Genomic DNA, 72,089 nt, shown 5'->3' with positions numbered 1-72,089 from the left:
TATTGCTTGAAGTTGAAATTGCTGAAACGAATTTTTACTTAGGTTGATATGCTTATAATGTTAAGGTGGTTTACCAGTGGGAGGCTCTTTTGCACAGGATGCCGGCTAGATTACGGGTACCACAACGGCGCCTATTTCTGCCGTGAAGTAGTAATGTCTGAAGGGCGCCGTAGCTAGTGAAATTACTGGGCAAATGAGACTTATCAACTTATGTCTCAAGGTGACGAGCGCAATTGTAGTGACGCTCAGAGTTTTTGGGTTTCTCAAGAATCCTGAACGGCACTCCAATGGGCGGGGCGTATGAATTACCATCAGTTGAACGTCCTGCTCGTCTCGTCCCTTATTTGAATAAAAAAAAAACTAAATTATTTACTCTCCAATCTTTTTTCATATTCCAAAATAATTTTTTCCACGAAATTTGTTCAAATTATCCATTTTATATAAAAAAAATATTAGATATTTGTTTTTTCAATCCGATTTAGATTTGTATATCAAAAAAGAACCCTAATCAAAATTCGCACGTCAACATATCAGCTTTTTCAAAAAAGCCGCTGGCTTTTTTGTTCTTTCAAATCTCTACTTTTTGATGGTGCGAAAAAAATATACATTATAATAATTGATGATAAAAAATTAAGTTAACCACCCGATGTAATTTTATTTTCTGCATTTATGGAAACAAATATTATTATATTTGGAGTAATATTAACTGAACGTTTAAGATTAAATAATTCGAGGTCCATTTATGATTTTTTAAGTTACATCTTAATGTAACTTAAAAATCATTTTGATTCCGTTCGTCGAATAATATCATACACTTATTATTACAGATAATTTATGCATCTAGTGTCATATTGGAGGGCTATTTAATAATTAATTGTCATATTAAACATCATTTTGGAGAGCTTTTTGCTGTAATCGCCACACTTGGCAGGCGGGTTGGCGATCTGGTCAAGATCGCCGGAATACGTTGGATGAGGGCAGCTCAGGACCGATCGTCGTGGAAATTTTTGGGGGAGGCCTTTGTCCAGCAGTGGACATTTACCAGCTGATGATGATACATCTAGACAGAGTCTCTTGCAGTTAGACAACCGAAGAAAACAGGCGAGGAATATTAGTTTAGTGTGCGTAAATTGCTCAAAATAGAGCTTAGTTCTAAACTCAATTTTTTTCGACGTTTTCACAGTTGAAATCTATCTAGAAGTTTCAATAATCTAAGCTTCTTGTATTTTTTTTTAGAACTACTAGTTAAATTAATAGAGGAAAACGGTTATAGCTAGAGTGAATTTTCGATATTCAAATAAATGTTAAGACGGCAAGAGACATTTTTCTATCCCAGTTTGGAAGGGAAGCCTTGCGACAGTGTTTATTTGACCAGTCATGATTCTGATTGTTATTTGGGATACTTGTGGCGCCTTATTATACAGTCGCGAGCAAAAGTTTGGAATCACTTACTAGAAATTGGTACCGCGCAATCTTGCTTGCCTACTAAATAAATTTTTAAACATCATAAAAATGACGTCAAAGTTTCAACTTTTAACATTAAACTGATACCGAATTCATTAAAATCAAGCCAGTATTTAAGAAGCTATCCTATATATACAGGATTAAGTGAAGGACTAACGACGTAAGTGATTCTAAACTTTTGCTCGCGACTGTATATACGTAAAATTTTAATCGGTGTTTTAATTTTCGAATTTAGGACCAAGAACGAAACTATAAAAAATGCGTCGGTGTTGTAATAGGTTAAGCCGTTGACTCTCACAGAGCCCCTGGTTTGATCCTCGCCCGCCACGTACCGATGTGCTTTCGGCTTTCGAATTTATTATATGCACGTTAAGGCAACGCCACCATAAAGGCGCCTTTTTCTGCCGTGAAGCAGTAATGTGTGAACATTATTGTGTTTCGGTCTAAAGGGCGCCGTAGCTAGTTAAATTATTGGGCAAATGAGCCTTAACATCTTATGCCTCAAGGTGACGAGCGCAATTGAATTGATTATTAGAGAAACACATTTACAGGAGGTCCAAATGGTTTGAGTTTTCTTTTGTGTTAATTCCGCAAATCTTTGTCTTTAAACTATTCGACACGTGTTTTGCCTCTACACGAGGCATCCTCAGAAGATTTTCACTCGCCAAACTCTGGCACGAGACTCAAAACATTTGGATGATTATGGATTTACGCAAAGTAACGCCTACCTCAATAAATTTTCTTTACATGAGGTTAAAGAAACCTATCATCGAAAAAAAAAATTGTATGGTCATGGATGTATTTTTATTTAGTTTGAAAGGTTTAAGTAATACCTAGAAATAATACAATAAATATGACAATTTTTTCAAATAATAACTTATGGGATTTCTCAAATTATCATTTCAATTGTAGTGTCGCTCCATTTCCAGCGCATTGTAATGGGATGGGCGTATCAATTACCATCAGATGATCAGATACTCGTTTATCCCTCCATTTTTATAAAAAAAAACTTAAATCTCGTTTCTAATTTAAGAATGTTTGATTTATTCCGAGTACCATCACGTGATTTATGTAGCGATGCCGGGGTATTGAACCACCATATAAAATATACTTACTCTTCGTTGGAATATAAATTACGCAGTTATAGTTACATTGCAGAGTGCGGAACAATATTTACGACGCAATCAGAAATTTGCAAGGTTATAATTTTGGATACTGCATATGAAATTACCAGCGAATAGGTTCGTTGCCCTTAAGAAGTGTTTATGAACTCTAAGGCCTGTATTCCTTATTTTGGCTCTTTTCTTTTCTTAAAATACAATCCAAAAAGGATAAAACAGGATAAACACGATACGTTGGAACCAAATGGCAAATATTTGTTACATAAATTATTACGGTATTACCCGAATTGACAGACGCTCTCCCGCCCCAATATATTTAATTTAATTACTTTAAGGAACAGAATATCTTCAAATTTAAACATACAAGTGAATCGTTTTTGAAGTTATGCTTCTTTAGGTGCGTTATGAAATAATGATGAGAGTGAAAGAAATTTTAAGATGCGCGCGCATAGTGATGTAACACAAAACTAACACAGGGTTTAGTTGGTTCCTAAAATTTTCTGACGTTTGCTACAATCGTTATGTTTTTTTTTGGTTTCTTCGTCCATTATTAGGATAGGCAAATGGTTCAAGCCCGTACAGCCGTAATCGTTATTTAATAATTAATTGTCAAAGCCATTCGGTGAAGGTTTTAGTGTATGATATGTTGGTGATTACTTATCCCAACCTATATATTTTTGACTTAAAAATTATATAACCTATATATTCAGTCAATGATATTTCATTCCATATGACAATTCATACAATGAGCGGGCGCGGGGTACTTAATAATTACAATTTACATCTTACTGAAATTGATATATTTTCATTAAATATTATACAAAAATATAAGAAAATAGTAGACAATGTAAAAATTGTTAACTCTAGATGTAAATAAAGTCGTTGTTGTTATGTCCTGTTCTTAAAGAAGTTATACTTCTTTGGCCTAACAAAGCAAAAATCCTTAAAGTTATTTATTCCTCGTGCTTTGACAATTAATTATTAAATAACGAATACGGGCTTGAACCCTTTGCCTATCCTAATAATGGACGAAAACCAAAAAAAAAAAATAACGAATGTCGCAAATGTCAGAAAATTTTAGGAACCAACTTCACCCTGTTACTTGTGTGTTTGTGTTAAAATTTCACTCTCATCATTTTTTCATAACGCGCCTAAAGAAGTAGAACTTCAATAAATATGGCAAACCAACGTTTGCCGGGACAGCTCTTGTGTTATATAAATCTCGTCTTGCGGTTATTTCTGCATATTATGATGTTATAATGATGTCCATAAATTCATGATTTATGAATTTTTTATTACCTCATTGACGGGGAGCGGAAAAGAGTATTAATATTATGCAATCAGTAATATAAAGTATTGAAATAATAAAATAACTCTTTTATAGCGGGATCATGGACCTAATGATTTAACAATAAAAGATAAAATAACAAATTATTATACATGCCCCCTTAAGCGAAATCCCTACTAATATTAATGTGAAGGTATGTTTGTTTCTTACGCTTCACGCCTAACCCACCAAACCGATTTTGATATAATTTAGTACAGAGATAGACTAGAGCTTGAAAAAGGACATTGGGTACATTTTATTGCAAAAAAATAAATGGAGGGATTGAAATAGGGGATGGCAGTTTGTATGGAAGTTCCTCATTATCGAAGATAAAACCATGAACTTTTATACTAAGGCACTTGATAAGAAATAATTTTAAAACATTTGTTCGAGCATTTTTGAAACTCTGACCTACATGGGGATGAAATAGGAGATTAAAGTTCACAGGAAAATACTATTAAAGAGATTCTCCACAATGACATGAGATAATATGCTCTGTATAATAGAAGAGCAGCAGAGGAAAGAGCAGTTTGTATGTGTATTATTTGAAAAGTATCCTAAAAGATAAAAAAAAAAATATCCGAAGCAGCAATTCAATACAGACAAAGTCGCTAGTAAAAGCTAGTATTTCCATAATAGTTAAAAAAAACTCAAAAGCACGCTTTATATAAAATTCAACTAAAAATAGAAAATAATATATTTTTTTACACTATTTTCAATTTAAATTTATTTTCTATTTTTTAGTTGAATTTTATATAAAGCGTGCTTCTTAGTTTTATTTAACTATTATTTATTTTTAATTTTTTAGTTAAATTTTCTATAAAAGCGTATTTTTAAAACTATTAAGTACTTTAACATCAATTCCTGTCTTAGTATAATAGATGAAAATTATATAAATTAACAAAATTTTGAATTTAATTGAATAATTTTATCAAATTAGTGTAATGTCATCGGTCCTTGATAAATCTACAAAGTTTGAACGAAATCTAGCCGTTTAAAGTGGGTCAAAATCGCGCCCAAAGAAGTCGGTTACAAACGGGTGAAGCTAATATAAAGCGTATAATAAAATTAAAGTACTTTCGTCTCGGTTGCCTAATTTGATTCTTTATCATGCATATCACTTTAACTACTTTGTGTAAATCCAGACGCATAAAAAGCGAAGGCTTGTTTTGCTTTACGTCTGAATGTTAAACTGTTAATAAATGTTTTTTTGTGTTTAGTAATTATATTGAACAAAAAATAAGCTTAAGTCCGTATTTTTCTGAAATGAGGACATTAAAAATCTGTTTGTGTTTATTTCTTGTTTATTATTACATAACTCCGTATCGATTTGATAAATTTTTTGTTCGTTATTTAGGATACAAATGGGTTCAAAGGGAAATTTAAAAGTTTAAATAATTCTAATCTAAATAACATTATTTATGTATAACCTAATATCTAAATGCCCGTTTTTCCTGAATAGACAAAAAATCCAAACAATCCGTTCTCCTTATTTCTTTGCAAAACTCGACCATTAATGTCTGCATTTTTATTAATACCGTCCTCCCATCCATTTATTCTTTCGTATTTTGAATGTTATTTTAAATGAAAATAAGGTGAGACGAGATGTACAGGACGTTCAGTTGATGGTTATTGATACGCCCAGCCCATTACAATGCAGTGCCGCTCAGGATTCTTGGAAAACCCCAAAGTCTGAACGGCACAACAATTGCGCTTGTCACCTTGTGCCATAACATGTTAATTATCATTTGCCCAGTAATTTGACTAGCTACGGCCCCCTTTATACCAAAACACAGATTACTGTGTTTAAGCACGCACTCTTTCCATAGGAAAATTATTCACTGAAAATCGTAAGGATTGTTTTAGGTATTTACAAATTATCATGGCGTTTAGCGGTTTAGAGCAAGCTGTATACATACTCTCTAAAACTGACCATAAATCATAAACCAACGGTTTAAGATCGGGGCTAGACGACGTCAGCTCTGACGAAGTCCGAAACGTGTGTTTCCAACCAAGACTGCGTAGACCAAGCTTTATGACCCGGCGCTGAGTCTTGCTGGAAGGACCATTCTTGGTTATTGAACATGGTGTTGCTAAGTGGCTTTACTACCTTCTCAAGAATGGTATCTTGATACACTTGTGCCGATGATTTGATACCTTTTTCACAAAAGTATGGCTCAGTCACTCCTTCGTAGCTAATACCCCACCAAACCATCACTGAAGTCGGATTGTCCCCACGTTGTAGTCTGTCGACTAATTGGAAAGCTTCCTTAGAACTTTGAGCATAAATACGGTCATTTTGTTTGTTAAAATGTTGCTCAATTGTAAAAAAAATCTCATCCGTAAGCAAAATTTTTCTGTGACCTCCCTTTGCGCAGTTCAGTAGTTGTTCAAATCAAATCAAATCAAAATATTTTATTGCAAGTCCTATTTTACAGTAGGATGGTTGGTACATTAATGGGTAGACAATATGTGACGCCCTGCAAGGGCACAGCAACGTTATACATAAAATAAAAAAGTCTTATACATTTTTTACATTCTTATATTATATTGTAACTAATTCTCACACTTGTAATTAAAAAATTCGGGTAAATCGTAGAAGCATTTTGAAACTAAAAATTTTTTAAGATGTCTTTTAAATAGAGAAGGCTTCTCTTTATTTTTAATTTCGTTTGGGATGTGATTATAAATTTTTATTGCCATGTGGTGAGTTGTTTCAACTTTATCATTCCATTCTTTTTTAAATTATCAGTTAAGACGTTTCTTACCTGATCATTACCAGTACGTCAGTCAACTTTTCAAATACTCGACATGGTTCTACGTGCTATCTTCATCTCCCGAGATTAAAATTTTTGGCTTTCGGACAGGATTTCTTCGAATTCCTTCCCTTACTGCTTTGACCACCTTTTTCGCACGAACACTATGAGGACAGCCAAATCTTATTCTGTCACAAACAGAGGAGGTCTCATACCTATTAATAGCCCGGTACAAAAACATTGTACTAATACCAAGCGTATGGTGAGTTTTTAAAAATTGCATTTGGCTCCATACCTACTTTGTGTAATGCAATCACAGCGATTCGGTTCTCATTATCACCCCACTCCATTTTAATATAATATATAGTATATGTACAATTTATTGGCGCCAAAATGAGAAAAGTCAATGAACAATCATATAAAAATGACAGATTCCAAATTCAAATAAACTAAAATTATTACATTTTAGTTTATTTTTAATTGTGTCAGTATTTATGTCTATACTAGACTATTTTGATTTGATTTGATTGCGTTTTCGGTTTCATGAGAATTGTTTTTCTTTTCTTTCGGTTATATCTAGCTCACCTGGCAAACGTAGTTTTATAATGGTGACCCCTATTACTTAGGGGTGTAAATAATTGTTTACACCCTATTCTCAGACCTAGCAAAATCTTCACGAAAACTTTCATAAAATTCGGTCAAACCGTTTCGGAGGAGTTTGTTGACAAAATACTCTGACACGAGAATTTTATATTTCCATTCCATTCTTTTTCAGCCGAAAGACGCCCGATGCTGGACAAAGGCCTCCCTCAAAGATCGCTACGACGATCGGTCCTGCACTGCCCTCATCTAAACTATTCCGGCGATCTTGGTCAGATTGTCGGTCTATCCGGTACGTGGTCGCCATTCGAGGACTTTACTGCCCCAACGTCCATGTGTCTGTGCCCTGCCCACTGCCACTTCAGTTTCTCAACTATCTGGGCTATGGCGGTGACTTTGGTTCTCCTACGGATCTCCTCATTACTGATTCGATCTCGCAAGAAAACTCCGAGCATAGCCCTCTCCATTTCCATAAAAAGAGAATTTTATATATCGTATGGTATTACGCGCTATAATGGCAAATTAATCGCTGTAGGTACATATTATGTATATAATATACAAATGTACGCGCATATCCACGTAATATCCGCATGCACTTTATTCAATTGTAAAAGTGTACGTAAACTATTTAATTACATAAAAAGAAGTATATTAAAGAGTAAGAAATTCATTTTCTAAATAAGCATACATTCAAGTTTTGCTTGAGACCAGTAAGTATACTTTGTAGTTCATATAAAAATTAATACAATTTAAATTGAAGCTCGTAATTTCTACGTTTAATCTATGGTTGTTATATAATACTAGCTGACCCAGCAAACGTTGTATTGCCGATATTAAAATCGCGATACAAAAGTAACTGTTGATCGTAGATGGGTGAAAATTTTAAGTTGTATGTATTTTTTGATGTTGACTCATAATCAAAAAAATTAAAAAAAAAAGTCAATAAAATTAAAAAAAAAAAATTGGCGTGGACCACCCTTTACATTTAGGGGGATGAAAAATAGATGATGTCCGACTCTCAAACCTACCCAATATGCACACAAAATTTCATGAGAATCGGTCAAGCCGTTTCGGAGAAGTCTAACTACAAACACCGGGACACGAGAATTTTATATGTAGCGTATAGACGAACAAAGCGTGCAAGAGAAAAGAACATATCTAACAGAGATGCAGCAATTTAGAAAAGAAAAGCGAATCTATTATAACTGTTACTTTGATTGATAAGTCCTAAAGAGTCAGCCACGCTTGAGTTAGCTCCTTAGTATTTTATGTAATGTAAAAATATGTAACGCACACATTAACAAATCAAATGTTAGGTTGCTTATATAATAAAAAGGCATAAAAGGCATTTATTTTCTTAAAATTAATTCCTTAAGAATTCTTTTTGATGTCACTTCCAAGAACTACTAGATACTACTACTACTAAATCGCGCTCCGAGAGAGAAGAAGGGGCGCAAGAAACTCTGAAATGCTGAGCATTCTTTTTTTGCGGTCTTTTCAAGAAAAATATACAATATTATATAGTCATTTCTATCGCTATAAAATAATCACAATCTAGTCCCAGGCTGTCCGATCATTTAGATATTCAGCAGTGGAGTAATAGGATTTACGACAGAGCCATTTTTTTTTAAAACATTTAAATTTATTAATAGATAATGCCTGAAATAAAATCCCAGCCACTGCTGGGATTTTATTATAGAAGTGTAACATTTACCCTTAAAGCTATTATGTATCTTATGAAGCCTAGAATGAAAACTAGAATTAGTTACAAGCAATCCCTTATTTCTAGTGTTATAATAATGAAAATCACTATTAAGAGCAAATTAGTATTCATTGGGCGTCTTCCACCGTATTTATCACGGGGAGTATACCGAAGAGCTGTTTCACCTGATTCCTGCCGCCGAATTCCACCTTCGCACGACGCGCTATAAATTAGGATATATTCTCCACCATCTGGATGTGTGTCTGTGATTCCTCTGATGTTGTAAGAGAATGTGGGTGGCGGTGATCACTTAACACCAGGTTATTCCTCTGGTGTGGTAAGAGAATGTGGGCGGCGGTGATCACTTAACACCAGGTGACCCGCACTTTCTTTTGTTCTCCTTTTTCCATAAAAAAAGTATATACTAAATCTACGAACTTTCGAAAATATTTTTTTTTTTTAGTTTCTACATGCGACTATGTGATGCCTCTCCCACAAAATAAGAGATTAATTCATAGTGTTAGAATGCCTTGTTTCTATTACGGAAGCATCTATCCGTGCTCCATAAAAAGCCACGTTAAGCATGTAGATTAGGAGATTTGTGATTATCAGAGTAGTGATTTAGTTTTTTTTTCGAGAGGATTAAAATACATTTACGTATTGAAGACACCGAAACGGGGCCCATATGTCGGGCTCGGGTGTAAACACCCTACCGACTAAAAACCTCCTCTGTGCTGATAGCCCTAAAGGCTTTTACAGCGAAGCCGGACAAGGCCTTAGAGGCCGAAAATGTAGCTCACAGGCGCGGGGCGTCTCGGAAGGAGACTCGAACCTTGGACCGCCTGCTCACTACGCTGATGATTTAGTATTATTCGGAACGGCAGACGTATGTATGTTATATTTCAGTATATCTAGCCTCGGAAACTTCCAAAAACGCAAGTACCAATCAAGAAACGTATTTTTTTAAAGTAGGTAAGCTTGAAGTAAGTTTGACGTGATTTTTGTCGCCGGTACCATCCCTTTTTATTTAAAATAGTGAATACTAACACATACTAACAAATACAATTTATAAGTAAATATTTTAATGAACAGATGTAAGGAAATAAAGCTATAAATAAAATAAATAAAACCATCCCTACCATCTGGCGTTGCTCCACAATGCATTTTTCAAGGAACTTTACGTTACAACCAAGCTGTGGAATGAGCTTCCTTATGCGGTGTTCCCAGGATGATACGACATGGGTACATACCTTAAAAACAAGCGCAGATACCTTTCTTAAGGGCTGGCAACGCTCCTGTAATTCAACTGGTGTTGCAAGAAAATGTGTCGAAAAAAATAGCAGTGAAAAGTTAACCTCTATTTTGAGCAACGTACGCACACTAAAACAAAGTGACATAGGTACCGCGAGTGTAATACTTAGCTTGTTATGCGCACATAATAAACCTGGCCTGTTTTCATGCGTTGCATTAGCAATAGGTATTAATAATCCATCTAGACGTATCAATAACATATCTAAGATTTATAATCTTATGTTTCCTATTTACACGAACGATAACCTGTATAGCCGAGTGGTTAGCGATCGTACCTACTAAGCTAGAGATCCCGGGTTTGAATCCCGGTAGGTGCAAGCATTTATATGATGAATGTTTGTTTCCGAGTCATGGATGTGTGTTTAAGTAAGTATATTGTATTAAATATATCGTTCTATTGCAACCCATAACACACGCTATATATGCCTAATTTGGAGCAAGATAATTTGTGTTAAAATTGTGTCAATATTATTTACGAAATATTACTTTTTTTTTAGCAAGGACAAACGAACATACGGGTGACCTGATGATAGGTGATGACTGAAGCACATACTATGTTTAAGCACCAAAGGAATCACAAGAACGGTATCGACCTAATAAGGCGTCATATAACTTCTTTAATTATTAAATAAACACAGGAATAAAGAGCCTTTTAATGTTGGATTTTCTATCAGTTTTTTAAGTCAGAAACGCATAAGAAAAGATGGTTCACTTCTTATAAGTACGGCCGCGGTCTAAATGTGGTATAATGAAGTTTTTATTTAAGTATATAAATCAGTGATCTTTATATCTCTATAGAAAGATCTCTACATAATTAACAATTACTATCTAGTTTTTATAAGTATTTTTTTTAAATAAGACTTTTTTAAGTCTAAAAAGATTTTTTTTTGTAAAGTATTGAATTACATTTTTTTAATGAAGAGACAAGTCGAGCAAGACGTTCAGTTGATGGTATTTGATACGCCCTGCCTATTACAATGCAGTGCCAGTGCCAGGATTCTTGAAAAACACAAGGCAAATGAGAGTTAACATCTTATATCTTATGTCTCAAGGTGACGAGCGCAATTGTAGTGCCACACAGAATTTTTGGGTTTTGCAAGAATCCTGAGCGGCACTCCATTTTAATGGGCAGGGAACTTTCTGCTCGTCTCGTCCCCAATTTTCATAAAAAACACGTTACTCGATTGATTGGCTTAGTGGAAGGTTCCGGACCTAAGAGGACGCGAGTTTGAGTCACGCATCGTTCTTAAATTTTGTTTAAAGTTAGGGATATCCTGTATGATTAACAAATTGTTCACATTCGGATGTTAAACTCAGGCTAAGGATATTAAAAACACACATTTAACGATAATCATTTTATTAATTTTTGTCGCACAATAATGTTCACAACACAGTTTCAAACTAATCAAACATGTTGTGTGAAACCGCAACATAAACATAGTATGCAAATTATTTTATACTACCATTTTCCTTGTGACTACTGCGGAAATCTCGCATGATATCGTAATTTTCCATTATATAGTCTTTATTTATATAAAACTAAATATAAAAGGCAGACCACGACTACATAATCTAATCATAATAATAATATGTACAAATTTGTTCTAATCTAGTTCTTACATATAAAACCTACCTACATTGTAATTAAAGTACATTGAATGAAATGCATTTTATTTCTAGAAGCGACTATGTTTTAACATTAACATGTCATAGAATAATAATTGGTGGAGCGCGTGAGTACCTATGCAAATTTTATAGCCCAGGTTTGATACACAAACAAAAACTAAAGCATGTAGTCAACAGCAACCATTAAATGACGCATGTGATGCTGAAATGATTGCATATGTTACGGGCCAAACCCGATTTTAGGACAAACAAGTTTTTCCTAGGCTAAATCAGTTCATCTCATAGGCGATAGGATAAACTGGTACAGACTAGGCTAAGCTAGTTTCTCCTATTGGCCTTTGGACAAACCCATGTAGTCTAGGCTGAACTAGTTGAGCCTAACTAAAATAAGTAACCAGTTGTTGAAGTGTACTCAATTGTGGAGATAACTGGTTTGGCCTAGGAAAATCTAGTTCGTCCTAAAATCAGATTTGGCCGAAAAATAATAAAATTAACGAAATTTACTGTGCAAACCGTGAGCATAAATTATAACATGAATTAACTACATGTACATAATAATATAATTACTATTACATACACATGTATGATATCACAATAACGTTACAAAATATCCTATAGGTACAACAGATCATTTAATATCGATAAAATTAAGTTTACATAAAATCATGTTAATATTTTACGTGCAACGGAAACCATTAATAGGCCGCACGATCACAGACTTTGATTAACTGTACGATAATGTAAATACCACAGAAAATGAAGGAATTCTATTAAAAAATGCATTTTTATAAGTAATTACATAATTCTTCCTTAAACATCTGTCATTCGACTGCCGTCACGATGGCACTTCTATGACAGTTAACAATAATTTGCCTTGTGCAAAGAAAAAATCATTTGCGGACATACTCAATAACAGGAAACACTTCCTTTAGATTTATGGGCAGAAATATTTTCAAATGTAGAGACCTTCATTTTACTTCTATGTCGTACTTTTTTAACATGATTTGATTATTAATCAAACTATACCCACTTATGTAACATCAAAACTGTTTTAAAATAGATGTGAAGACATTTCTATTATTAATTTATTTTGTTAAAAATATAAAGAATCTCACATTTGATCTGATAATAACTATTTTTAGTTATAATATGTAGAATCTTCTCGAACTGATTATTAAATGAAACCATAAATTCAGTGATTCTTTGTAATTATCATCTTGCCTATCGTACGGTTATTTTCGAATATATGGTGCTCTCACACTGCTGACATAAAATGTTTACAAACATTTTGAACAAACACTTGATCACAATATTATTAAGCGTTTTCATGTGAGGTAATGTTAGTAAACATTTCTAAACAAAATTGTTTAAAAGCAAATTGAAACAAATAAATCATTTGTTTTCATTTCATTGCAGCTAAACTATTATATCCAAACAATTATTAAATCTTTCGTGAGACATTATTAACTTATTAATTAATACGGCTTTAATCAGGATTTATCGGTGTGGGTACCGACTAGCTTCCGACCATTCGGAGGTCCTTCATCAGAGCATCAAGACCCATAGTGCCGATGATCACGTAGTGGACATTGTGGGTACATTATGTGCCTCGTGGATACCAATAGTGATACAGTGTCAGTGATACCGTGCTCGGCATCACCACCGGCGCCCCTCACCCTGTACAGCCGCGCTCTACGAGCACAAGTCCGCAGTAACAGACGGGACTTTATCCCGAACCCACTACACTCACCCTGATGAAGGATCTCCGAATGGTCCGAAACTAGTCGGTACCCACACCGATAAATCATAAGTAAAGTCGTATTAATAGCAGGGTATGCAGTGTCATGAAATCAATTTTTAAAATATTGGTAAGCATTTTCCACCAGTGGAGGATCACTCAAAACATCCAACAATTCCTAACATTTGTTATCAATTATTAGTCTTTGAAAATGTTTGTAAACATTTAATAGCAGTAGTGTAGATCATTACTACATAATTGGTTAGTATTGATCAATAAAATGTTATTGAAAATAGTTCCAATAACATTGTTTCTTTCAGGTGCATCTGATTGAGCAATTTACGTTGAACACGAAAATTGTTGCATGCAACAATTGCATGGAACTGTGGCACATACTTTGAATTATCCGCTGAGTTTGTCTGTCTATAAGCAACACTAATGTATCATTGAAGCATTTTTGATTTGGCACACTATTTCGTTATATGTAGATCACTGTGATGCCACAGCACCGGCCATACGTTGCCGGACGTCTCCTAAAGCTGATCCATTGCTAAATCCATTTAGTAAGGGCAGCACTCGATCCTTCGATTCCTCCATTGAATTTTCACGTTCCAGCCGTAACCTCTCCATTGCTTTTGCTTTCTATAAAAATACATACAATTTCGTTAAAATATTATACAATTTTATTTATGAAAATAAGGGACGAGACAAGCAGGACGTTCAGCTAGTTCAGGTAATTGATACGCCCTACCCAAAACCCAAAAATTCTGAGCGGCACTACAATTGCGCTCGTCACCTTGAGGCATAAGATGTTAATTCTCATTTGCCCAGTAATTTCACTAGCTACGGCGCCCTTCAGACCGAAACACATTACTACTTCACGGCAGAAATAGAAATAAAAACAGAAATAATAAAAATACTCAACGCCTTATACGAGTAAGTAAAAAAAAATGTAAAAACAAGAGTTATTGAGTACAGTAGATGCATCAATCCACACACAATGTAATTAAATAAAGGTATTTTGGGAGAATTTTATTTATTTTTGAAAGGATTTTATAAATAATATGAAGCAGAGTTTCTGGCTACAGGATCATCCTGTCGCCACAAGCAGTAGTATTTTATTGATAAGGTCCACCTATATAGGTGATAGGGTGATTTAGAAGACAGTATATTTTACCTTGACTTTCTTGAGGTAAGCCTGCTTGTAGAAGTCAGAGAATAGGTAATAGAAGAGAACAGCGTGCATGCCGATCCACCAGACGAACGCTCTGGGGTAGTCGCAGTCGATGAAGAGGAGCTGGAAGGCGTGGAGGAACACCATCACAAACTGGACCTGCAAGATTAATGGCATTTCAAACCTCTGTTGACGTTATTGAGTGTAGGAATATAAAAGTACTACAATAATTATTATATTCGATTGCCATCTTGCAACCGTATTACGGAACTGTGGATAATATTGACACACTTTTACACAAATTATCTTGCCCCAAACTAGGCACAGCCTGTCCTATGGGTGCTAGACAACGATATATTTAATACAATATACATACTTAAACATACATAAATACATATAAACATCCATGACTCGGATACAAACATCCATATTCATCATGTAAATGATTGCACCTACCGGAATTCGAACCCGGGACCTCTGGCTCGGTTGTCAGGGTAAATTATAAGTAACATTATAATTATTATCATATATCACCAATTTTTTTTAATTGAACTAAGATAATTTATACGTCTAAATAGACTGTGCATAGCTATGAACACATCAGCGAACTGTTAATCTCTATTTTCAGCAACGCACGCACACTAAAGCAGTGACTGACGTATTGCACACTAAAGTAATAAACCTGGTCTGTTGTTATGCGTTGACTAACAGCAAGAGATCTAGATGCTTAAATTATCTAAGGACAACAGTGGCGTCTTTTATTGCCGATAAGCAGCAATGTGCCTGTTTCGGTTTGATAGGCGCCGTAGCTAGTGCAATTACCTACATAAATGAGGCTTTCATGTCTCAATGTGTCGAGGGAATTTGTGATGCCGCACAGAATTCAACCAAAAATCCTGAGCGCCAGTGCATTGTAATGGGCAGGACGTATCGCTTATCATCAGGTGCACACCTTGCGAATGTCGTCAATTTTCTCAAGAATAAAAATAACGGATTGACATCCCGTAGTGCCGGCAGAAGTGAAAACTTTAACATTAACGTTGTGCATTTTTGAATATATTGGAATGGTAAGGGAATAATTTCGCACTGCTGAATTGCTTTATATATCAGTATAAAATAATAGCGTACCTACTATCGTACACAAAAATTACAATTTATATTACATAAAAAAAATTACACTTCAGAACTATGTATTACATATTTTATTTTACATTTAACAAGTTTATCTCTCAGAAAACTCAACTTTCATCTATAATTTCAACGACTGCCTTACGAATTTTAAATCAGGACGCGTGTACTGACGCGAGTTTAATATTTTATACCCATACCAAGAAAAGTGCTAAACAGCGCTAAGGAAATTTTCACTTCAAAAAGTAGCTCATTTGATTCCTTAGATTTGATTGATTTGAACGTCTTAAAACACGAACATCTATCTTGAAACCTAAAATTACGAATAATATTATCTATCTTAAAACGTAGAATTACCGGCGAACCAACCCATAATTATTATCTTATTTATCTTAGTAATAAATAGTTTGTAACGGGTCATTGTCATGTATACTTTGTAATGAGGAAACTTATAATGCTGAATCATTATCGATGCTTCCAGATCATTACAATATTTATACCCAACAAACGTTATGAAATCAGATTTACTGGCGTTTGTGCAAAATTAAATAATAGTAATAGATGTGAAAGGCTAACAAACAAATTAACATTCGCATATTAATTTATAATATAAATCAGTAAATCTGCCAAGCCAGTATCGTTAATGTAATATTTTTGTTGTTTGTTTAAATAGTCGTAAAAAATAAGGAAACAAATGCATGATTTAAAACGACCATCAAATAACAAAGTGGTACACTTGTAGAACTACGTAAACAATAAACATATTAAATATTCAAACTGCTCTTGAAAATAATATGTCTTGAGTTAAAACTAATAGAGTCAAGTTGATGCCTTACACGTCACCGAGTTGACAGAATAGGTACATTAACGTTTGTTGAGTCAACAATGTTCGTCAATATGAGCATTTTGTTTATGATCAACGTTTAACGGTCCAACAGCATATTTGAACAAACTTAATAGTAAAGATCTTGAAGCAACGAAAACCATGTTATATTTGTAGCAGTTTGAGTATGTTTGCATTTCCGGAAATTTTGGACCTCTAAGATACTCTAATGTTTTTATTATTAGAAATAGTGACGACAATTCTCGATAGAATCTTCTTTTATTGGGCTAAATTCAATGTATTAAGATAACAAAAATAAAATCATAACTTTCTCATATTACATACGAATTAGTCTATTTGATAATAATATATGTAAATTAATATACTTTTATGACATTGATTTTGTTAATATTATACATAGGTACTAAATGAATTATTAAGTTATTTACGTCTCATATTATAATATCTTAAAATTTCATTTTATAAATATTATTGATATCATTGTGAAATCCGACATGTTTCAATATAACAGTACGATTAGTGTTTAGACAATTTTGTAACATATTTTGCATGTCAATTGACGAAACATATTGGATTATCCATTATATTGTTAACACCTTAAGTACAATGTTTCCTGCAAATAAAATTTCATTTCATTTCATTTCATTTCATATACATATGCTTTTAAAACATGATCCAAGAAAGTATACAAATGTGTTACGAAATTTAAAAGAAGTTTGCGTGGTAAAGGTCACTATAACATGAATAATTTTTTTATGATACTACAGACTGGGAATGGAGCGAACACCCTCATGCTATTTATTTATAAATGTTTATTACGATATTACATAATATTATAACGAAATTAAAAAAAAACCGGCTTAGTCTCTTGCGCCCGTTCTTCTCAGGTCTGAGGCACACTATTTTTGAATAAAAATATTTGAATTTGAATAATCTCTGAGTGTCATCGCAATTGCACTCGTCAGTTTGAAAGTAGTTTGTCAGTTTTGAAACACAATATGGCCTGCACATTACCGCTTCACGGCAGAAACAAGCGAGGTACACAGGGGCGGATTTAAACTTAATGCCCCAATAATTTTACTTAAACTTATAGTTTATATATTTTATTTTACAAAACTAAAATAACAAATTTGTTGCAGAAACTTTACCAAAACAAATACTAATTATTATTTTTTTAATTCCAGAAAATAATAAAATCAATTATTGTTTTAATTCACTTTAAAAATTTTGCCGCCCTAAAAAATTTGCCGCCCTGGGCACTTGCCCCAACTGCCCCTAGTGTAACTCCACCGCTGGAGGTATAGATACTTCAAGTCATCTTGATGCGCGGCGCTTTGTGTGTGTGTGCTGAGCTGCATATCTACAAGCACACGCACACCTAAGGCCGCGTTAAATATCCTATTTGATTAAATTAATTATTTAAAAATTATTAACCATAATATAAATAATAGTTACCATTTGAATTGCTGTAAGGTACTTCTTCCACCACAGGTACTTCTGCACGTTGGGACCCAAGGCAGCAAGTAAATAGTAAGAGTACATCAGGATATGCACAAATGTGTTCAGCATACCAAAGAAAGTTGAGTGACCTCCTGCAATTAAAATAATACATAAAATAAATTTATTTCTATATATTTTTATTATATCACAAACGGTGCTAATACTACTGCTTTTATCAAATATTGTATATCTACACTAATAAATGGAGCCAGTTATTTCTTTCGCTGCTTCTTGCGAAAACTACTGAACTGATCGGAATAATACTTATACCATACCGTGTTTTGGGGAAGGCTTTTAGAATATGATAATATGTTGGTGATAACTTATCCAGAAGCTATATTTATTGACCTATACCTATATATTCGAAATACAAATAATTCAATCAATGACATTATAATACATATGACAATATATACTTATCATTACTATGGCAAAACAACGTTTGCTGGATCAGCACTTGTATATGATATATTATAATTATTGATATAATGTCATGCAAAAAATATATATATATATATTGGACCTACCGGCGGAACAAAAATATTGTGCTCGAAAGAATGTCAATATGATCTGAGTTTTGACACATCACAAAATGAACTATTGCGTAGTACCGCTACTTCAACGCGGAATATGTCATAATATGCCTGAAACTATGCCATTCAAATTAAAACACAACTGGAGTACAAGTACATATCGGGTGGCGGCACTTACATAGCTAGTAATAGTATAGCTTTCTGTACAAGGAAGCCTTGCACTGAAAAATTCTCATTCAACAAAAAATCGCTAATAAAATTAACATATTATACCATCATGGATATATCGATTAAGGCTTGATTTTTTTTTTAATTTTGTGGAATAAGGCATCTCATTTTTTATTAAACATAAAACTGACCTGTTTCATTAAAATACTTTTTACAGGATTAAAGCAAGTGTAATTGGTTTTAACTTACACGCTTAATTGTTTTTTGTTTCACGCGTTTTAATCCTTAATTTTTTTTTTATTTAAATGTGTTAAGCTCGCGTCAATCAAAGAAAATACTGAGTCGCTTTTTGTTATAATCCTTCTTTTCAAGGTCTACGAACAGCAAGTTTGAATAAGTTTATTTAAGAGTTTAAATCGTAAGATGTTTTGAATTTATATAAGATAAAGCTCGATTTTTTTTATAAAAATAAGGGACGAGACGAGCGGGACGTTCAGCTGATGGTAATTGATACGCCATGCCCATTACAATGCAGTGCCGCTCAGGATTCTTGAAAAACCCAAAAATTCTGAGCATGGCACTACAATTGCGCTCGTCACCTTGAGACATCAGATGTTAAGTCTCATTTGCCCAGTAATTTCACTTGCTACGGCGCCCTTCAGACCGAAACACACTTGACACATTACTGCTTCACGGCAGAAATAGGCGCCGTTGTCGTACCCATAACCTAGCCGGCTTCCTGTGCAAAGGAGCCTGTACGATCGAGCGATCTACTTACTCATCCATAAGTAAAGAATAATTATATAGAATAAAAATTCAATATGATTGGTACGTAGGCACGAACGCAACAGTAGTTGAGGTGAATTACAATTTAACTTCCTAAATTAGATACTTCAATATTTATTCTATCTATCTTCAGTATTCTGGTTATTTTCCATAACGTCAATACGTCGTATTTTATAAACTGATTTATTGTTATAGATGAATATAATGTCTCATATAAATAATTGCAACAGATCAAACGATCGCGTCATTACTTAACGAGTTATTAATTAAAAATAATTCCTTATCTCACCGGGCAGAAGGAATTTTCGATAACCTAATTATATATAAATTGTTAAATAATTCCGTTCCTCTGTAATTAAATTACCCATGGTGAAAATTCTCATCACTTTTGTAAATATCTTAATTTTTTAATAAGCTAAGCTACACGCTCTCCTTATTAGATAGTGTTAATTAATAAATAAATATAAATAATAATAAATTATTAAAATATTGTTACATTAAGTGGAAGTCAATTTCGAAGCTTCCAAGGGGTAAAGCTCTCACACGAACTATATATCTCAAAAACTTTAGTACTTCAGATGAAGCCACAACCTGAGAGTTGAACAAAGCAAACAGAATTTTATAACGAGGCGGTACTCGAACGGTTAGCTCAGTTGGTTAGAGCACCGGCACGGAACGCCGGAGGTCGTGGGTTCGAATCCCGCATCGTTCATAAAATTTTGTTTTTCAAATTTTATTTGTGTATTAATCCTAGAAGTGAGGGTTATCACTTTAATAACATAACATATTGTTAGTACTTCTTCTGATATGTATCTCAAGTTGCAGTGTTCAGTATATGCTGCAATACTTGATTGATTTTTAATTCAATTACTTATTGCACAGTTCTGTATTTAAATTATTACTTAATAGCATAGTGCGTGAAATTGAGAGGTTGTTGATGTTGAAAACTGGTCACCAATGACATACTATGTCTCATTTTCAAAACAAATGTTAATTTACTTAAAACGTGGGAGGCTCCTTTGCAACCAGTGGGAGGCTCCTTTGCACAGGAAGCCGGCTAGAATATGAGTTCCACAACGGCGCCTATTTCTGCCGTGAACCAGTAATGTGTACACATTACTGTGATTCGGTTTGAAGGGCGCGGTACCTAGTAAAATTACTGGGCAAATGAGACTAAACTCTTATGTCTCAAGGTAATAATATAATATATAATAATATAATATAATATTGACAACTTTTACACAAATTCTCTTCCCCCACCAGGCACAGCCTGTACTATGGGTACAAGACAACGATATATTTAATACAATATACTTACTTAAACACAAATAAACATCCATGACTCAGAAACAAACATCCATATTCATCATGTAAATGTATGCACCTATCGGGATTCGAACCCGGGACCTCTAGCGCTAGTGACCCTGACTACTAAAGTCAGTGTCACTAACCATTCAGCTATATGGGTCATCGTACCGAGTAGGTACCGAGCTCAATTGTAGTGCCACTCGGTATTTATGGGTTTTTCAAGAATCCTAAGCTGCATTGTAATGGGTAGGGCGTATCAATTACCATCAGCTGAATGTGGTGCTCGTCTCGTTATTATTTTCATAAAAAAAGTAGATTTAATGTATACAGTCATAGAATTAACTTTGAAGCATGCGTGAACTTAATCAAATTAAAAGCGAGATGTGTACATAAAATTATTGTGTCACTTTATCGCGGTCTTTTCCGCAGTTAACTTAGAAGACCTTGCCTTATTTTATGTAGATTAAGTAGAGTATATGTTATTATGGGCATAAACATTAACATGCATGGAACGCATTCACTCAGAAATATAATAACAAGGATTACCTGTACTCTAAGGAACTTGTTTTTATTTAATAGTCATGTCATTATATAATGTATGCATGGACTGGTTGTCTACAATAGATAAAGATCCAGTTCCAACATTAAAAATGTTGAAATATATAGACTCGGAAATACTTTTTTACAGATTGAACGTAATTTAAGCTTTAAAAGGTGGTGTGGTGTATATATGTGTACATATTTCGGACTGAAGGGCGCCGAAGCTAGTGAAATTATTGGGCAAATCAGACTTGCCATCTTATGGAATTCATCTTAGGCATTCATTTTGGAATGGGTGGTAGGTTTTTAACTTTCAATAAGTGATGTCACATCGTACTTTGAATAAAAATATTTGAATTTGAATTTGAATGTCTCAAGGTGACGAGCGCACTTGTAGAATTTTTAGGTCTTTCAATAATGCGCGGTACTGCATTTTGATGGGCAGGGCGTATCAATTACCATCAGCTGAAAGTCTTGCTCGTCTCATACCTTATTTTCATAGAAACACAAAATATTTCAAGAGTAACATAGTGAACAGCGGTTATCACTGAAGTCGTAAAAAAGGTGTATAGCAGGTAATAGCACATACTTTTAGGCTGAGATCTAGAGTCTACTTAGACTTTGCTCAGACTTTACTTATGTAAAACTTTGCTGAGTGTGATAGAACACGCGACTTGACTTTTGTATTGGTCTCTCTCAGCTTAAGCTCTGCATAATATAGGCTAAACAATTTGTTATTTTTAAGGTTATTATTATTCCCCTCACGTCTGGGATTTTTTTTTATGAAAATAAGGGACGAGACGATCATGACGTTTAGTGGTAACTGATACGCCTTGCCCATTACAATGTACTGCCACTTAGGATTCTTGAAAAACCCAAACATTTTGAGCGGCAAATATCCAAGTACCTATTATTCATTTGCCCAGTAATTTCACTAGCTACGGCGTCCTTCACACCGAATCACAATAATTTTTAAACAATACTGCTTCACAGCAGAAATAGGCAGCGAAATTAAGTTAAATTTGTAACTATATGACGACTCGAACCCGCGAACTCTCGGATTCCGTGGTACGGATCGTAAGTCTTGTTATGTCTTGTTCAACTCTCAGGTTCTCACGAACCATACGTCACTCCAACGGTTGGCTCAGTTGGAAGAGCGCTCGCGTCGCGGGTTCGAGTCCCGCATCGTTCATAAATTTTGGTTACAAATCCAAATTAAATAATTTCAGCTGTCATATTGCTATAAAAATAAATACAAAGATTATGCTAAGCAAACACTCAGCCTAAGCATTGAAATAGTGCAAAAGAAGAATGAAATACAACATTCAGCTCTGTATAAAAAAAAAGCTTTGAAAACGATAAAAAATTTGAATTTTGTTGGCAGCACTGAGAATCAGTGATTTGGATAAAAAATAGACTTGAACTCAAAAATGTGCTAATCTCGGTATAGAAAATGAAATACTATTAGCAGGTTAGGTCACCTACCTTTTTGAGGTCAAGACGAGCTAATATAATATAATTATAATATTATGTAGGTAACATTGTGACAGCGAAGTAAAATTCACGGAGAATTAAAAGAGCACAAATAATTCCGCTTCTAGATAATACTTCTATGGATAAAGATCGCCATATATCACACATGGTAAAGCAAATAAGTGTCATATGCGACTATTTAACTTAAGCCACTGCGTAAATATCGTGTACTCGACAAGATAAATCTCACACTACACAATAGTAATTACTGCTGTACATAATAAAAAAATTGCGCGCGTACAAAGTACACATGTCATAAGCGAAGCCTGCATTGTGCGTGAACCTCTAAACTGCATATGAACTCCTGGTACGTGTTACTATATAGGACACATGATTTCAACCGCTATGAAAGACATTACTATCACCAATAATATATATATATATGTTCTCCTGGTGACTATGTAGTAATAAGTAGTGCGCATGGCGTCAGAATATTTTAAGGTATACTCGCGTCATACATAAGACAATCTCTTCTTCAAATATGATGACCTGGTACCAGAACACTGTATAAAGCTTCCTTTCTCATTATCTCCCATGTTAAAAAATATAATGAATTCAGTATGTGTCTGCTCTTTTTACTATCGTCTTTTCGTTTCATCGACTTTCAAATCACAACGATGCCACACAAGTTTTCACTTCATTAAATAAAATAATGGTGAATTTATATATACTACTTGCGATCATCGTTGTTCGAGATAGATTGCGAAGAGTCAATAGCGGCACTATGTGTGACTACACCATTTGCCGATAGATAGTGCTAGTACCAGTATATATGTACTCTAAAACGCGCTTTAAGTATTTGTTTTCATATTGTTAGTGTTAGTTTAACGCAATCTTGTTGATCATCTCAGCGGATACCTTACTGGGAGTGCCCCTTGCGCCTCTCTCTACCTAAGAGTAGGTCACCTTCGATGAAGGCTTCAGAGGGAACCTGCCCAAAGCCAACCCCAGGCGGTGTTTAGTGGGTAGGCACGTAAGTTTTACGTGAGTCCCACATAACCAACGCAGACTTGGGCGGCGTTGGTATGCATGAGCATTCACCACCTCCCTCCCGTCGTTATCCCGGAGGAGTTTGGGCAAAAAAAATATCTGGTTGGACTATCCCACGCCCACTCCATAGGGAGTGCCGCTTGCGTCTCTCTCTTCACAAGAGAAGGTCGCCTTCGACGAAGGGCTTAGCGGGAATTGCCCAAAGCCAACCTCAGGTGGTGTTTAGTAGGCAGGCACTTAGGTTTTACGTGTGTCCCACATACAGACTTAGGGTGCGTTGGGATGCATGAGCATTCACCACCTCTTTCCCATCGTTATCCTTGAGGGTAGGCCTTTCCCTTTGTCTGGACACAAAAAAAAAAGCTTTAATGGAAGTCGCACTAAAAGTTTTACTTCAATTATTGTCGACAACACTCAACAGTTAACAAGTTAACAATATCAAGGCTGCTGAGGTTCATGTAATGTGTAAGATTAATAAATTGCACAAGATGCATTAAAACAAAAGCAAAGTGACGCAGGTTCAATAGCTTGAAAAGTTGGTCGCCTTGAGATCTCTGTATTTTTATGCGAATATAGCGACGTTAAGATTATTCCGAGCGGCGTAAATAAGTTTTAGTAGCGTTATCATTATAAAGGCTTTATGCATGAGAAAAATGGCGCGCTGGTATTAAAAATCTGTTGTATTAGACAAGTATGAGGTAGTTATACTGAATTTGTATAATTCTTAGATAATTTCTACGTTTAGACCACCGATGAAAATAGGCCACGTTTATTATTTTGATGTATGTGACTAGTTTTTTTTTAATGAAAATAAGGGACGAGACGAGCAAGACGACCTTATGGTAATTGATACGCCCTGTCCAATACAATGCAGTGCCGCTCAGGATTCTTGAAAAACCCCAAAAATTCTGAGCGGCACTACAATTGCGCTCGTCACCTTGAGACATAAGATGTTAAGTCTCATTTGCCCAGTAATTTCACTAGGTACGGCGCCTTTCAGACCGAAACACGGTAATGCTTACACATTACTGCTTCACGGCAGAAAAAGGCCGTAATCTAGCTGGCATCCCGTGCAAAGGAGCCTCGCACTGGTAAAGCTACATCTTACACTCGCGATTTGTATGGCACTTAGCGTTAGTGTGCGTGCATTGCTCAAAATAGAGCGTAACTTCAACCTCAATTTTTTCTACGCTTTCACTGCTGTCATAGTCAATCTAAGCCTATAAATTATTGTAGCTTCTTCATTATGCATATGCTTTTCTGTCATGAGAAACGTCACAGCTGTCCTAACAAATGACTGAAAAAAAAATACAGACTAGAAACTTATCGTAACATAAAATGAATTATTTCACTTTATTGATTGACTGTAGCAAACTTGTAAAAGTATCTTTTAAAATTTTAATAATAATGATTACCTGGTGTGAATTTGACTCCGAACCACACTGACATGGGCATTATACCGTGGTGAATAACGTGAAGCTTCGACACGTGATCAAACTTCTTTCTCAAAACAAAGAAGAACTGAAAGAAGAAGAGATAGAGAAAAACTTAGAAATATTATACAACAATCAAATCATTATATTAAATACAGAAATTAAATACATTTCTTTTAAACAAAAATATACGATCTGACTAACGGCCGTTTTCAATAACCTATCTATACTTAGTTTAACTTACTAGAGGTAAGACAAATCTATCCTTTTACGCTTACTAACATTTCAATAACCTATCGACATAAAGCATTGGAATTTTTGTTCTATGAAAATAAATGACGAGACGAGCAGGACGTTCAGCTGATGGTAATTGATACGCCCTACCCATTACAATGCAGTGCCGCTCTTGTAAAACCCAAGAAGTCCGAGCGGCACAATTATTGCGCTCGTCACCTTGAGTCATAAGATGTTAAGTCTCATTTGCCTAGTAATTTCACTAGCTACGGCGCCCTTCAGACCGAAACACAGTAATGTTTACACATAACTGCTTCACGGCAGAAATAGGCGCCGTTGTGGTACCCATAATCTAGCCGGCTTCCTGTGCAAAGGAGCCTCCCACAATTATAACTATATTGGACAAATCTATCCTTTTACGCATACTTACATTTTAATAACCTATCGACATAAAGCATTGGACTATAGTTATAGTTATTTGTATATTGGACATAACTATGGATAAGGTGATATCAATGTATCCGTAACTAGAGATACGTTATTGAAAACGGCCGCTATACAAGTTTTTTTTTGTATTTAGCATGGCCACAATACAAGTAATAGAACAGTAGTATAACTCAGCGGTCTGCTTGTAATTTATACCTACGAAAATTTATTGAAGTAGGCGTTACATTGCGGAAATCCTATGGATACGGTGATATCAATGTATCCGTAACTAGAGATATGTTATTGAAAACGGCCGCTATACAAGTTTTTTTTTTGTATTTAGCATGGCCACAATACAAGTAATAGAACAGTAGTATAACTCAGCGGTCTGCTTGTAATTTATACCTACGAAAATCTATTGAAGTAGGCGTTACATTGCGGAAATCCATAATTATTCAAATGATTTGAGTTTTATTTAGTGTTAATTCCGCCAATATTTGTCTCTAAACAATTCGACACGTGTTTCGCCTCTACACGAGGCATCCTCAGGACATTTTGACTCAAAATTCTCGTGCCAAATTTTGGCGACTCAACACGTTCTGAATCGGCGGAACTAACACTAAAGAAAACTCAAATCATTTGAATATTTATACCTACGTCTGGCTAGAGCACTAGGGTTGGTACATACAAAAGGAATGACGACGCGGACACCGCGGTGCAGCTAATTTAACTCGGACAGCGACTAGTGTCGGCGGCGTACGGCGTGGCACTCAATAGTATTGTCTTCCCAAGATTGCTTAGCGGCCGTGTAAATCGTGTGTATGTGTGAGTGCGTCGATTCGGGCACTCTAGTATGAAGTTAAAGTACTGTTCTACTTGTGTATTGTGGCATGGAAAAGCATGTATTAAAACATATAATACAGTAAAAACTATTTATTCGCGGGGTATATGTTCCGAAAATATGTCGCGAATACAGAATCCGTGTATATGGAATTACGTTCCTAGGTGACAAAATAACAAACAGCTTTAAATTGAAATTATCCACCATATTGAATTATTATCTTTGGAAATGGCTTAAAGAATTTTATAATTTTTTCTTGCTTGGCAGTTTTTAAAAGCTCCTTCAATTGGTTGTAATAAGGTTTATTTATTTTTTTATTCGTCCATTAGACGACGCATTTGCAAAGGTTGTTGAGTTGGATACCTATTGGAATGCTTTTTATTATAATGTATTAAGTATATCCGCGAATACAGAAATCTTTAGCCGCGAATATAGGAATTGGTTTGCATTAAAAAAAAACTCGAATGATGGAAGCGCGAATAAGAGGCTTTTACTGTACTTATCTTATATTTAATGTTTTTTTAGTATGAAATCAATATTTTCACACAAATTTTAACTACGAACGAAGACCGTTTAATAGTCAAAAGAAGAGAAAGATCATAATAATATAATTTAATATATAATAATAACCCTATTCTTACCGTATCGAAGAATTCCGTAAACTTGGAAAAGTAGTACCACCAGCATCCGCGAACAGTCTGAATTAAATAAACATGAAATTTAACAAGCCATAATATACCAACGGTAAGACTATCAATACACCAAAAGATTTTCATAACTAGTGCAGAAACTTATTACTAAAAAACGAGCAATATTGTGAAACATTCCTCAATTCTTCAATCCAGAATGCCTTCGCAAATAATCATAATCTCTTGAGAAAGATTATGTAGAACTCATGTATCGAAATTTATTAGTAGTTAAATTAAATTTATTGGTAATATATATATGTATATATAGGGCACATAGTTCGATGGACAGATGGCCGGTGGGGTAGTAAAGACCTCGAATGGCGACCACGTACCGGAAGACACAGTATTGAAAAGCCCCCTCAAAAAGTAATCCGACGACCTGGGCAAGATCGCCGGGAAACGTTGGATGAGGGCAGCGCAGGACCGATCGTCGTGGACGCCTTTGTCCAGCAGTGGATGTCTTCCGGCTGATTATGATGATAGCTATTTACATACGTTAGAAGTTACACTTGTGTATTGTTACAAGAAAATACTATTACTAGGTTGTTTTTTATGTTATTATTTAGATTTTATTTATGTTTGCCTTGCTACAATAAAGCCACATACTTTATTATTTTATGGTGGGTGTAGCAACGATTATGTTCAGGCATTTTTTCCATTACAAGTAAAGCTTACAAAATATTATTTGTATTGAAAATTAGTATGAGACTATGTACACTAGTTTCGTCAGCGATCAATACCATCGTGTGCCATACACGGAGTGTCAACGACAATCATGCTATAAATATCACAACTACTTGTACGTTTTAGTGGGCTTTGTAGTCCGTGTCATGTTTCTTTCCGTGCCTGATACATCAAGGCGAAGATTAAGCAGAAAACACGCAAACATGGTGTTTTAGGACAAGTTTTTTGGTGAAAGTATAGCATTTCGAGCTATGAACACTACTTAATCCTGTTACACATATCCTTAAGTCTTATTTGTAGATTGCTAATGCTTGCTGTTAGTTATAGTTAACACTGAAGACACACTTTTCTTTGAAGCTAAACAAGTTTTTTGGCATGGCGTGACGCATTTTTTGGTACTTCTCTCAGAAAAGTTATTCTTATAGCTTGTAATTTTTTGTGAAGGTACATTTATTCAGATTATTAGTGAATAACGAGGATTGTAAGCATATACACTGTTTTCCACCCAAGAATTTTGAAAATATTGGCTTGTTACATAGATGGCGGACCGGCAGCCGTGAACTCATATCGCTCAAGGTCACTGGCATTTAGTGTCGCCTTAATAGCACGGTGATGGTGTTGTGCCATTATATCAGTTCACAGAAGCTCATTTACCTTCAGTACTTTAAACCTTCCTTACTAATTCGGCAATTAGGCAATGCCTACCATAAAAATAACGTAAATATATACGCACCACGATAGTCGTAAATGTAATTTGAGATCAAAAATGTAAACAAAGAAATGTCATTGTCAATAATGCAATTCAGAGATTATCAACATTTTTCTAGGTAGTTTTATTATGAACTTATTTTGATTAATAATACATAAAACATAAATAATATTTATAATAATATATTATATTCTAATATATAAAATTCTCGTGTCATGGTGTTAAACATTGAATTCCTCCGAAACGGCTTGACCGATTCTCATGAAGTTTTGAGTGCATATTGGGTAGGTCTGAGAATCGGACAACATCTTTTTTTCATCCCCCTAAATGTTAAGGGTGGTCCACACGATTTTTTTTAAATGTTTTTGACATTTTATTTTAAATTTATTTGATTATGAGTCAGCATCTAAAAATACATACAACTTCAAATTTTCACCCATCTACGATCAACAGTTACTTTTGTATCGCGATTTTAATATCGGCAATACAACGTTTGCTGGGTCAGCTAGAATATATATATAAAATATTTACAAATGTCTTAATTTGATAATGGTCACCAAACATAAGATTACAATATTTATATTCGCTCTCTGATTCGGGGTCTGATAAGCTTTTTGTCGACAAATCGGAATTGGTTAATTTTACAATTAATTTTATTTTCCGCAGCCAACTTGTCCCCAGCAAAATTTTTTGATGATTAAATTTTTCTCTTGTTACGATTTCTAGTGACTGAGCTTTTATCATATTTTCTTTACAATTCATATTTTTGGATATGAGCTATTTAATAATTTGCGCTTTCGTTGCATTGCTTGATTTTTGTTAGGCCTTAAAACAAATACCGAATTGGTTTTTAGCTATGGCAGTGTGACCTCTTACCACTTTGCATAAAGAGCGAATTTTCAGTGTTTTTAACTTAAACTTATGAACCTGGCTCAGCAACCATGATTCGATATGCTATGACAATTGACAACAACGAAATGAAACAAAATTGATAAACAAAATAAAGAAAACTTAACAACAAACAATAACTTAACAGCTAGAACGGGAAATCAAGAAAAGCACATTCAGTCACGATGATCGTCAGAAACCGAATGAACAAAACAATATGTATGACCAGTCATACCTGTCACTACGACCAAGATTTTTGTATCATCATTTACGTATTTCTTTTGTAGACGAGCCAAATGTTTAGAGCTTCTGACTTATTGCCAGTGTCAAAGCAAAGCTTGCACAATAAATTTACATTTTAATTTTTGGATGTATTTTATGCTATATTACAAAGAGAAAACGTTGTGCAATATTTAATTATATGTATAACTACACTTATAAGTGTAAAATTATAATTTTAAAATGATATTTTAAACAAATAAAATTTGAAAAACAAAATTTTATGAACGATGCGGGATTCTAACCCACGACCTCCGGCGTTCCGTGCCGGTTCTGTAACCAACTGAGCTAACCGTTCGAGTACCGCCTCGTTATAAAATTCTGTTTGCTTTGTTCAACTCTCAGGTTGTGGCTTCATCTACAGGATCTACTTTACAGTTGATAACCTGCTCAACCCCAATATTTACATATTAGGAAATTGACTTGAGATGTCGCTCACGTTTTTTGAAGTGATAACCCTCCCTTCTAGGATTGATACATGATATTTTAGTATATTTCAACACGCACAATGAAAAATGTTATTATTTGTTGTTGGCAACACCATTGTTTACATTTTTGATCTTGAATTATATTTCCGAATCTACACAGTGATTGAAGTATGGGTCTTTACCGCTAGGTGGCAGTAAAAAGGAAAATATGTGTATCATAGTGAATTTTAATAAAATACTTCATAAATTAAAATACTACGCCTAGCTATTAAGATAAACGAGGAAAGCGGTTTAATATTCAAAATACAAAGGTTCTAACTCCACACGTGGTTGACTGTTTAGGACTTGTCAATCAGAATCGGTTATAGTAACAATAGATTCGCGTGCCTTTTCGATCTTGTTAGTAATTCGTCTATAGGCTTATATATTGTAAGTACATACTTTGAGCAACAACTAACAAGTTACCGATTTGGTGTGCCACGTTGGGATTTATGTATTTCTATTGTCAATTGTGTATGTGCATGTGCGTTACACATTTTATTTAAAACAATGTGTATAGATTTATGTCCGCACGCATGAAGTTATTCTTCTTTGGCGTAATAAAACAAAAATCCTAAAAAAATATCCCTCTAGCTACTTTACGTTAGAATAACAATATTGTAATAAAGAAGCAATTTAAAAATAAGTGGTACAGTTGAGAAGCTAACGTCAGGGTGTCGAATTTGCGTGACGATGTGCGCGCGCATCTTAAAAATTCATTCTGATAACTTTTACGTAAAGCACCAAAAGTGTAACTTCAAATAATAGGATGTTAAATCCAATGTAACATGTATGAGAAGTTTCTCGTAAATATTCCTATTAAATTCATTTTTTTTAAATTGCATTATGTTACTAATAATAGTAGTTACCCGCATGGCATGAGGAGAGTTGGAGTAGTCGACGGGTTGGCATCGGAAGCTGTGTGATGTGAACCATCCACTGACAATGCTCTGTGGAATACATCTGCATTAAAATATTTACAAATTTGCTTTTTAGCGTAAGGTGACGTGTAAGTAATTTCAGCCTGGGTAACGGCCGTTCCCAATATACTATCTACAGATATTTATATAAATTACTACCTTCTACTGTCAGTAATTAGCTGTCAATAATCTTAGCTGTCCCAATATACCCGATAAGTCATTCTTATAGCCTTATATTGGGACGCGTGAATTGCAATTTCCATAGAAAATTCTATCGCTGGTAAGCTATACGTCGTCCCATTGTCAGACAGCGTGTACCGATGAGTTACCGTCGATAAGGTTATTGGAATAGAAAACTCAACGATAGTTACAATTTTTTATCTCAAGTAAGCCACAACCGGAGATAGACTGAATATTGGGAATGGCCGTAAGTGATTTTAGCCTATGATATCTTGCGATACCTGATGATTCACGCGACAGTGCTACCATTTTAGAGCTTAGGGACACCACGGTGACGCAACCAGTCATCAGCTACCAACAAAATGTATACAGCTCCACATGGAGTTAGTCACCTGCGTGTTGGTTTGGTTGCGCAACTAAATTCGTGGCGGAAGAGCTGGGACGCGTCATGACTCTGGTGGTTTTTTAATTTTTTTTTTATAAAATAAGGGACGAGACGAGCAGGACATTCAGCTGATGGTAATTGATACGACCTGCCCATTATAATGCAATGTCGCTCAGGATTATTGAGACAAAAGATGTTAAGTCTCAGTTGCCCAGTAATTTCACTACCTACGACGCCCTTCAGATCGAAACACAATAATGCTTACAGATTACTGCTTCAAGGCAGAAATCGGCGCCGTTGTGGTGCCCATTATCTATCCGGCATTGTGCGCAAAGGAGCCTCCCACTGGTGTCTAGTTTGGTAGCTTACGGTCGCCAAGGTGGCGTGACTGGTTGCGCCACCGTGGTGTCCCAGTGAAACATAGCCCTTAAGGTACATATAATTCTTTAACAATGCCTGTGGTAATGTCGTAGAAAAGGCGTCTCTGTGCAACGCCAGACGATTGCAATATTAGCTGAGTTCTGTTTGAGTAGCTGCGTGCTTTATGCTGTTATACGTTTGGAACTGACGCTAGGGGGGTCCCAGACCAACGACGGGAACAATCCCCATATGTGTAACGATATTTGAGTGCGTGAAATATTGCCTCATTCTTTGAGGTGACTACAGGATTCGCAAACACTGGACGTACATTGTACCTCTAAGTATTAAGTATTACCTCCTTTACATCTGCCTACAATGAGTAATGCTAACACGGTTCCACTAAAGCGGGAGAGCTTTTAATGGGTAAAAATGAATGCCAATCAAAATTAGCCGTGCTGCTCGAATTGAAACGGTTTTCAGGAAACTTTCCAGGTCGATACGTCATGGGTACCATCATAAAAAGCGCGTTAAAGTACTTTAAAGGCCGGCAACGCTCCTGTGATTTCATTGCTGTTGCAAGAGAATGGGGGCGGCGTAGTCCTCGTTTGTCCTCCTCATCCATAAAAGAAAGAGTGGCTGGCTAGTGGCTGGTGTCTTTATGAAAATATTCCTCCCCTTATCGAACAAAAAAAAATTGATAAAATCTGGTACTGATATAATAAACGTGATTTATCTGTGCATACTATTTTGAATTTGCGTTAAAGATAATAAAGTAAAACAGCTAAATTAAAAAAAATATATGATTGCAGAATAATATTTTATCATACATGAATAATTGTAAGCACTGACCTGTCAAGTATTGGTAATTAGAAGTGGCAAGAAAAATTAACTAATGAATAATGATGACATTAATATATTTCATTCAGTAATTATATTTCTATCTACTAAAAGATATTTAACTCTTTTTCTAAGAAGATATTACGGAGATAATAATATAAACTTGATCAAAGCGTATCCTTACATTAGACAGCTGTGTTTTCCAGATTACCACTCACTTACCGATTGGTTTTTTATGGAAAATGAGGACAAACGAGCGTACGGATCACCTGGTGTTAAGTGATCACCGCCGCCCACATTATCTTGCTATACCAGAGGAATTCGCTTTTTTTGTAGGTTCCCATGCCGTAACGTCCCGGAAACACCGCACAAGGAAGCTCATTCCACAGCTTTGTAGTAAGTGGAAGAAAGTTCCTTGGAACCGCACTGTGAAGGACCGCCACAAATCCAGATGGTGATGATGACTAATTTGTGGCGTGTCATGCGAAGGTGGAATTCGGGGGCAGGAATCAGGTGAAACAGCTCTTCAGAACACTCTACGTGACAAATGCGGTAGAAGACACACAATGAAGCGACGTTTCTACGCAACGCCAAGTGATCCAGCCGTTTTATAAGTAATTTACTGTACTTCAATTTAACATAAATTATGAAGCAAGCTTGGCGTGTCTTTCATAAGGGCAAGATAATTAATAAAGTATGAACAATTTGTTGTTTCAAAGTGATAACCCTCACTTCTGGGATTAAATTTATCACAAGAAAAAATTAACACAAATAAAATTTGAAAACAAAATTTTATGAACGATGCGGGACTCGAACCGGCGACCTCTCGCGTTCCGTGCGAACGCTTTTACCAACTGAGCCAACCGTTCGAGTGGCGTATCGTTGATGAAATCTTGTACGCTTTGTTCAACTCTCAGATTGTGGCTTCATTTACAGGATCTACTTTACAGTTGACAACCTACTCAACCCCAATATTTGCAGATTAGAAAACAAGTTCGGCCATGACAAGAGACCACGATGGACTAACCTTTAAGGTGAAGGACCTTACCAATCATCAATTATGATGGATAGGACCAAGAACTAGTCACGTGATTTGCAGCATACATGATATCAATAGGTTAATTAAAAAAGTATTTAAATTAAAAATACTAGTAGAAAAATAATTAAAATACATTTAAATAAATAAATGAAATATGTCAGACACATTCACTTATTATCCAAAATATTGTATTATTTTGCAATCAGAAATGCTTACCTCATAGAACAGCCACGCGCTAAATATAACTTGGAAGAGGTTGTACCATATTAGGACTTTCTGTAGATCGTAGGGCTTTCTGTTCTTCATAAACCCAGGCCCTAGTACCTGTAAACAATAAATTGTTAGTAACATAGGTCTTTCTCTTTCTAAAGTATAACAATATTCTTAATAGCACCACATAATGGCAGCAAAAAATATTTGTTTATTTTTTATAAAACACGTTAGAGTTTGACGTTTAAAAGAAAATTTTTTATCGACGGTTTTAACTGTTTGTTTAAAATTATATAATTTGATAAATTTGAAGTTTAATGCATACAAAGAGATTGTAAAGGGAAATCGAACAATAAACATTTATTTTATTTTTTATTTATTTATTTATTACATATAACACTATCTAGGAAATTATATTACTGATGCGAGTACCAATAATAGATGTACACAACATTCACAGTTGCTGCTGTAACTATTATTAATTATTACATACTTATTATTACTAACTATTAACTAATTACCAATATAATTTAAAATAAAATTTAATAACAATTTAAAGTTGATTATAGACTTTAAGTTACATAAGTTTAATTATTACATATAAAAGGAAAAAAGATATTTTTTTATTTATTTAATTTATAAAACACGTTATTTAATACTTTCCAAAGGGGTACCGAATAGCTATTTACAAATATTTTGATGGTTATATAAAATAAAATACAAGCGTTCTTGCAAATGATATTTTGAAAAGTCATCTTAAACATAATATTTTTTAATAAAAAGTATTCTGTTATTATTCACTGCTCAAGAACTCCAGTCACTCATGTCAAAGACGCATCATTTTCTCAATATTACATATTATAGCAGTACAATACATATACAATAATGAACCGATATTAGCATACAAATTAATCTAAACTTGTTTTGTTGAATCATATTCTTATATTATTATTTAAAGCCATTCCGGATTCCACTCGTATCAAGTTACAAAAAAAAATAATTTATTTATAGCAACAAGTCACGCATTGACTGCATGATCAACGTAATGATAAGCATAATCTGCCCATAACAGACTCAGATTATACTATCACTACGGGTATGATTCCCGCCCCGGAAAATGCAGAGTTTTCGATGTACCGGCGCATTAGTGATTTGCTGAACCAATTGGCGGTAAGCGGAGTGGTGCGGAGGGGGACATGCGGCGCATGTCAATTGGCCAAGACATTGTTGGCGCTTCAAAAGTACAGTCGTGTACAGAAACTTAACAAATGTTGATGAAAACATACGGTTGTTATGTTGAACAATTTTGTCCGCGATTGTACACATGCGCAAACAAATCTCAACCCATTCAGTGCTTTTTTATGCCTCGCGAAATATATGTGAGCGTTAGTAGTATATTATACCACATCCAGTTTATTTTTAGTTTATCGTTGTAGTGCTGTGACTGTGAATTACTCCGTCCGATATTGAACTATTATTTAAAAAACAAATATAGACTATATAAGAGCTGAGCTTAAAAGATAAGGATAACTTTTATGTAACCCACACCCCATACCGTATGCCTCTTGCCTATTTGCCCCCTCTTGTATAAAAACTTGTAAAGTGTCTCCCACTTTTTAACCGACTTCAAAAAAGGAGGAGGTTCTCAATTCATCGGTATTTTTTTTAATTCAATATATACCTATAGCTTGTTATTTGAAATTTTAGGTCATAAGTTATTTTGAAAACAATAAAAATTAATTGCCGTACAGAACATTACAAAAATAAAAATACATAATTAAGCGATGATAAGGCAAAAGGAGAAGGCTCAGCTTTACCTGACATGGAATCATGGAATCATGGGTTCATGTTTCCATGCAGTGATGTTCACCAGCCATGTCCTCCTCCTTAAGAAGTAAGGTGTTGAAAGGTGTAGATGTATTTATTTTGGCTCATATATATCAACACTTGGTACTTATAAAAAGAAGATTCTTTTAATTTCTTCTTATATCTCTTGTGTGTCGATATTTCTCATGATTTTGGTGAGTGTCGTTAGAATATAAGGCCAAAATTATGAAAATATTTTAAAATGGGAGAAATTTAGATATCTAAAAATGGTTAATACTATCTTTGATCAGCTCAATTCTGGTGCATTATAATATGCTTACTGAAAACACTTAGAGAAAAATAGTAGACATTTTTAGAATATCTAAAGTAGATTTGTTATGTGTTCTTATTATTAGAATAGATATTTAAATAATTCTCCTATTTAAGTAATAGGATTATTAACTCTTAAAATTAGGCATTATTATACAGTGTGTAGTAATTATATAAAAAAACACCTCTTACAAAGATTCTGTAGCTAGAACCTAAACTCTAGAACAATTATTATGAATTGTTAATTTTTTTCTCAGGAACTTTTCTATTCTACTTTTTCTACTTACAAACAGTATTTTAAAGTCATCGAAGCCTATCCTTAAACTACATTCTAGTTCTACATTCTTAGGATGTGTAGGGTCGTTTGATGGTAAATCCGACCCAGCCTACAGCCGCAATGATGTGACGACCTTACTCGTAGAGATCATTAAAATACTTGAGAATGATTTTCCATTCAATCAAAGCGTCATGAATGATTCTATTATTTTAACATTCATTTGATGTACTTGATTCTCATACTTTGAAAACAAACAGGACATGATACGAGCGAATTAGAAAATATAACATTTCTTAATAGGAATATCCTAATAAGAAATGTTATATTTTCTGATTCATTGTAAAAATGTGCCGTATTATTTTTTATTTTATCCGTGATTGTATTTTGTATTTGAGCTCGAGTCAACTATTCCATTAATCTATTTGAATAAAGATCTGACTGAGTTTGAGTCAATGTACAAATAACTACGCAATGGTCTAATGAGCTACAACTCATTTGTGCCTTTACTAAGAGTTTGTCGCACTTGTCCAATATAGTAATATAAAGCAATTGAAATAGTCAATATTGATACAACTTAAACTATGTACAACTTATTGCACTCAGATTCTTAAAAAACATGGAATAGATTTAACTAATAGAAAAATATTTTTACATCCTCGTTCCTTTATTTATTTCATCAATGACGACAATTATATAACGACCTGATTGATGCCTGACTTGATGCCTGTTTAGCTTTTTTTGAAGATACCCATGTCATATCATCCTGGAAAGACTGCACAAGAAAGTTTATTCCACAGTTTAGTTGTACGTGGCAGAAAGTTACTTGAAAACTGCACCGCTTCAGGTCAAACAGCTCTTCAGAATACTTCACATGGTAAATGCAGCAGAAGACACATAACAAAGCGACGTCTCTACGCAACACCAAGAGATAGAGCGATTCATAGAGCCCAGGATCCGGAGCTGATACTGAAGAGCACCAGGCCGTTACTAATGCATAAAAAATTTGTGTATACTTATGTATGCACGCAGGAAGTTATACATCTTTGGCTTAACAAAACAAATCTTTTAAATTATTTATTCGTCGGGCTATTCTACGTTTGTAGAATGAACAATATTGTAAAAATCGTAAAATAAATTATTGAGTATTAACGAATACGCCTGTACGTGTGTAATTGCCTGTCCTAATAATGGATGAATAAACCAAAAAAACTAATTAATGTCGCAAACGTCAGAAAACTTCTAAAAACTTTTATTTTTAGATGTCGTTGTGCGCGTGCAACGTAAATAGTCAAAGAAGTTTATCTTCAATAACATCAAAAAAGTACAAACGTCATTATATTTTGCTTTTATGTCAATGTAATTTTGCAGTTATAAACCTATTTAAATATGATTTAAAATATTATTTTGTTGTATTTTAGTTTGGTTTGGTCTTGTTACCAATGCTCTAAATAAATAAAACAAACAATCAATGGAATTTGTCAGTAATGTGTCAAATGTCCATAATTGATAACTATCAATCACTAAAAGACAAATTTTTATAAGCAACTCCAGCTTGTTACTTTTGTGTTACTTCAACCTTTTGTGTTACAGTGATGCGCGCGCATTTTAAAATTTCACTCTCATATTTTTTTCATAACGCGCCTTAAGAAGTATAACTTCAAAAATATGTACTTACTTTTACAATGAAGACATATGTCAGGCAGATGCACAGCGTGGGAAACGGCGATGACATCAGAAACCAGTCCTTTACTCTTTGATCACTTTTATTGTCCATTAAGTCATGGTAGCTGTCCACTATCCTGTCTATGATCTCCATTGTATCTGCAACAAGAAAAATAACATTTTGAAGTTATAGCTTCTTATGAGAGGGTAAACCGCTTTGTAACGTAACGCGTTACGGCGCCAGTCTGTCTGGCTTCCCTTTCTGTTACGAATACGGCAGCTGTCAGAGCCTACCTCCTCCTCTCTCACTCTAACCAATTGTTACTATTATAGGATTAAATAATGATACTAATGAATGTACATCCACAATATTCATGAAGTATAAAATTAATAAAATATTTTATTAATAAATAACCTTTCTTTACATAATCATACTAATATACAAAAACAAAACAACTTAGTTTAGTTTAAGTTTTAACTTCTGTTGGGCGTCCCGACACGTACGTTTTTTTTTATTTGAGATTGACATGTTTTTCTTCAAAACTGTTAAATAATAATGATAATGAGCTTATGAGAAAGCTCATGGTCGCTCAGAGGGCAATGGAGAGGAGTTTCCCTGCGAGATCGATACAGAAATGAGGAGATCCGTAGGAGAACCAAAGTAGGTAAAACAACAACAAGTACCTAAGTAGAAGAACATAGCGCAATTGATTGCGAAACTGAAGTGGCAGTGGGCAGGGCACATAGTTTGACGGACAGATAGCCGTTGGAGTAGTAAAGTCCTCGAATGGCGACCACGTACCGGAATGAAATGATTTATTTGTATGAATCGTGGTAACATAATTGTTAACAATTAATAGGTGTACAGCACAATTCGCCAATATATCGGCATACAAAAATTTGATTGTCAATATTGGAATTTTTATATTTATACGTCATTAATACACATTATATAGCTTTAATTCAATAATATAATATAAAATAAACATTAGTTTGTAGGTACCTCTCAAAAAATAACATTTAAATACTATTATTTTTGGCTAAGGAATTCCTTTAAACTATAAAAGCATTTATCTATTAGCCATTATTTTAATTTTTACTGCGTTACTGTTTTAGGCATCTCTCTAATTTTCTTTGGAAGGTGTTTAAAGACCCTAATACACACGGAAGACGCAGTGTTGGTACGCCCGTCACAAGATGGACCGACAATTTGGTCAAAATTGCCGAAATGCGTTGGATGAGGACAGCGCAGGAATGATCGTCGTGAAAATCTTTGGGGGAGCACTTTGTCCAGCAGTAGACGTCTACCGGCTGATGATGATGAAACGCGAACAACTGTAAGGTTTTGGTTTACATTATTATTGTTTGAATTGATCGTCTCATAGATTGTCATTGAATACATTGTCTCATTGACTGCACTAAATAAATAAAATAATAATAAAAAATAAAAGAAAGTGACCAAGAGGATGAGGTTTTAACACGCGCAGTTATTTACCTACAGATTAAATTATTTTTGGACTTGGTATAGGTTATATATTATTTAAAAAAAAAACTAAAGTGACTTATAATAATATTAGTATTTAGATGTTAATTGAGTGGAACCACAACACATATGGCCACTGATTAGCACTGGATAAGACGACTAAATAATTTCCGTCGGGTAATTCCCAATGTTCATATCAGGCTGCAAATTTATTAAGAGTTTTATCGGACTACAGACATAATAAATCTAATTACAGATTTTATATCGAGACTACGAAGTTATACCTGAGAATAAACCAAGAATATGCAAAATATTGAGTACATCTTCGACAACCCTGTCAATACAATGATAATTCAGCCTTGCAAAACTCTGGAAACCTTATACGTCCGAATAAACTAATCTTAAGCAAAATGTCGATTTGTAACATTTTGCATATTCTTGGCTTATTCTTAGGAATAACATTATAGGTACAAAGTTTATTTGTAATGCCGTCAGAGTAATTTGTTATACGTTTTTTCCGATCATAATGTACAGAACATAACACACGGCCCTTATTTACACGTTCGTCTATCAATGACTCTACTACTGGCCACTGTAATGTACTATTATTCAATATTTTATGAGTTTTGACACTGCCTTCATAGCTGTGCATAAAGGAGACGAAACGCCCTTGATAATATATTACTTAGTTCGTTTTAATCAGCGTAACTCTGGATCTATTAGTTAGATCTGAACTAACATTTTGTGATAAATCTATAAGGAGGGCTATCTAGCCATATACTACAACTTTTAGCTGGCCAGATGACATTTGTAAAAATAAATTGTTACTAAGCTGACTTTTTTGCGTGTCCTGAGATTTTGAAGTAATTTTTTTCTGTAGCCACTTGGGCACTTTTTAGTAGAGGAAAATCTTATGGGTTCGCGTCAACATGCACGATAAATAAAAAAAAAACAAATATATATATATATATATATAGTTATAAACTTTTTAGATGGTTAAAATCTCAGAATTATGCGACACTAAAATGCTTACAGCAGTATATCTGTAGCTTTACTGCTGACGTATTGTGCAACATTATTCCAAGTCATATCTTATAAGTGAAATAGATTTAGATTTAGTGAAAAGTTCAATGTTACTGTGCATTGTTGAAATAGTACTATTATTGAAAATTAGATTTAAAGTAAATAGAAATTAACTATTTAATTGTTTTTAAACATTATGAAATTTTAAAGTTCTAAACTATAAGTTCTAAGCTTTCACTTCTATCAGCAGTCTCTTCAACTGCCATTTTTTTTTATATAATTGTTGGCAAACGTTCAAGGGGCTCACGTGATGGGAGTTGAGTAGACAAGAGATGCGTTGCTCAAAGCTTTCAGGTCCCTAAGTCGTATCGATTCAGGAAATCTGCAGCCGGTAGTTGATTGTTTGCCATACATAAATTCTATGTGCTCTAAAAATATTACTCTCAAGAAATCTTAAGAAAATCTACACAAGCATAGGTATCTTTAATATTACTAAATAATAGACATTGAAAAATGAAAGAAAAAAAAGCAACGAAGATTACTGAATTCTGAAAAGGATATAGTGACATATATTTACTCCATTGTATTAATGGAAGCTCTTACAAATACTAAGGAAGCACTATGAAGAGCTATAAGTGAAAAGGGGAAAATAAGAGAATTCTATTTGTTTTTCTTTCGCTGTCGTTCGCACTCATTCTTAGAAGTTATACTTTTATTTTATTTTAATTTTATTCTCACTTTTGTATTTAGACAGTATTTTTATTTTATATTATCTGATTTTGATAATTTGATTTGACTATGTAGGTAATTTTATCTGGTACCGAGAAGTCACTGACAGCTGAAACACAGTTCATATAAAAATTAATTACTGTTCGTTAGTCTCGCTAAAACTCGAGAACGGCTGTACCTATTTGGCTAACTTTGGTCTTGAATTATTTATGGAAGTCGAGAGAAGGTTCAAAAGGTGAATAAATATGAAAATGTTCAAAATGAAAAAAATAAACAAACAATTATGTTTTTCCTTTGATGTGTCCCCCGTCGTTCAGAAATCAAATTGAAAGAATAGGTTAAATGAATAACTAATTAGAATCTTTGTATCTGTTTAACTTTCTCAGGAGGTAAAAAAAAAAACTTAATTTTAGCTACCTATAGTTGGTAGATTAACTACAGTTGTTAACTATGATGGCAAAACAACGTTTGCTGGGTCAGCTAGTTAATAATATAATTTAGAAACATTTTTAACTTGTAATACTATTATTAATTATTAATAAATATAATTATTATTAAAGTAAAGAACGAAGGCACGGTTTGAAGCTAGTATGCTAGAAAAGGTGATGAAACTTTTTACGCAAAACGATTGAACCGAAACTTATCAGATCAAAATCTCAAAGTTGTTAACATCTCTGAATACATGGATCATTTACACGTTTAGAGAGACGTCGAAAAAAAATATAGTTAACCTCTATTTTGAGCAATGCACGCACACTAACACAAAGAGACACAATCGAGTGTAAGACGTAGCTTGTTAGGCACACTAAACTAATAAACCTGGGCTGTTCTAGTTATCTGTATCTATCTAGGGGGGACCCTAGATAGAGACCCTATTTAGACGTGTAAATTATCTAAGTCTGAATATTAACATTCTCAAACCAAATGTTAGCGGGTAAATTTTTTCTCGTTCCTCTAGTAGGCGCGGCCCGAAATTTGGTGAATTTCACAAGACCAAGTTTATTGAATGTCAGGGTAAACCAGACCGGAGATCAGGTCATTACTTTAGAGACATTTAAAAGATTTGAATTTACATTCTCTTGAATGTATTGCAATCGTAAGGTATGTTAAATTCATTAAATGTTTTTCGAAAATTTTAAATTACATGTCTTTCATATTCCTGAATATGGATGTTTGTTTCCGAGTCATGGATGTTTAAATGTATTTATGTATGTTTATATAAATTTATGTATGTTTAAGTAAGTATATTGAATTAAATATATCATTGTCTTGTAACCCATAACATATAGCCTATGTATGCTTAACTTGGGGCAAGATAATTTGTGTAAAAAGTGTGTCAATATTATTATTATAATTATTCCTTATAGTACACTGAATATCTATTAAAGTGTATAATATTATGAACTCCAAAAAATGGCTGTACTGATTTTGACGTAATTTTCAGATAATTCTCTTGATTATGTTTTTTGCATTGGCGTAGTTTCACAAAATATCTCTTACAAAGATAAATCCGTAATCTTTTTTGTTAAAGCAGTGACGGTACTAGATGATGATAAAGATAAAGATCAAAAATATTTATTTACAACACAAAACTTGTGGTTAGGGCCATTTAAATATAAAACGCAAGTGAGAGAAGACACCACTCTTCTATAGCCATACAATGTAGGGTGAAAGTAAATACCTTAATTTTTAGGTAATAAAAAAAATTGTATGTGTGTGTGTTGTTAAAAAACTTATTCTATACATCAAAATACAGAAACACTTATTTTTTGTTATATCATTAATATTCTATTTCGTCATAATTTTCCGTATGTAACCATTTGCCGAGGTTGTCTATACTCGTAATATAATTTAGGGTAAATAAGTACACAAACGTAAATTCATGGAAGGGTACATTTAAATAACTAGGTTTGTTTGTTTGTAATTTAAAATAATAAGTTTGTAAGTTTGTAAGTAAATAATATTTATAATAACAATTGTAAAAAAATATTGAAGTCACATCGTAATTAATTTTAAGTACTGATATTATGTCATTTAGTATATCTTATTCTCTATTTATCTAATTATTTATAACATGCGACGAGTACAGTACACGGCAAAACCCGAATGGGCTTATGTTTGTACATAAATTTAAGTAAAAGTGTAAAATACTTATCTGTGTGTAAAATAAATAATTAAAAAAGTAGTTGTTTGTCACACGCCCAGATAGCCTAACAGATTTTTTATTTTATTTACATGGAAAACCAACAGCCTTACAATATCTAGATTAAATACAATCTAAAAATAAAAATCGAATTACTGGTTTCCGCTTATATAAAACGAGATCCAGAATACAATATACATACTTATGCAGTATTTAAAAATAATAAACGGAATGCTCTTAACTACCCGAACCGACACAAGATAAAACAACTATTTTTTGTTATGAATATAAAGAAATAATGTACAATAATAATATGTAATTGTAATTGTGTATAAATTACTCTGGTATAATTTGCTCAGACTGACTGTGAGAGCGCGATCGAGTTGAACCTACATTAGCTGCTACGTAGCTGAATATGACGGCTTAATCTTATTCACTTTGGTAAAAAAATATTGGTAGTTAAATATTTCTTTAATATCCATTTAAATATTAATTATAATCAGTATCCAAAATTACTATTCATATAAGTTCGCACGTTGATTGTTATTCAACTTAAGGCGACACCAAATGTCAGTGACCTTGAGCGATATCAGTTAACGGCTGCCGGCCGCCATCAATGTAACAGCGCCAAAATTTTAAAAATTCTTTGCGTGGAAAACGTAACATTTTAACAGTTGAAAACAGTTTATATGCTTACAATCCACGTTAATCATTTCTTATCTGAATAAATATACCTACATAAAAAAGTACAAGCTATAAGAATAACTTTTCTGAGAGTAGTACTAAATAAATGCGTCATGCCATGCAAAAAACTTGTACAACTTCAAAGTAAAGTGGTAGTTCAAAAAGGCTCTGGAGTGTTAACTATAACCAACTGCAAGCATTAGCAACGTACAAATAAAGCTTAAGGGTATTTGTAACATGATCAAGTAGTGTTCATAGCTCCAAATGCTATATTTTCACCACAAAACTTGTCTAAAAACACCTTGTTTGCGTGTTTTCTCTTTACTCTTCGCCTTAAGGTCACCTTTGATTAAGTACATCTTTTATAGGAGGTCTTACATCAGAGAAGGGTCGATACATGATAATGATCGTCTTGACAAATGAAATGTAGTGGCTTTTTTTAAATAATTTTGCCAAATTAATATTTGAACTAGATTATTGTCATTGTATAATAAATATCACAGTTGGTTGCTGAATCAAACTGTAAATTTTTGTGTGACCCAGAGTTTACTGTTGTGAATTAATACGACTGATTTGATGTCCTGTCATATGAATAAATAAAACATTATAAAACGGCATTTAAATTGGAAGAAGCGGTTCACTCAAATCTTCTCGTCCCAAATACCGCAGTGTCTCAAGACGAAAGTTTTCAGCCAGTGTGTGTTGCCAGTGATGAGTTACGGTACACAGACGTGGTCGTTAACTATGGGCCTGATGAGAAAGCTCATTGTCGCTCAGAGGGCAATGGAAAGAGCTGTGCCCGGAGTTTCCCTGCGAGATTCAAACAGAAATGAGGAGATCCTTAGGAGAACTAAAGTCACCGACATAGCCCAAATGATTGCGAAACTGAAGTGGCAGTGGGCAAGGCACCTAGTTCGACGGGCAGATGGCCGTTGGGGCAGTTCTCGAATGGCGACCACGTATCGGAAGACGTAGTGTTGGTAGGCCCCCGACAAGATGGACCGACGATCTGGTCAAGATCGCCGGAATACGTTGGATGAGGGGACAGAGAGAGCGCAGAACCGATTGTCGTGGAGATCTTTGGGGGAGGCCTTTGTCCAGCAGTGGACGTCTTCCAGGCTGATGATGATGAAATGGCTTAAATGAGATGATCATTTGACATAATTTATAATCAGAGGTTCTATGAAAATCGAAGAACCAACGAGCCCACAACATAGAGAGAGGTAACGTTCAATTGAAGTGTGCCGTAGTGTGAAAATAATAAATTATACAAATTAAATTTGGAACCAAAATTTATGAACGATGCGGAACTTATAACTAAAGTACAAAGCATTTATATATTATTATAAGTTCGCGAGTTTTAAGCGATATTGTCTTATTATCTGATAAACATTTTATTTTTACATCTTTTTAGTTTTTTCAAACAACATATATTTTAATTACAATAATTAATAATATTTACTCTCAAAACACTTTTTTTTCTTATCGTTCTGCTGTTATTGTTTCAAGTAGCTTTTAAATATATTATAATGGATCCAAAACCGACAAAAAGTTGAGATTTTGATTTGAATAAATTATACTTTAAGAACAACAGGTTCGTTCGAGTGTATGCTATAATTTAGAAGCTATGCCAACGTTTATAATTATATTAATAATTTTTTATTTATTGTTTTTTATTATATCTTTATAATTATGGTACTATTTAATATCGTACACACAAGTATTAAGTTAATTAAAGGTTATTTTAATATCAGATCATTGCACAGTTCAGCTCCGTTTTCTAGACGTTTCTGTTATGCATAGGTACAAGACTTGATTGATGATAAACCTTCTAGAATCTTCTAGTTTCAGATTTACTGAACACTTGGGAAAAAGTTGTGCTTTAATGAGAAATGTCAGGTATTGAATTTGCAGTCTTTTTTTTATATCTCTGCTTTTTACAAAACAATTACAATGTCTGCAGTGTAACGTAATCAAATTAACTAAATTACTCGGTGTCCTTGTCAAACATTATCAAACTTCTTTTATTGATTACTTGAATTTAAAAGGGAAGTTCTGATTCCATTTTTGTTGTATATTATTCTTGGACTTTTTTTATGGTAAAGGAGGACAAACGAGCGTACGGGTCACTTGGTGTTAAGTGATCACCGCCACCCACATTCTCTTGCAACACAAGAGGAATCACAGGAGCGTTGCCGGCCTTGAAGGAAGGTGTACGCGCCTTTTTTCAAGGTACCCATGTCGTATCGTCCCGGAAACACGGACTTTTTGAAGTTTGTACACTACGAAATATTAATATAGGTGAGGAGTTAGCTGGATGCATCAATAACTTCAATATCTTCATGATATTTAAGTCTTACTGATTCAAACTTCTATAATATTACTTAATGGTTGTTATTCTACCTAATTAAGACAGCTAAGAGCCTGCAGCTCACATCGCAACCCGCACCACTCCTGTTTTTGGAACTCATTATACAAGTGCTGCATAAAATACTATAATATAGCTATTGTATGGCGCAATAAAAAAGGCTAATTACTCTAGTCTAGTAGTCTAGCAGTACAAGTACTAATTGTATATTCTTACAATAAATTATTCATGACAATTAAAAGATTAGTAATGCAGGAAATTTACACATTCCCTTTGCTGGAAATGGAAATGTTCTACGTACAAGTAGGATCCCTCAGAAGGTGGGAACGAATACATAAAGTTATACTGGTATGTGCTCTAAGACACTATAATGGCTAAACAGAATAACAATAATATTTACGCTGAGTTAAAGTTAAGTTAGTGCTGAGGTATTACTACATAAATAAATCTATATATATATATATATATATATAAAAGAGAATGTATGTTAGTATGTTCCCTAATAACTCCTAAACTATTCGACCGATCTCAATTAAATCTTTTGTAATAGATTCGTTGAAGCTCAAGGAAGGTTTAAATATATAGTTTGTCGTGTCACGATCCCACCCACGCACTCACCCACGCATTTACCATATCTCTCGAACCATTTATTAACAGAACAACGTCTGTCGGGTCAGGTTTCAGTTTGGAAATTGACGTAAAATTATTATTGTTGATTTTATATAATATAAATTATCATCGGGTGCGGATGTATCAGATACACTTGATTTATTTACATTTAATAATTATTAAAGTTCATATTTTCTTTTTGAAGAAAAAATAAAAAAGTGTGTGTGTGTAGGTACGTATGTATGCACGCGAGAAGTTATACTTCATTGGTATAACAAAGCAAAAATCCTTAAAAAATCTGTTCCTCCTGCTATTCTACGCATGTAGAAAGAATAATATTGTAAAAATTATGCTAAGATTTAAGGCTTTGAAAATTAATTATTATGTAACGAAAACGGCTGTATGGACTTGAACCCTTTGGCTGTCCTAATAATGGACGAAGAAATAAAAAAAAAGTAACGAATGTCGCAAACGTCAGAAAATTTTAGGAACCAAGTTCACCCTGTTACTTTTGTGTTACAGTGATGCGCCATGATCTTAAAATTTCACAAATTGATGGGTGTGAGTGATATGTGAAACACATTACAACGCATTGGCGCTCAGGATACTTGAAAACCCAAAATTCTGTGGTTTGCAACTGAGACCGTAATGAAAGCGATAGTAGCCCAATAAGCTACTAGCTACAACTCCATTCAAATCTAAACAATAATGCTCGCACACCACTTATTGATTCACGAACTCCTGTGCAAAGAAACCTTTTACGAATGTAACCTCTGTGTGCTTTTACCAACACAAACTGAACGATAAACTAATCAATAACATTCATCAGCAAAAGTTTCTTACCTCAATTATCATTATATTTGTAAGTCTGTAAGCATACGGTAGCGCCTTTTCATTAATATACAACTTATATTGTTATTTCCACTGAATTTACAGGAACATACCAATCATAATATCTATTACTGACCTTTTTTCTATAAAGGTTTCGGTTAAACTGTCATTTTAGTGTAACTCAAAGAGGATGTAAGTACTAGATAATAAGCCAAGGCCAAGAAGATATATATTCACGAGCCAATAAATAATTTTAAAGTAGTTTATCTGTTCTTCTAATACTTCTTCTTCTACTCGTAGTATCTACTTACGTGTTTGTCTACACTGGAGATATTTAGAACAATTTTTTTATGCATTCTCGCGCCGCCTTCGAGCTCATGTGATAGCTAAATGCGTTATTTATTATGTACAAAATATGCCAGCGATAAAATCTATGAAATTTTGTATTATAATTTTTTATAAAATACTAGCTGCCCCGACAGACGTTGTTCTATAGATAATAAAAATAAATACTGTTTTATAGGAATTTGCCAATAATATTTCAAAACATCAAGAATTATTTCGTAAAAAATGCTCCCTGTTGTTATAATGAAATTGTTTCACAGCGGAACTGTCAAACCGTGCGTCACTAAATTCTCTCATAGAAAATATGTCCATACAAAACAAATATTGAAAATAAAAATAATTATGGGTCCCAAATCGAAATAAAAACTATCCGATCTCTCAAGTTGGACCAAACTGCAGCCCGTGAAGTAATCCGTTCATTAGTTTAGGAGTCCATCGCGGACAAAAAACGTGTCACTCGTAATTTATTTATATTAAGAAGAATATATTGTTATTTCAATTTTATGCATTACAGTCTGTATTAAGTAAATACAATATAAATACAAACTATGCGTCAATATAATAAGATAGAAAATAATAAAATCCTTTATTTGTACCCATTGTCATACAATGTATGTAAAAACAAGCTCACTAAATAATGGCTTCTTCGTCTCATGTATGACGAAGTTGAAGAATTGATTTAGTAAATATACTACGAGGAACACACACACACACTTAGTAATCATTTTCTTTGTATTCCGTTGTTTGTATTGTATTCAATATTGTTTAAGTATCTTTTAAAAAATGTAAAGCATAATCTAAGTTATTTCGACTTTTTTTATGAAAATAAGAGACGAGACGAGCACGACGTTCAGCTGATGGCAATTGATACGCCCTGCCTACGATTGTTGAAAAACCCAAAAATTCTAAACGGCACTACAACTGCGCTTTGAGCGCAGCGCTGCGCAACTGCACCTTGAGACATAATATTATGTCAAGTCTCATTTGCCCAGTAATTTCACTAGCTACGGCGCCCTTCAGTCCGAAACACAGTAATGCTCACACATTACTGTTTCACGGCAGAAAAAGGGGCCGTTATGGTTCCCATAATCTAGACGGCATCCGGTGCGAAGGAGCCTCCCACTGGTATGTACAAATGCGGTTGTCAACGCAATAAATAATAATAATTTAAGTTTGTTCTCGCACATATAAAATAATAATATTATTAATTTCTTAATTTTTTGATGATTAATATTTATTAAACGCTGTTAAAGAGTTCTCTGCGTTCATGTTTAAAATATTTTATACTTCAAAATTTATTTGCTAAAATTATAATAATTTGACTTTATTTTTCTCGTAGGTATAGTTTAAAGAAGTAGATTGATTCCATTACCAATAAAGCCTTCGACTTCACCTATAGGCATTATTAGTGACTTATTTTGTGAAGAAAAACTATTACCCGACCACAAAATCATCTGGTTCAGGCAACCAATGTAAGTCAACAAATACGTCAGTCTCCTAAGCTATATGACTATTATTTTTTAAATATCGCACACATGTAAAATGTTGTGTTATACATTATATTTTCAATGATTTAATACGTTCCGCACTACTGTGAAGATATGTTCGCTTTGTGACAGAATAAGTAAAAGGCTATTAACAATTAGTAGTTTTTAAATGATTAGTTCGTCCATTAAATCAATTTTAAGCTTAATTTATTAATCTAAGCTTATTATTTGACTTTATTAAGACAAACGGACAGTCTCAAATGTGTAATATGTACGTATAAAGTTGTGATGAAATAATATATTTTTGGTAAGTCAGGTGAGTTGTAAAAGATGATATTGACACTAAAATAACCGTAAACCGTCATTTTCTGTTTATGAATTATTGAAGAAAATAACACTGAAGAAACCGGTTTGTTTGGAGTTATAGTATCACAAAATAGGCAACGATTATGACGAGTGACATATTCGGAAAATATAGTTTTTAAGTGCTGTTTTGAAGTGGTTACTTCTTTAGCGGCGTTGTACACTTTTCTTAGGATAAAATGTTAAACTCGCGTCAGGACACGTGATCTGATTGAAACTTCGTAAGACAGTCGTTGAAATTATGGATGAAAGTTGATTTTTCTCAGATGAATGATGAACTTTTTAATGTAAAATAATTGTAATAGTTCTCAAGTGACGACACGACGTTCAGCTGATGGTAATTGATACGCCCTGCCCATTAAAATGCAGTGCCGCCCAGGATTCTTGAAAATCCCATAAAATCTGAGCGGCACTACAATTGCGCCTATCACCTTGAGACATAAGATGTTAAGTCTCATTTGCCCAGTAATTTCACTAGCTAGGGCGCCCTTCAGACCGAAACACAGTAAAGTTTACACATTACTGCTTCACGGCAGAAATAGGCGCCATTATATTTAGATAAAGATCAACTCTGGAAAAACTCCACAAAGAATAGTGCAGTACTTAATTATTCACATGAGAAATAAGTACCCAATAACAACCAGATTAAAACCTCAAGATCTTTTTTGATAACAGCCATAATCTTATATCTTTAAACGAGCAATTCTTGTATATATATATATATATAATCTGAATCTCGGAAACGGCTCCAACGATTTTCATAAAATTAAGTATGCAGGGGATTTCGGGGGTGATAAATCGATCTAGCTAGGTTTCAATTTAAAAAAAATGGTTTTATCCATGTTTGAATGAGAAACAGCTACAATAACATTAGAATACAAAGGTAAATTTCGCCACTATATATATATATATATATATATATAATCTGAATCTCGAAAATGGCTCCAACAAATTTCATAAAATTGAGTATACAGGGGATTTCGGGAGCGATAAATCGATCTAGCTAGGTTTCAATTAAAAAAAATCTAGTTATATCCGTGTTTTGAGTGATGAGTTACAGATACAATAAGAAAAAAAGTTATTGAAGTAGGCGTTACTTTACGGAAATCCATATACCCAAATGTTTTGAGTTATGTAGTGTTAATTCCGCCATTATTTGTCTTTGAACAATTCGACACGTGTTTCGCTTCTACACGAGGCATCCTCAGGACATGTTGACTCGCCAAAATCTTACTCAGATTTTGCTTACATAAAACTTTGCAGAGTGTGATAAAACGTGATATTGATTTAAACATTGGGCCCTGTTAGCTTAAGCTTAGCATAATTTCAGAAATCAAATGAGGAGTAAGTTAAGTTTTTACGTACGTAAAGTGTAAGCAAAGTCTAAGTATGCTCGGTAGATCACAGCCTTAGAATTTTTTAATTATTTTACCATGAAAATGAGAAAGAGCAACCGCCCATAGGCTATTTAAGTAAGGATTTTTTGTAGAAGAATTTTATTTATAAAAAGAGGCCCATTGACGGCGGTTTTTCTTCTCAGTGTGAAGGTTATATTAAAAAATATGCTTGATTAGATCCGTCTTCCAGAATGTGACTCAATAAATAATCCATAAGTGTAACAAAATATTAAAGTCAAATTGTAATTTTAATTATAAAATAATTAATCAAACAAGTATTTTATATAAGTCGTTAAATTAAATTAAATTTTTAAATGACACATTCAAGTTTTTTCATTTAAATCAGCCTGTGTAATTTGTAATATGAAATTGAATATAAATTTAACTAATATTGCATGTACTCATTTATACACATTAATATCAGAAGGTCTGTAACCAATTCAATGAAAGAAAATTTGAGTACATGCTAATAATTCTTTATGTTATATCTCAATATAAGTATTACAATTTCTCCAATAAACATACAGGGGCTTTTTCTTGTAATCGAGTTAATTAAAAATTATGAAATATTCATTTTTAATGTGTTTTGAATAAAACTAATGTTCTTGTAGCCGATGCTCTAAGTAAATAAATAAAAACAAATCCTCTTAATTAAATTTTATGATTATTTATTTCCTAAAATTAAGAAAATTTGTGTAAAAGTGTGTCAATATTATTATTATATTATTTGATTGTAAGAAAATTTATGGAAGTAGGCATTACTTTGCGGAAATCCATAATTATACAAATGATTTAAGTTTTCTTTAGTGTTAATCTTTCTACACGAGGCATCCTCAGGACGTGTTGTCTCGCCAAAATCTGGCACGAGACTCATGAGTCGAGTCATGAGAGATGGATGCCTCGTGTAGAGCTGAAACACGTGTCGAATTGTTTAAAAACAAGTATTGGCGGAATTAACACTAAAGAAAACTTAAATCATTTGTGTATAATTTGATCGTATTACCTCGCATCCAACAGAAATTTTATATCTGACATATTTATAACTATTAGGCACTGTCCCAAAATACGTCTACATAGACTTCAGAACAAAAACCTTCGTTCGAACCCAACACATGGTAAGAAATATTAAATTTTACATTACAGTAGCGCTCTAGAAATCACGCTGTATCAATAACAAATTAATTCACTTTTTTAAACTAAAATCAACAATTAAGTAATTCTAGAATTTATAAACGTTTGAAGCCGAATTATGTTGGTATATTTTTATATGTTTTGATGTTTAATAAAAAATAAAATTGTGACGGTAAAATTAATTCATATTGCTATTGTTGTTGGTGACTTGAATACATAATACAATATGATATGCGGTATTATTGCGTATCTTAAAGAAAAACGTGTGTAGGTGTGGACACGCATACACATAGCCCTCGATTAGTTGCTACTGTGCCTGTGGCCCTGAGACTTGGCCCTGTTTTAACACCAGCCATTATATACATTGCGATATATAATTATATAGTCTATCTTCTATAATATTTGCTTCATATTTAACTAAAATTTATTATCATACTAGCTTTTACCCGCGAATTCGTACGCGTTCTTCTTTCTTTTAGGATACTTTTCAAATAAAATACATACAAATAAATAATGTACAAGTGGGAGACTATTTTACTAGTACAGAGAGAATTTAGTACAGAGATAGACTAGAACTTGAAAAAGGACAGGTTACCTTTTATTACAAAAATAAATAGCGGGGTTGAAATAGGGGATGGCGGTTTGTATGAAAATTCATCATTATCAAAGATAAAACCATGAAACTTTGTATTTAGGCACTTGATAAGAAATAATTTATAAACATTAGTCCGAGCATATTTGAAAATTTGACCTACATGGAGATGAAATACGAGATTAAAGTTCACAGGGAAATACTGTTAAAGAGACTGTCCACATTGACAAGGGATATGCGCTGTATATGAAGAGCGCTGCCAGCAGCAGAAAGATCAGTTTATTTTTTATGAAAATAAGGGACGAGACGAGTTGGACGTTCAGCTGATAGTAATTGATACGTCCTGCCCATTACAATGCAGTGCCGCTCAGGATTCTTGAAAAACCCAAAAGTTCTGAGTGGCACTAAAATTGCGCTCGTTGCATTCAGATGTAAGATTAATCTCACTAGCTACGGCGCCCTTCAGACCGAAATACAGTAACGCTTACACATTACTGCTTCACGGCAGAAATAGGCGCCGTTGTGGTACCTACGAGTATAAACTAGCCGGCATCCTGTGCAAAGGAGCCTCCCACTGGTAAAAGGGTGTTTGGAAGCACTACGCTTTAAATCGTTTCGACAAACTGCGTCCTTCTAGGTATCGCTAGCAATATCCCCTTGGTGAACTATATATTAAAATAGCCTTAGATAATGTATACGCCTTAGATAGAGCCTCTTGGTGCTAGACAACCGATGAAAACAGGCCAAGCTTATTACTTTAATGTGTTAGACAAGCTACGTCTTACACTCGCGATTTGTATATCACTGTGTTAGTGTGCGGGCATTGCTCAAAATAGAGATTAATTGTCAACCTCAATTTATAATCGATATGATCTAAGATTAACTCAGTACTCAGTGTTTTGAGCTGATGTTTTGATTTATACTTTATATTACAACATTATTGTATGATAAATAAATAAAAAAATACATAAAATTGTATCACTTACGAGTTTGTTTGCTTTCAATACACGTTGTTTGGTTGTAAAAAACAAATGATTGTATTTGTAAAAAACAAATACAATCGCTCCGTCTAGTCTTTAAATGACAACAGGAAACCGTTGGCAGTCGCATTTACGAGTTCCTTGGTATTATAATTAAATTAATATTTTATTCATACTCATTATAGATTATATTATAAATCACATAGAATATAAACTTAATAACTTAAGATGGCGTAATCGTTCAAGTTTTCTCAAGATACAGTTCGTATTGATTCTCGAACATCCTTATAAATTTTACGTAATTTCTTATGAAACAATTATTTCCGCTCGCCAATTATCTACTTGTATCTATTATCTACTCTAATTAACAATCACAATGACAAAGCATTTCGAAAGAAGACCTTAGAATCATTTTTTCTCGTAGTAACTGTAACGCACATTGCATGAACAATACCTACGTACTGAGCCATATAGACAGAATTGTATTATATTTTCACACGCGACTGTTCTATACAAATGGTAAGAATGAATGAAGGTAGTAATGAATTTATTCACAAAAACGTCACCAAATTAGTCTTAACATTTAGATAACCGAGCGCCCCAATGCCAATTTACAATTTTTTGAGGTTCATGAGACACTCGGCCAATGAAAGTTATCAGATCTTGGTACAGCACGTGTGTGATGATGTTTGGGTAGCAGCAGTCACCGCAGCATCCACCATTATTGAATCACGATACTAAAAACTGTGTAATTTTGTGGATGTGGTGGCAACTACGAATTCTGAAGTTCTCTGATCACATCTCCAGAAATGAAGGATCGATTGAGCGGTTGATAGTGCAGGGCCAGGTGGAGGGGAAAAGAGCGAGAAGACGCTCACCCACACGATGGACGGACCTTATCAAAACAGTGACCCAGACACCTATTGTGCAGTGCTCCCGCAAAAACGCTGCAAACCGTCTAAAGTGGAGGAGCATCGCGAGGGAGGCAGTGCGACCCATAACTGTGGAGACCAACGGCGACTAATGGTGCGTCATCCTGGTAACCACGACCACTCTGACAAGAGTGACTGATTGAGAAGAAGAATTTTGTGGTTAATTTGAAAAATTTCAAATTTTTCATTCGTAAAAGATCTAAATCATGTTTCGCAATTTTTGTAGACAATCTCTTCAGAAAATATTATTCTCTTCAAACAAAAACACTTTGATATCTATATAGCGTACTTAGACTTTGCTCAGACTTTACTTACGTAAAACGTAGCTGAGTGTAAGCATAGCATAACTTTGATTTCTTTTTTATAGTCATTTAACAGTTGAAATAATACTGAGCTAATACAGCCCAATACAAAAGTCAATCTATCACACTTAGCTGAGTAAATTCTGAGGAAAGTCTATTGATTAGATTTGAAAATAATTTAATACTCGCTTATTTATTTATTTTATTAAAATAAGGGATGATACGAGCAGCACGTTCATCTGGTCGTAATTGATACGCCCTGCCCATAACAATGCACTGCCGCTCAGGATTATTGACAAACCCAGAAATTCTGAGCGGCACTACTATTACTGCGCTCGTCACCCTGAGATATAAGATGTCAAGTCTCATTTCCCCAGTAATTTCACTAGCTACGGCCCTTCAGACTGAAACACAGTAATGCTTACACATTACTGCTTCACGGCAGAAATAGGCTCCGTTGTGGTACCCATAATCTAGCCGGCGTCCGGTGCCTCCCGCTGGTAAATTGATTGGTATATGATGATGAATATATATTTACCACATAAGTATCGAAGTAATATAAGTAGTCTTAAGAGGCTTAACATCTTATATCTCAAAATGACAGTAGTTAAAGGAATGTAAACAAATTATTATTATTTTAAAGTGAAAAAATAACAAATTGTTTAGATTTGAAAGAGCGAGCGCAATTTCCCAATATGCAAATATTCGAGTTGAGCAGGTTATTAACTGTAACATAGATCCAGTAGAGGAAGCCACAACCTGAGAGTTTAACAATGCACTGTACGTCACCCGAACGGTTCATAGATTGGTTTTAAATTAAATTTGTATAGGGATTTAGTTCAAAATTTTCTAAAGATATAAATTAACTAGCTGACCCGGCAAACGTTGTTTTGCCATATAAAGTATAATTCACGCGATAGTTTTATAAGTAATAAAATATTGCCTATATTATAGCCTGTACATCATTTTGATCTATTGTCAATAGTTTTTGCAGCGCACGCAAAAATAGGTTTTCGATTTTTCACCTTGTGTTACAAAATAGCAATTTTATTACGGATTCCTAATTTTGAAAAAAAAACATAGCCTATAGCTATATAAAGGACTACCCAACACTGAAAGAATCATTCAAATCGGACCAGTAGTACCAGAGATTAGCGCGTTCAAACAAACAAACAAACACTGCAGCTTTATAATATTAGTATAGATTAGTATTAATTAACTATTTATGTTGTAAACTTTACGGTTGTACCAAAACGTAAACAAACTGTTCGCGTGAACTGTTACTTAACGTATAACTCGAGTATAATAAACATCACCATATATATATCATGCATACAAAGAGCACTATTATGTATTTGAATTGATGGTTTTTACGTGCTATTGTACTCTATTTAAATATATAGATTGATTGTTTGCGAATTAAACATTTATAAATGTTTTATAACGCTTACACACGAATATGAATGGATACAAATGATTTAAGTTTTCTTTAGTGTTAATTCCGCCAATATTTGTTTTTAAACAATTCGACACGTGTTTCGCCTCTACACGAGGCATCCTCAGGACGTGTTGTCTCGCCAATATCATTTGTATAATTATGGATTTCCGCAAAGTAACGCCTACTTCAATAAATATGAATGGATAAAACATATTGAGATATAATTTTAAATATGAAAACCACGTAAATTATAAATTCAAAAGCCAGTTTATTACACGTGGAGTGTTAAAAAGATACATAATTTAGAGACGGTTTATGATGATACGTTTCTAATTCTAATTTGCATTGAGTAAAAATGAAACGATGTATTTTAGGTTTTCCAATTCATATGTACTGGCAACGCTCTTGTGATTCCTCTAGGTAGACTGTGATAGCTGTGAAAACGTCGAAAAAAATTGAGGTTAACTTTTAACTTCTACCAGTGGGAGGCTCCTTTGCACAGGATGCCGGCTAAATTAGGGGTACCACAACGGCGCCTATTTCTGCCGTGAAGCAGTAATGTGTAAACATTACTGTGTTTCGGTCTGATGGGCGTCGTAGCTAGTGAAATTACTGGGCAAATGACACTTTACATCATGTGTCTCAAGTTGACGAGCACAATTGTAGTGCCGCTCAGAATTTTTGTGATTTTCAAGAATCCTGAGCGGCACTGCATTGTAATGGGCAGGGCATATCAATTACCATCATCTGAACGTCGTGCTCGTCTCGTCCCGTATTTTCATTAAACAAAAGGCCTCTATTTTGAGCAATGCACGCACACTAACAAGAAGTGACATACAAATCCCGAGTGTAAGACGTAGCTTGTCACACTTAAGTAATAAACCTGGCCTGTTTTCATCGGTTGTCTAGCAGCAACAGGCTCTATCTATGTATAAATTATTATCTAAAATAATTTGTAACAATCTGTTTGAAAAGAGCAACATTATTGTTTCTTGCTCGTTCTTCTCTGGGGAAATCTATCTTCCGAATCAGCTGTAGTATAAAAAAAAGACATTTCAAGTGTAGATATAAAAAAGGCATTTATTTTCTCAAAATTGATTCCTTTAGAATTCGTTATGATGCCATTTCTAATATACTAGACGCTACTACCGCTTCAGAAACAAATGGGGCTCTGAGAGAGAAGAAGCGGAGCAAGAAACCCTCCCAGCGTCCTTCTTTTGCACTCTTTTTAATTAAATACACAATATAATGTGAAAGTGAAGCAGGACGTGCAGCTCAGATGATAATTGATACGCCCTACCCATAACAATGCAGTTCCGCTCAGGATCCTTGAAAAACCCAAAAATTCTGAGCGGCACTACAATAATTGCGCTCGTCACTTTGAGACATAAGATGTAAGTCTCATTTGCCCAGTAATTTCACTAGCTACGGCGCCCTTCAGACCGAAACACTGTAATACTAACACATGTAATACATACAATAGTATATATTTGAAAGAATGTTTTGCATTTCCATGATCTTAATTAGGAGCTGCTTATTTACATAATTAAACTCAATATTATGAACTTTGATCAGCTTGGGTTGAATAGCGTTTTAAAAGTCGAATACATTTTGTAGGTTTCCAAACTTGTTACAGAAACCTGATTGTGTGAATATCAGCTTTTATGCTGTGACTGAGGACCAATGAGAAGCCAGTGTATCTCCGGCTTTTAGAACTGAATACAATTGAAATCATAAAAATAATTGTTTTGTCTCATTTTCTCACTTTATAGTCTCGTGACAGTTCTTATGTTATTCGAAATATTTTGAGAGCGGATATAAGAGTAAAATTATAAATTTCCTTTGAAAAAAAAAACACAAGTGTTAAACAACGGAACATTTGAAGGTAATATTATGGTATTTTTTTTAATGTTAATAAGGGACGAGACGAACAGGACGTTCATCTGATGGTAATTGATACGACCTGCCCATTACAATCCAATCAGGATTATTGAAAAACCCAAAAATTCTGAGCGGCACTACAATTGTGCTCGTCACCTTGAGACATATGTTGTCAAGTCTCATTTGCCCATTAATTTCACTAACTACGGCGCCCTTCAAACACAGTAATGCTTTCACATGAATGCTTCACGGCAGAGAAGAAGAATTTAATACTCGCTTATTTATTTATTTTATGAAAATAAGGGATGATACGAGCAGCACGTTCAGCTGATCGAAATTGATACGCCCTGCCCATTACAATGCAGAGCCGCTCAGGATTATTGACAAACTCAAAAATTCTGAGCGGCACTACAATTACTTTATTAATTAGTCATAATTTATTTAATTAGTCACCCTGAGACATAAGATGTCAAGTCTCATTTCCTCAGTAACTTCACTAGCTACGGCCCTTCAAACCGAAACACAGTAATGCTTACACATTACTGCTTCACGGCAGAAATAGGCGCCATTGTGGTACCCCTAATTTAGCCGGCAGCTGTGCAAAGGAGCCTCCCACTGGTAGAAATTAAAAGTTAACCTCAATTTTTTTCGACGTTTTCACAGCTATCACAGTCTACCTAGAGGAATCACAAGAGCGTTGCCAGTACATATGAATTGGAAAACCTAAAATACATCTGGGGTATTCGCAGACTTCTTGGAGCGACCTCGTATTCACTAAAGTTTTTTTTTGCCCGTTGGTTGGCCATTCGAGGATTACACGTGTGACCGTTTCGTCCTTGGCCAGAAAGCCTCTGCACTTAGGACTGTCACGCCGATTGTGAAAAGGTGCTTGTGATGTGAATCCCTTAAGGGTGCCCACCGTTTCTGTTTTGGCTAATAAGTGAACGTGTCAGTTTGGGAGATAGTGCAGGAATCGCTTCAGGTGATAGTGCAGGAATCGCTTCAGGTAATATTTTATAATTATTACTTGCTGACCCAGCAAACGTTGTATTGCCATATAAAGTAATAAAAAAGTTTTTGGGGTCTAAAAAGTAGATGCAACCGATTCTCAGACCTACCATATTTATCGTACTACAATTATTGTAAGTATTTATCCATTGCCATCTTACAACCCTATAGCGGATTTGTGGATGGAACAGAATAATATAAAAATCGTGATATTAAAATAGGGGTTGATTGTAGAGGGTTGAAAATTTAGGGTTGTATGTATTTTTTAATGTTGTATCATAAAAAAATAATAATAAAAAATTATGTCCAAAAAAATAAAAAATATTTTGGGGTGGACCGGACCACCCTTAACATTTAGGGGGATGAAAAATAGATAGTAGCCGATTCTCAGACCTACTGAATATGTATTTTGAAATTTGGTAAAAATCAGTAAAGCCGTTTCAGAGGAGTAAGGTAACTAATGATATAATCTAGACTTAAGCCACAACTATTCAAATTCACATCGTAAACAAAGCCGGTTTGAAAACGTGAAATTCAAATTTTGATACAATTTCGAATTTACCATCGAACTGTAATGCCCATTCTTTTTTAAATCAATTTAAAAGGATATTTAACGAGGAAAACATCATATCAAAAGTTGTTGTTATTCTATATTATTCTCGATGTTTCTACTCGTAGATTGAAAAGCAAAAAAAATTACTTAAATAGTCGCTAATTAAGCTAGCATAACGTATTATGATAAATTTAAACCGAATTAAGACGAAAAATAATACCTACGTTTAAGATGAAATATGAATATATATTTGTTAGGCTTCTAGAATGAATAGTAATTAAAATTATAATCATAGGCAATTCACCTTTGGAGTAATTTAAATTATATTTCCTTATAAACAAGGACGACTGTCCTGCTATAAAAGGTGTTTGAAGTTGTAAATACGACGCAACATTATTGATATGGGTATGGAAATCACCCCGGAAGATTGTATCTAATAATGTGTTTTCCTACCTAAAACAGTAAATAAAATACTGAGTGCATTAAGAGAAGTTGTAGACTTCGCGGGAGATGTAAAACTCCATCAAGCTAAGGTATAAAATAAGAAAAAACAGTAGGATTGGTTTTGATTTTATAAAAGCTACACCCGTAAGGTAATAATCTTAAGATATATAAATTACATGACACGTTGTTTGTCCGCGATGGACTTCTAAACTAATGAACGCATTTTAATGGGGATCACTTCATGGAGTGCATTCTGGTCCAACTTGAGAGTTTTTATTTCGATTTGGGACCCATAATTATTTTTATTTTCAATATTTGTTTTGTATGGACATATTTTCAATGAGAGAATTTAGTGACGCACGGTTTGACAGTTCCGCTGTGAAACAATTTCATAGTAACAAAAGGGAGCATTTTTTACGAAATAATTCTTGATGTCTTTCTATAAAATAGTATTTTTTTATTATCTACAGAACAACGTCTGTCGGGTCAGCTAGTTAATTATAAAAATTGCCAAGTCATAAGCCAGTGACGTTCTATACATAAAGACAAATCACGTCATATAAAAACAAAGGCAAAATATGGCACATGCCACCAATTACTCCATCATAAGATTCAACTGCTATATATTGCCGCATTTACTACAGTTGTTAAAAATTATATTCTTGGCCAAGCAGCAATATAAAACATTTATTTAGTTTAGGTCACGGGTGATGAATTTAGAACCCGATTTGGACACTGATAGTTGGAACACGACGAAAAAATTGTGCTTACGTTGTCTTTAAGCACACTTTTGCCGTTCAGCTATCAGACTGCGAATGATATGTCCTTATAAGTATATAGATGACGTCACTGTCATAAACATATGATATCCCGGAGTCTTTTCAGATGTTTTACATCAGAGCACGCAAAAATGCAGGATCAGGGTCGCGTTTCCTTTCGACTTTGTTCCCTTAAATCAGTACAATACAAAAGAAGTGAAACCTGTACTATTTATCATGATTTTAGCCCCAATGATTGCGAAACTGAAGTGGCAGTGGGCAGGGCACAATGTTTAACGGACAGATGGCCGGTGGGGCAGTAAAGTTCTCGAATGGCAACCACGTACTGGAAGACGTAGTGTTGGTAGGCTCCCACAAGATGGACCGACGACTTAGTCAAGATTGCCGGAATAAGATGGATGTGGGCAGCGCAGGACCTATCTATAAATCTCAGCTTTATAAGGTCAGATAAAGATAAGATAAGTCGGCATTTAGTTACATTTTGAGTGTGAGTTTTAATATAACGATTGATATAATGGTTGCACAAGTAATATGGTTCGTGGCAGGTTCGGCAATGTTGCAACAAGATCTCAGGGCAACATTCCAAATCAATTTTAATGGTCCTAGAGTTCAATGTTAACGACACCCAGCAGGTGTTGGGCCAATTTCATTTAACACATCATGACTTTTTACTTCTACCATTTTATAAACATGTCTTACCTTTACTATCAAGGCAATAAATATTTCCTGAAAGGAGTTATGAACTAAATAGAAGATTTGAGTGGAAAAATAGAAGAAACTGGAATGAGCAAGTTGGAAATATATTTTGAAAGGGCAATACATCAAAGGAGGAATCTTACGAACGAAGTCATAGCATAAGCTAGTGTAATTAATAATTATATGATAAACTTAATATACTAGCGTAATAGACGAACCATGTGTGAGAGTGAGATAGCTCTACTTACACAAAAACCCCGGTGGGAGAATAAGACGGATTTGATGTACTTGTTGAAATGAATGAAACCGTTTTGAAACAATCTGGTGTCGATTAGTCTCCTGTCAAATTGGACTGTCTTTTAATTTTATTATGTTTTTATTGCAATTGTTCTGTGTTTTAACGGATATTAATTAAAAAATATAATGGTGTCGAGTTCTTTGATAGATTATGTTGTTACATAAAGCAACAATCCAATTATAGAAACATTTCACAGGTAAATACTGATTTTTCTATACTGCTTTATTGTCGTAGAACATCTTCACTTTAATTATTATAATTAACTCACTAACACATATGTAAAACTAGCACACATTAAAATTTTAAATTTAGTCTCGCCGTAATAAATTTTGATACCTGTTTTGTGATAATCTTTTACTAAAATTATAAAAAGTAAAGTTTGTCATTGTGTAACGTTGTAAAGGGTAATTTCTGGATCTGCTGAACCGATTTTGAAAATTCTATTATTAATAGGATTAAGCGACGAATTAGAAGCGCTATTATTTGTGAGTGAGTGAGGCTAAATTAACCCGAAAAATGAAAAGACTTTCGTGGTAGCCGGAATTGCAAAATAAGTCGAAAAAAAGAACGATCTAATGAAAACATTTGTTACGAACGCTGCCTTAATGATGACAGATTGCTATATGATTGTTTTGTATATATGTATAATAACAACTAGTTGATAATTATTTCGCGGGTTTGTAAATAATTTGAGTGTTATGACAATATTGTTTATGAAAAAAAAATTATGGATGAAAACTACTACTAATTTCTTTGAGTAAAATAAACAATTGTTTGACATTAACGGCCTTACAAATAAATATGGCATAAAGTTATAACTAATCATAAACCAAGAAAATGCAAAATGTTTACAAATAGACATTTTGCTTACGATTGGTTAATTCGGACGTATAACGTTTCCCGCGTTTATTTGCAAGGCTGCTTGTCATTTTGTGTCATTTTGTCATTTTGCATTTTTCTTGTCATTGTCATTCGGAAAACTTCATAATTATCATTGTATTGACAGTGTTGTCAACGATACTGTAAACATTTTGCATATTCTTTGTATATGCTTAGTTATAACTTTATACCAAGTTTATTTGTGAGGCCGTTAATCTTTTTAGTTATTATTAGATTACTATTACATATTTATTTTTCATTGATAGAATATCGATAAAAAGGTTTCCTTAATTGATTATTAAGAATTCAGATTTCATGTCATTTCACTTGAACTTGAATCTGGACTTAAATATTTCAACCTACATTTCAAATCCAGACATTATAGGAAAGGATTATCTGCAATGACTTTTATTTATGAAAATAAGGGACGAGACGTGCAGGATGTTCATCTGATGGTAATTGATACGCCCTACCCATTACAATGCAGTGTCGCTCAGGATTCTTGAAAAAGACGAAAAATCTGAGCGGCACTTCAATTGGGCTCATCACCTTGAGACAAGATGTTAACTCTCATTTGCCTAGTAATTTCACTAGCTAATGCGCCAGACCGAAACACAGTAATGTTTACACATTACTGCTTCACGGCAGAAATTGTGTTGTGGTACCCATAATCTAGCCGGCTTCCTGTCAAAGGAGCCTCCCACTGGTGAATACCTTAGGCCTTTATAAAAATACCAATAGGCTCATCATTCAAGAAGAGATCACCATAATTTTCTGTCGATTTTCTATTGATTGGTTAATTCAGAAAACCAACAATGATACTGACTTATATTGAATTGAAATAGAAATATATTTATTTACAATAGGGAGTGAAAATAACATAAAATATTGCAACAACACTTGGTAAACCTGATGAAGCTACATCCGATAAAGGGGACATGGGTAGAAGAACTGATAAGAAACTCCCAGCGCATCTTTAAAATCATATAACAACTTAGCCTATTATTATCTCTAATATATAAAATTCTCGTGTCATGGTGTTGAACTTTGAACTCCTCCGAAACGGCTTGACCGATTCTCATGAAATTTTGAGTGCATATTGGGTAGGTCTGAGAATCGGACAACGTCTATTTTTCATCCCCCTAAATGTTAAGGGTTCCCCACGAATTTTTTTTTACATTTTTTTTAAATTTGTTTGATTATGAGTCAGCATTAAAAAATACATACAACTTCAAATTTTCACCCATCTACGATCAACAGTTACTTTTGTATCGCGATTTTAATATCGGCAATACAACGTTTGCTGGGTCAGCTAGTAATATTATACAATTTTAGGTGGCAGACAACCAGACAAAAACCATGCATCATTATCGTCTATAAAATCGGCTATAAATTATAATAAATAAACTAAAATAAATCATAATTGATTTGAATTATGATACATCTGTCATAAATGTATCATAAACCTACATAAAAATGGTTAAAACCAAGAACCAATCAGGAATAAGTGAGAAAAACCTGTTTGATTTTTTTTTGATTTATTGCTATGGCCTTCGGAAATAACGTTCATGATAATACGAGTAAATAAAGACTGGAAAATACGAAAACTACTCGAATTCAAAGTAAATCAGCTTGTAACTTTTTATTTCATTGTTTTATTAAATTCAAATATTTTTATTCAAAATAGCATGTGATATCACTTATTAAAGGTCAAAAACTACCACCCATTCCAAAACGAATGCCTCAGACCTGAGAAGAATGGGCGCAACAAACTCAACGGGCACTTTTTCTTTCCTCAAAAAAATATTTGTACAAAGTAATATTGAACAATTAAACGTATTAAATAATATTAAATTTATTAATATTATTAAACATTATTTTGATTAATATTACTTTTAAGGCTCCTTTTAGTATAGATCACAGATAATCTAAAATAGATTGACATATTATAGTGAACGACGACGAAGCTATGGAACGAAAAAGATAGAGTGAAATAAAAGATGTTATCTTTATCTGTCTGACATTCTCCTTCGTTCTTTGTATACAGATAAGGCTTTAATCGATGATAGATATTTGTAAAATTCTCGTGATTCTATAAAATCCTTGGGCCACATTAACAACAGACATTAATCATTTTTACTCACCGATTAAATCTTGTGTGTTATGTATTTTGGTCAATGACTTTGGTAAAAGTATAAGTTTAAAATGATGAATGCATTCAGATATTGTGTAAACAATCATTCCGATTAATGTTATATGGTTAGTTGACTCGATATATTTCGCCATAGTTGAATATTTCTTCCATATCAATTATAGTTAATTTATCTGAAACTTATCGTTAAAGTTAATATAAAAAATTTACATCAACATTGTATTTTCTTTTATTACAAGTAATTACTTTTGAATGCACAATGTGTAGAACTTTTTACAATGGTTATAAGTGTCGTTATTAATAATATGCGCTATTTTATAATTACGTTGTACATGAAATGAGCAAATTTGAATAAAATAGTCGTAAATTGGTAACAATATGAGGTACCAAACATATATAGCATCATATTTTATAGGTATATACGTGTGCGTCTGCGTCGTGAGGATATACTGTATCTAGCTCAATTAAGTGTCATATTTTTTCAAATTATTTTGTTGTTTTGTGAGTATATTAAGAGGTCCACTGCTGGACAAAGGCCTTCCCCAAAGATCTCCACGACTATCGGTCCTGCGCTGTCCTCATCCAACGTATTCCTGAGATCTTGACCAGATAATCGGTCCATCTTGTGGGGGGCCTACCAATACTATCTTTCGGTACGTGGTCAGTCATTCGAGGACTCTATTCCCAACGGCCATCTGTCTGTCGAGCTATGTGCCCTGCCCATAATACTTCTGTTTTGCAATCATTTGGGTTATGTCGGTAAACTTGGTTCTCCTCATACTAATCTCATATATATTTCAATATAATTAACTATAATACATAGATATAGTTTAAACCAGTTTTTAAATAATTATCTTTTCTATGTTTCGCACTATTTTCTTCTCTTTGATAAATGATTTTAAAATTGAACAATACACAAGTGATAAATAACTATATTGATCTTTTTTATATTAAATACTTGATTGTTTTTTTTGATTTGAAATTTCTTTATTATGTTAATTATTACAGTTGTATGTTTCCAGTGTACATCAAAACCTAGAAATACAAGTAATAACAGTATTAACACGTTTTTTAACAGATATCGCCTGTATTACAGGAATTTAAAATTACAAATATTTAATTTATATATACTTAATTATTATAAATAATAAACAGGTAATTTATATAATTATATGCATGCTTCAGTACCTAAGCAGCATTACATTTTCTACAATATAGATAGATAATCCAAATTATACACTTGTCCATAAAAATCAGCAAGAAACAAAGGCGAGAAGCCATCGCGGTCGTTTTGAGTGAGAACTGAGAATCAGGTTTGTAAACAACAGAGTGGACGATCCGTCGTTGTTTTATTAAATACTGGTTATAGGAATATAATACAGATAATTGTAACAGTTTTAGTGTACAAGTAATCTGTGAATTTTCTGTAATAGTCTCAAAATAATAAGATTATAACATGTAATATGTGCTGTATCGTATTGCAATATCGCAAGGACGTCAACATTAACGATGTAAGTTAATACAGTGTAGGAAATTATGATTTACAATTCGAGAACAGCTCTACAATTGATTAAATATTCGTTCAATATTAATATTAAAAGCTGTGCTGTAAGAAATAGCACATGGTTTACCCGACTTTCTTTAGATATACTAAGAACCACAATATCTCTGTAGAATATTGTACTTAGTTGTTACTACAATTCATGCGAGGGCGGCACATTTCGGGAATCAAGGAAGTGACACAACATTACTATTTAAAAATGTATTTATTGCTTTTCGAAGTATTCTCCGCGAAATTTGACACATTTTTCCATACGATGGAACCAATCATTGAAGCCATTCCATTCGGAAGTTGGGGTCTCCAAAATGGCCGTTTTGTAGGCGTCCACAGCTTCTTCAGGTGATGAAAATCTCTGACCACGCACTTCTTTGTGAAAAGACCGAGAATCTTTTTTTAAATAAATAAATGGTATTCGATTTTTAAAACCAAGGAGTTCACAATTAAAAAGATTTTAATATGACAGGAACAGTGGAAATATTCCATACCCGATACTTTTAATGCAGCCCTCGTATATAATAGCCGAGTGGTTAGCGATCCTACCTACTAAGCTAGAGGTGCTAAGTTCGAATCCCGGTAGGTGCAAGCATTTATGTGATGAATATGGATGTTTGTTTCCGCTTCATGGATGTTTAAATGTATGTATGTATGTTTATATGAATTTATGTGTGTGTAAGTAAGTATGTTGTATTAAATATATCGTTGTCTTGCAATCCATAACACAGGCTATATATGCTTAATTTGGGGCAAGATAATTTGTGTAAAAAGTGTGTCAATATTATAATTATTTAATAAAGATATTATTTAAAAATACCTTGGAGAATAGGCATAATAACATACTCGAAGTGAATAGCAATGTAAAAATATATACCACTATATTAAGCATAACTGTGTATATTATATTTATATTCATTATAATTTTTTTCTAAGCTATACTATAGCGATTGCTAGAACCTATATTGTTAGTAAATTATTTTCACGTTAATTTCACATTGTTGGGAAAATATAGAAATCTAGTTCAAAATTGACGAAAGCTTTCACAACCCTAAAGGTATGCCCCAGCAGAACATTATAAATAGCTTAAGAACTTTCTCGTATGTTCATTGCAATTCGATTCGCTATTTCTCCGAATTGGCGACACAATATTGAACATATTCAATGTCAAAGGCAGAGTTTCTTCTGCATTTTCGTAACTTAAGGCGCGGACTGACTAGGATTGTAAACGCTACATCCAATAGTACAATATTTATGTTGATCATGTGGCTAAGTTGCAAAAAGGCATTTATTTTTCTGATTTTATTTTGTTTATTCAAAATATACATATTAAATTGAATAACTATTCAGCTTAAGTTTGAGAAAATTACTAATTGTATTAAAATCTTTAAAAAAAGAATGTTGTTATTGCTGAAAATTCAAAGATTTTTAACACCAAAGTTTATTTTTGGGAAGCAACTTCCAAATTTTTTATTGGATATTTCAAATTATATATACATATTATATTCGGTTCAAATTTTTCTTTAAGTCCTTTTTTTTGTAATGTATTTTTTGCGTCGGAACATTTTCATTACGTTATGTTGTAATCGACTCTCTAAGAAACCAATTTTTGTGAATATTGAGGTATGACCGCGCCTTAAATAGGTTACATCTTAGACATTTCTCAGGTATAAGAATTCTCAATCAAAATTTGGTGAAAGGCTAAGTACAGGTAATAATACTTAACTATTACCTCCAACAAAATGCAGGAAATTATAACGAAACTTAAGAGATTGGAGACAATATTTTAAACTCCTGTTTGCGACCGATTTGATTAAGGTGTTTTAAGCATTGTTTGAAGTTAGCCTAGTATTAAAAAAAATTTTTTTTTTTTGTAAATCAAAACAGGGACGCACAGAATACACTGGTAATATTAATTGATTTTGGAAAAAATATAGAACTAGTGTTAAAATCCGACAAAATATCAGTCAAAGTATAAAAAAATCCGCAAATATTTTCTCTTAAGATGTTAAGTACAATTTGCGTTCTTTATATAAGTGTTTCTAGTTATTGTTTTCTAATTAACAGATATTTATAGATATTAATTATGCTTGCGAAATTTTAACTGTGTTTTTACTTCAATTATAATGCGACTTTTAATTATTTATTTCATAATTTAATTTTTATTTATAGATATAATCAAGTTAGATATATTAATAGTTAAATTTAGTATTAGTTTATTTGATTGAAAAATGTTTATTTAAATCCTAATAAAATTGTATTAATTACATAAACATTAATAAAATTATTTTAATAACTTAAGTCTTAATATAATCAAAACAGATTCAGATGTAGATAAAACTCGAGCTAAGACAAAATATTATATTCTTACAATTGCGCTTTCATTCTAAAATTGAAAACACAGAATAAGAATTTACATTTCTATCGAATTAACTGGAATTTACTAGACTTTTTTACATAGTATTCAACTCATAACGATGTGGGACCCAAATCTTCTATATAATGTATAATGAAAATCTTTTGTTTGAGGCTCTTTCACGCCTTCCACGCCACGCCACTTCCCAGCTACCACCATTCGATGCGAAATTTATCCCAGATGGCTTATAACTACTTATTTTTCGAATTTCAACGATCCTTCCTTTTAAAATTCGCCCGAGCGAAGCGGGAACGCCTACATGATATAAATAGATCTCGTATTTAAATGTTTTAGTGACAATGAAACGTAAATAATTTTGTTTAATATGTTTCGGATTATAGAAACAAACAATATATAATAAATTTAAATTTACATTCAAAATCTCAACGACAACGCAATGCGTGGGAAATAAAATAATAATATAATAATTGTTTTCGCGATAAGAAAATAACTGCAATATATTATTCAGAGTTAACCAAGTGTAACGTTAAAATGTTATAAATCATATTTGATTTAAACCAAACCTACAGATTTAAAGGTAAGTTCAAGTTTAAGACTTATCATCTGCCTTTTTTCATTTCGTTACCGATCAAATTATTCTGTTTCAATCGATCTAATATTATAATTATGAAATGAGACAGCGCCTATATATTTTGATTGCTGTCATTAAAATAATATATATAATTCAATTATTGCGTGGTTTGTTTATCATATTTGTTATTTTACACTGTTGTATGAAACATACCTTGTTTTAACACCCAAAGAATTATGAACACTTAGACGCACACTGCATGTAGATAAATGGTAAATACATAAAGTCCCCGAGGGTTATTTCAGCACTTATCAAGCAATGTGTACAGTGTCGGTCACTCACTCAACTTGTAATGTGCTCACGCGCTTGACATTAGTCTATATATCTCAATAAAGTGACGTCACGCCGCGACGCTACGATCTCTGCTACCATTGAAACCGTGCTCTATCTGTTGTATTTCTTTCGGAAACTATTCTTGTATAATAAGTATCATCATAACCATAATGTTAACACCAGGAACAGCGTAAACTTATAATGCCAAGTACTCGGTTAAGTCGAGTTAGTAAGTCTTTTCAGGGGCGATGTACTCGTATATGATTTTACAACAAGATCCCAGAAGGTGTTCAAATCAAAAGTATTGCGTTATTCAAAATAATTGTTAAAAATCGTATGTGTGTTAAAGGTTACTATAACATAAATTACTTTCTTAATAATACCACAGATTGGGAATGGAGCGACCGCCCTCAGGCTATTAAATAATAAGTTTAATTGTACAATATTACTTTGTAAACATATTTTTTCGATGAAAAGAAGAGCCCGCTGAGTTTGTTGCGCCCGTTCTTCTTAGGTGTAAGGCATTCGGTTTGGAATAGGTGGTAGTTTTTGACTTTCAATAAGTGATGTCACATCCTATTTTGAATAAAAATATTTGAATTTATACGAAAGAATTAAAAAAAAAGTATATTATTTATACTTTTTTTTATATTATTACTTTATATTTTAACCCTTAGCAACGCAAATTCAGCCATTTTATCATGAATTAATGGAATAAATTTAATCTTTATTGTACCTTATTTACATTTTAAGGTTAAAGGATTTTTTATACGTCTGGAATCTGACTGATTTTAAATTTTGCAATTTATTTTAATTGTTCAATATGGACTTTGATATATAAATTATTAAAATTATTATATTTTCAAAATAAATATAAGTTTGCTTGTAAAAAGTTCAGGTACTGTATTGGATAATTATGCCAAA

At 33.6% G+C, this 72,089-nt stretch overlaps 1 protein-coding gene across 1 annotated transcript; it reads right to left on the bottom strand.

Moving 5' to 3' along the window:
- Positions 1-11,621: 11,621 nt before the first annotated feature.
- LOC126968225 (elongation of very long chain fatty acids protein AAEL008004) lies at positions 11,622-71,198 on the bottom strand. The gene is made up of 9 exons (XM_050813098.1): positions 71,046-71,198; positions 38,819-38,964; positions 34,737-34,844; positions 31,669-31,749; positions 27,725-27,781; positions 25,565-25,670; positions 18,247-18,383; positions 14,823-14,978; positions 11,622-14,287 (listed from the first exon to the last, which is right to left on the bottom strand). Exons 2-9 carry the CDS (start codon positions 38,957-38,959, stop codon positions 14,135-14,137), a joined length of 939 nt encoding a protein of 312 aa, XP_050669055.1. The 5' UTR covers positions 38,960-38,964; positions 71,046-71,198; the 3' UTR covers positions 11,622-14,134.
- Positions 71,199-72,089: the final 891 nt, after the last annotated feature.

The sequence above is a fragment of the Leptidea sinapis genome, chromosome 15 (assembly GCF_905404315.1).
Source record: "Leptidea sinapis chromosome 15, ilLepSina1.1, whole genome shotgun sequence".
Taxonomy (NCBI): Eukaryota; Metazoa; Arthropoda; class Insecta; order Lepidoptera; family Pieridae; genus Leptidea; species Leptidea sinapis.
This window is presented reverse-complemented; position numbering and strand designations above follow the sequence as displayed.

Bases quoted from the DNA above. Each gene is read 5' to 3' on its own strand.
- LOC126968225 (XM_050813098.1), bottom strand. From the start codon at position 38,959: ATGGAGATCATAGACAGGATAGTGGACAGCTACCATGACTTAATGGAC. The intron at 27,782-31,668 runs GTAACTACTATT...TATTTAATTCAG, and splicing joins ACTCTCCTCATGCCATGCGG to ACTGTTCGCGGATGCTGGTG. The intron at 18,384-25,564 runs GTAATCATTATT...TTTTAATTGCAG, and splicing joins CGGAGTCAAATTCACACCAG to GAGGTCACTCAACTTTCTTT.